Source organism: Phodopus roborovskii, unplaced genomic scaffold (assembly GCF_943737965.1).
Source record: "Phodopus roborovskii unplaced genomic scaffold, PHOROB, whole genome shotgun sequence".
In the NCBI taxonomy this organism is placed as follows: domain Eukaryota; kingdom Metazoa; phylum Chordata; class Mammalia; order Rodentia; family Cricetidae; genus Phodopus; species Phodopus roborovskii.
This window is the reverse complement of record NW_026126511.1, coordinates 36,547,570-36,619,658: the sequence shown is the minus strand read 5'-3', so window position 1 is coordinate 36,619,658 and position 72,089 is coordinate 36,547,570. Positions and strand designations below refer to the sequence as shown.

Sequence of the window (72,089 nt, the reverse complement as noted above, 5' to 3'; positions counted from 1 at the left end):
CAAAGCCAGCTGACAGAATTGCCACCGGGTCACTGGCAGCAGAGAGTGGCCAGGGATTTACGTAGCTCCAGTGACTCGGGTGGAGAGTGCTCCCCAGGACTGTCCATATGAGAGCATCTAATTCAAAGGGCTCAGGCCTTGCCTTGACAAGCTAGTAGCCTATTGTCTCCAGAGGACTAGGACCCAAGCTCTTTAAGTCTTTAAGGTTATTAGCAAGCAGTCAGGCATGTTCTCTGAGAAAAGTTGCCATCTTTTTCATTCTTTATAAAACAAACCACAACATGCTCAGATAAATCTTTATTGGGCCACAGGGCCTGCATTGATTCAAGTCAGACAGGGTCCCAGAACTGAGTGAATATGATCTCTCATCTCTAAGAAGCTATCTTCAATTGAAGAGCTCTTGAAAAGGGAAAAGTTAGTTTTATCCTATGAAGTCTTACTGGGTGTATAAACCACATTCAAGGATAGGCCCGATGCCCAATACAGGTGGCCAACACAAACTTCATTGTGTTTTGCAGATTTAAAAAACAATATGACTGGTCTTTTGCTTGTACATTATGGTTTCTGATTTGTTTCTGGGTGGGGAGGTTATGTGTAGGGGGTGGAGGATCCTTGTGCTTTTTGGCCGTTTTATTCCGGTTTGTTTGAGGTTTTTTAAAATTTGTTTTATAAAGAAAGAAAATGAAGGTGTGAAATTGGATGGGTGGGGAGGTTGGGAGGCTCTGGGAGAGGTGGGGGAGACCATGATCCAAATATATTGTACAAAATCTCAATGAAAAATAACCTTTGTTGAGCAATTAAAGTTAGGCCTACAGTATTTTCAGAAAGTGCCTGCTCAGGAACATAAGGCTGGAGGGGAGTTTCCCAAGGGGCATTACCATAAACGTTAGCAATATGGAGAAAGAACTAGATACCACCACCCCTCCCAAAAGGCAGTAATACATGTGTGCACAATGGAATGTGGGGTAAGCAAGACCGAAGAGGATTGTGTCACTCAAAAGACATCTTCATAGAGAGCTGAATTTGAGCCGATGCCACCACAGTGACCCAAGGTATCTGCAGAGGTCACCTGGTAGCTCCCCCTGGCTCTGCAGAACTTGCCATTTGGTTTCAGGGCACAGACAGACATTTGTCTGGCTGGGCTGCAAAAGCAGCTTTCATTCCCTCGGTGTAGCAGGACTGCGTCCTGGGTGCCTATACAGTTCTCTACATAGCGCTCTACAATGTGTGCTCGGCATTGGCAAATTCATCTAAGAAGCTTCAAATAGAAAATGTTTCTGTAGTGCCCATGATAGATTTAAATGGGCTTCTCAGCCACCTGCAAAATGGACAAAGACTGGCTAGAAATACAAAATCCAAACTCAAAAATTAAAAAGCCCCAACCTAGAGTTCTGTAGTAGTCTCTGCGTGAGGTGCTAACCCATGGACAGGAGACCGGGTCAGGTGCCTGTAACCCCAGCACTCTAAAAGCTTTGGCAGAAATCCCAAACGCTCAAAGGCAGTTTGGACTATACAGCCCGACAGAGCCAGAGAACAGGCATGCGGAGACAATGCTATACACCAGCAACACTACAGCTACAGAAGCAATATTGCTGTGATTCCCAAAGACGCACATCGTTCCTTGAACTAACACCTCTGTGCTGGCTAGCTTTGTGTCAACCTGACACAAGCCAGAGTCATTTGGGAATAGGAAACTTCAATGGAGAGAATGCCCGAGCCAGACTGGCCTGTGGGCAGGTCTGTGGTACATTCTCTTGGTTGATGATTGATGGAGAAGGATCCGCCTCACTGTGGACTGTACCACTCTGGGCTGGGGGTCCTGGGTGCTATGAGAAAGCGGGCTGAGTAAACTATGAGGAGCAAGCCAGTGAGCAGCACTCCTCCATGGTATTTGCCTTAGTTCCTGCCTTGAGCTCCTGGCCTGACTTTCCTCAACAATGGAGTGTGACTTGAGAGTTGTAAGCTGAAACAAACCCTTTCCTCCCCACATTATTTATGGTTTCCACGTTTCCATCACATCAATAGAAACCCTGACCTCTTCCAGAAAATGCCATGTGTCTTCCTTACACCATTCTCATCAGTTTGTGGTTCAGTCTCCTTGGGGCAGATGAATGGTGTTACAGACAGTGAAATACCAGGCATTTGAGCTGGGTGGAGAGTGCAAAGCAACATGAGAGTCAGCGGGAGCCATCACCCACTGTGCCTCTGTGTGTGTGTGTATGTACGCGTGCGTGTGTGTGCATACGTGTGTGCATGCACGCGAGTGTGCGTGCGCGTGCGTGCGTGTGTGCATACGTGTGTGCATGCACGCGAGTGTGTGTGCGTGTGCGTGTGTGCATACGTGTGTGCATGCACGCGAGTGTGTGTACGCGTGCGTGTGTGTGCACGCGTGCGTGTGTGTGCATACGTGTGTGCATGCACGCGAGTGTGTGTGTGCGTGTGCGTGTATGTGTACGCGTGCGTGTGTGTGCATACGTGTGTGCATACGTGTGTGCATGCACGCGAGTGCGTGTGTGTGTGTGTGTGTGCGTGTGTGTGCCTACCCACGCATGCAGGGACAACTGAACAAAACAATAAAGAAGGCCAATGATAGTCAAGGAGAAAACAGAGACTTCTTAGGAGAAAAGATTTTCCTGCCATTATGGATCCTGCCATGATATCCCAAAGGACAAGGGTACAAGCATTCCCTTAGGCTGGACCGTCTCCGGAGGACTGCAGGGACGGGGAGACACTAATGCCTTGCATCATCCATTCCAGAAAGTCAGCGCCCTCATCGGTTACTGGAACACTGAAAATCTGCAAAGCCTCTGGTTGATCATTTGTCCCCTAGGCCAGTTTGTACCACAGCAATTCCGATCGCCACTGGCGAGCAAGGCATGGAACAATCACCAGCTGACCTCCACTAACTAGGTGCTCAGAGCCAGGTATTTCTGGTCAGGTAGGGCAAGGAACAAATTTACCAGCAGACTGTATTTTCCCTAGGAGTATCTGTCCAGCAGGCTGTGAAGGAAAACCCCTGCTCCTATGACCCTGGTAAATCCCCGAAGGCCTTCAGACCTGCCAAGATAACTCACTCAGGGAGAGGCCTTGAGGTGAAGCTGGAACAGCCTGAGGACATTTCTGAGCCACACAGCAGAGCAGAGAATCTGCCCCTTAGTTATCTCTGCCCTGTCAGTCCAAAAAGGAGCAGGGCTATATATTCAAAGTCTAGGGATCTTTACAGTACACGAAAGGAATAGTTGCTTCCCATGTATTTTAACCAAAACTTTCAAATGAACAATTACTTCACTTTTATCTGCTTTCGAGTCTTCTGATTTCCCACTTCATTAAAAATTAACACCCCTCCATGCCAGATTGCCACATGGTTTCATATCATGGTGATGTGTTATGTCTGCACAGAAAATTGATGTTCCTTACACAAATCCCATGTACAGTTAGATAAAATATGTTCACTGTGTTTTGCTTTTAATTCATCAGACTGCCATGAATTACTTAATTCTCCTCTGTCAAAACAAATTCAAGCTCCTACTTTATCCCTTCATGTCATGTTAGCTCCTGACAACGTCAGTCTCCCTTCCTTAGTGGATGTGAATACCAAAATGCATGATGCCATGAAGAACTCCCCAGGCTATGTAAAAGATAACAACACATACAGTGTCCACCGAGTGTCTAATTGGCCAAAGTGAATATGACTGTAGGGGTGTGTGCGTTGAGAGGCAAAGTATATATACATGCAAGTACATGTTTCCACATACACATACACAGGACATGAGATGAAGGAAAGCCCAAAAAGGAGGACGGGGCTGGAGAGAAGGCTCAGCAAGTAAGGGCACTCGTTACTCTTGCAAAGGATCTGGGTTCGACTGCTAGCACTACACAACAGCTCAACCATCTGTAACTCCAATTCCATGGGACCCAAGGCTGTCTTCTGGCTGGGAGATGGTGGTGCACACCTTCAATCTCAGCACTTTGGAGGCAGAGACAGGTGGATCTCTGTGAGCTCCAGGCCAGTCTGGTCTACAAAGTGAGTTCCAGGACAGGCTCTAAAGCTATACAGAGAAACTCTGTCTCAAAAAAACCACACACACACACACACACACACACACACACACACACACATACAGAGAGAGAGAGAGAGAGACAGAGAGAGAGAGAGAGAGAGAGAGAGAGAGAGAGAGAGAGGAGAAACAGCTCTCGTGACCTTGGGTACTTGCCTTTTAGCTGAGAGCTGAGCAGTTGGCCTATTCTTCTCTGTCTGGGATCTAAGTGTGCAGACATATTTATTAATATATTCTGGGGGTGACAGCTCAGTTGTGTCAGCATTTGGGTTACCATAGTGCCTGTGTGTGAAATTCTGTATGTAGTCAAAACTGCTGAGGGCTAACAAATGGTAAAAATACCCGAGACAAGAAGCAAGGAAACAGATTAAGGAATCAGGCACTTTACTTTGGTTGCATTACCTTGTACAGTAGTTAAGAGGCTAAATTTTACAGTATTCTTGAGCTGATTTCTATCCCCCCAGCTGTGATGATTTTGATATGAAAAGTAAAAACCCAATTTTAACAATAACGTCTAAGAAAACACACGTGTTTCGGGTATATTTCCCCTTGAGGCAGGGTCTTGATATGGAGCCCAGGCTGGTTGAGAAGTTCCCATCTCCACCAGCATCCCTATTCCTGGAATTACAGGAGTGCAACCATGCCTGCCTTTCACAGCTGCCTTTAGAAGGGACCAGTCAATAACGTGTCTGCAGGCACGCCTGGCCTGAATGTTGCATCGAGTACAGGGAAGTTAAAATAGATAAAAGACTCATACTGTCTTTTAATAAAGAGCTCACAATGTAGATGGGATTATATAATACACAAGGTAATTCTCCAAGAGGTCTACAACTGAAAAATTGAGTGTAGATTCAATTTTGGCAAGTAAGATTTTATTTTAACTGTATTTGGGATTACTATATCGATAGATGCATCATACGCTGTATCCTTTAGGATGTTTAAAGGAAAGCAAATGGAAGATTACTCCATTTAATTTCTTTAAAGTTTATTATAAAAAATTAAGTTTTGATATCCAGAAAAAAATAGTATGTATTATCACAGTTTTCTTAATCCCTGTCTTTTAGGGGTGTGTTGGGGGGGTACATGAATATAGTCTGTAAGCGAGTCTAAAGTGTAATAGAAAAGGCAAACTGAATAGCTAAGTGCCAGGAAGCCAATGAACAAAGTGTAATTCAGATCCATGTGGGGTTAATTAGGGAAGGCTGTGCCTATGTGTACATACCGCTCTCCTGCAACACTACCCTGTACAGCATCCATCTCAGAACAGCCTAAGAGAGGCAGACATGGAAAACACAATCTCCTATCTCAGCACCAAGAATAGACATCATGAGGTCATCCCATCCTGCCCCAGAGGCATGGAAACAAAAACTATAAAAATGTATACAGTCATCTCTGGAACATCCATATTCACAGGACTAAAGAGCAAAGTACCGATAACAGGATGGCATGACTAAGTCAGTGAGGTAGCTGTGACATGAACTTCTTTTTGAGCCCAGGTTGGTGGTTTGAGTAAGAATGGCTTCCACAGGCTCATGGATTTGAATGCTTGGTCACCAGGGATTAGGAGGCGTGGCCTTGTTGGGGGAAGTGTGTCACTAATACTAAGGGTGGGCTTTGAGGTTGTAAAAGCCCAGGCCAAGCCCAGTGTCTCTCTCTTATCTTTCTGCCTGTGGTTCTGGTTGTATAACTCTCAGCTACTTCTCCAGCACCATGTCTGCCTTCCTGTCTGCCACCATGCTTGTCACATGGGGATAATGAACTAAACCTCTCAAACTGTAAGCAAACCCTGATTAAGTATTTTTTGTAAGAGTTGTCTTGGTCGTGGTGTTTCTTCACAGCAACAGAACATTGACTAAGATGTTAGATGCACCTAATACTCAAGGAGGTCACATGTCTGCCACAAATACTGGTCATCTGAGTTAGAAACCATTTCACCATTTGGTTACAGCTGCTGCAAATATTTAAAGATTTACTTTCAAGAAAGTCTCAGACTGGTGGCTAATGCTCTGTAGATTCTACTAGAAAACCCTTTCGGGGTACAATATACAATTTTGGGTTTAGAATAAAAGCATGTCATGGGCATATAACCCAGTTATAAAAACACAATTTAACCATCTTTGTGTTTGTAGTGTTGATTAGACCCAGAACCTTCCACATGGCTAGGAGGGGCTCTAGCAAGAAGTTACATTCACACCCAGGTACCACTTTTAAAACTTAAGCAAAAGCATCTAGCTGCCCCAAGTTCTCTTCTTGGTCCAGGTCTCTCACCCACCAGCCACTTTGCTCATGGCCTCTGGGCTCCTCTCAATACATTCAGTCTTGTTTTGTTCATTTCCTAAACTATCTCTTTTCCACCCAAAGCCAGAGGCTTTCCTTCTGAGGTGTGACCCCTACAACCTAATTCTGGATGTTCTCTCCATGTGCTCTCACCAGAATGCTTCAAATAAAATCTCACCAGGGAACCCTCCAGCCCCGCTCGAGCCGCACTGCTCAGCCCACCCTTTGCAGCTGAGACTGTGCTATGAGCAGTGAGAACATCACAAGCCTTTGGGCAGGTACTCACCGCTTCTGATGCGTGACACTGGATTCTTCCACACATAAGCCTATTTCACACCTATAATCCAGGTCACAAGGATGAGCCAGATGTCATGCAAACCCCATCAATTTCACTGTTTCTCACATACCTGTGGGCATTGCTTCCGCATGGTTGACACAAACTGGATTGAGATCCTACTCCCACCTTAAAAAAAAAAAAAAAGAATTGCAATCTTGAAAGAGATTCTAAACTCCGGTCAAGCCTTTGTTTCTTTGCCTGTAATATGAGGACATTAGTCAGGCCCGTCTCTTAGGTTAGCTCTGACAAATGAAAAGATAATGTGGGTAGAATGTTTACAAAGGTGTTCAACAAATATTAGGTGTAACTAAAATACTTCGTGGGGCTGGAGAGCTCAGAGGAACAGTACTTATTGCTCTAATAGAGGGCCTGGGTTCGATTCCCATCACCTATTTGGTGGCCCATAACCATCCATAACTTCAGTTCCAGATCTTTTTATCTCCTTGGGCATGAGGTACATATACATTCATGCAAACAAAATATTCACACACATAAAAGTATCTAAAAAGTAAATAAGTAGATCAATAAAAAGCTTGTGAAAATTAAATGATTTCTTGGCTTTCACAACACTATAGCTTAGAAGATTCAGCTCAGATTTCAATGTCGATGGTACTGCTAGGCACTGCTGAACAGGCCACAGCGGGAAGGGTTAGCATGGTAGGAAGTCAACCAAACATGACTTAATGAACTTGCATTCCAATTGAGCAGAATTTTTATTTTTTTTTAAAAAAAGCTTTTTATAATTTTTTCTCAGCAATGATAAAAGAAACAAAACAAAACAAAACAAAACAAAACAAAACAAAAAACCACTCAACTGGGAACAATAGCTACTCAGTTCATACAAAAATCATTAGAAGGAACATTTTCCTTGTCTACCATGCCTAGCAATTTTGCTTGTAGGCAACAATCCAGATTCTACCTATGAAAATGAGGTCAATGAACCTTCTCAAATATTCCAGCTAATAAATTATACTGGTAGAAATTCTAATTTCCTAATGTATGAAATTACACATAAATAAAATTTCGGCTCATAATTCACAAAATGTTTTTGACAACTAGATGATCATGCCCTGGCGCTAACAGAATCTGCTCCTTGGGTTGCCTTTTCATTAGAAGCACAGTGGGGGGTGGGGCACACCAACCCTGTGCACACCCTCTCCATCAAATCCTCCTGCAGTCAGAGGCCTGTGTTGGGGAAGAGTGGGAGGAAGTGATTGAAGATGGCGTGGTTCCCACTCTGTGGAACGAAGCAGACACCCTGGTCTCAGCAGCTCGCCCTATGTTGACTGAGTCACAGAAACCTCTTATTTTTGACATTAAGGATCTGGCTGATTCATTTGTTCCCACAAATGTCATTGAACTATTTTAAGCTAATTTATGAAATGTGTTGAAGATAATTCGCAGAGAGCTATTTTTCTGTCTTCAAGGTTTCCCATGACAACCAGAAAATTTCCCCCACACAGACATGTAATCTTTAATGGCCTTGCTAGGTAATCATAAGTAACAGAACTCTTGAATTTTGTTGTTAATAACAATAATAACAGAAAAAGTATGAGGCCAAAGTCATCCATGTTTAAAAGTGCTTCTTCTATTTGGCGTGAACATTTGCATTTTAAGAATGAGTGAGTATATTTGTGCCGGTGGGCCTCGTCAGAGGAGCAGAAGGAGGCAGTTGACGTCACAGGATCAGCCCAGGGGAATTCAAGGCACTGATGCCCCAGGAGCTTCAGCCCCAGAACGTCTCTCGCTACTGCTGTGTCCTTTACATGTTTGCTGCTGCCATTCTTCTCTGGTATCTGGCATGGTGTGAATGGGTGTGGGGAGATCCCCACTGCCTTTAATGTTGCGTGATTATCTCATGGAAACACCCCGTTCGAGTGGGCATTTTATCTGGTGTGGATTTTTATGAAGATGGTTTCCTCCTAAGCTGTACAGGTTAACTGAAGTAATGATTTTATACAATAAAATTTTATTGTATTAATAAATATAGTGATGGATTGTGATAGAGGTTAGCTTAGTGGAAAAACCAATATAGGTAAAAGCAAGATACGGTGCTGCCCCACCCCTGATAAAACAGGGGCTGCAGAGGATAGAAACTAGAACAAGGACATTGTCACACAGATAGTTTCTCTCGAGGAGCTGTATAGACTGTGGTTTAGGTTAATGATTAAGAAAAATAATTGAGTCCCAGAAGCTAAGTTATCTCAAACTCTTTTCATCTTAATGCTGAGAGATGTGTTCACAGGTTTTAGTGTGCATTGTAGCTAAATCAAAGCTTTAAAATATGACTTAAGGTTAGATTAAGATATTTTTGTTAGCTGGGCAGTGGTGGCACATGCCTTTAATCCCAGCACTCGGGAGTTGAGTCTGAGACCAACCTGGTCTACAAGACCTAGTTCCAGGACAGGCTCCAAAGCCACAGAGAGACCCTGTCTCAAAAAACAAAACAAAAGCAAGCAAACAAACATATTTTTGTTAATAGCCCTTGGCTGAAAACCCTTGGGAAACAGTCTGAAGTTTAGAAAGGCTCTTAGTTGAGGGACTCCTTAAGGTCAGGGAATAAGAACAAAGACAGCCCAATAAAGGCTGAGGTGCCTTTCTTGCTATGATTGGTTGGTGATCAAAGAAGATGACTAATCCCTTGTACCCATTTCTTCTGTCAGCTTCCTGATATAAAAAAAACTGTTGATGAGCGGGAATGCACCCTGAGGATTTAAAGTAGAGACAACTGGTGGTTCTTCATATATAAAAGTTTAGGTTTGTGATTCTTTTACAATTGTTTATTAGTTACCCTTTGAGATAAATAATGAAGTGAATCATACTTTCTTTGTAACTGCAAAATGCAGCCTGCCAGTAATAGAACTGGCTGAGAAAAAAATATTTAGCTTGCTTGTTAATTTATAACAAGTTGTTTGAATATGAATGTATATGGGTTCTTTGGGTAATTTATTTTTCACCTATAATATGTAGGATGTTTAATCATGGAAATGGGAAACATGTTTTTTTTAACCTATATTCATTATAAAAATTCATTTGAAAAATAGAAAACTACATTGTAATATTTGTATTGCCTGAAAGATTTTGTTGGGACATATAAGGTGTAAAGAAAAAAATACAGAGAGAAATGGAAGAGAACAGAGAAAGACCTTAAGAGTGTATGTGTGTTTTTCCTTTTTTTTCACCAGCCCCAGAGGGTCAAATTTAATGCCGCTTACCAGCCCCAGAGAATTAAGTTCTACTCCCTCAGAGAGAAAAGTCTAGTTGAGTGATAGTCCACTGACTCCTTTGGCATCCCTCAAACTGAACTGGTCCTCAAGGTGTTGATAGATATGCACATTGCCAAGTAAAATTTGGCTGTTAAATGTTCTTCAAACAAAATGCAGGATATTCTATGAGGGCTAAACAAAACAATGCCTGCTACATTCAACACTCTTTTTCCTTAACTCAATGGCCAACCTCCTGCATTACATTGCAGATTGGTACCACTAAGTATAATCTAATTGGCTCTTCCCACTCCCTTTAGCTATTCATCAGCAGTGTACTTTCTCTGTGAAGGTCTTTCTTATTTTCAGACTTTTCTTTGTGTAAACAGAATGTAGCTTAAATTAGCAGAATATGCAATGACAGCAAATATATGAAAGCAATCTTTACTGAAGATAGGTAACCATTTAGATAAGCTTTTTACAGATGAGGAATTGGGGGTAAATTGTTGGTCAAAACCCAATTTTCAAACTACACCACCATTTACAGGATTACTATTGAATTACTTTCTACTCCCAACGGCAGCTGCCCCATTGTAGGATCTCATATTTGTTACACAAGTGCTCTGTATGAGTTCCAGCTCCAGCTCTTCCTGTTTTGTGTTGTTTGTAAGCTTTGTTTCGTTTCCTCATTTTGGAATATGCACTTGCTAAGTTTCCCAGGCTGGCTTGGAACTTGTGCTCCTCTTGTCTAACCCACCCAGGAAAGGTGTGTTCCACCACATCGGCCCCCTCTCCATGACTGATATTTTTCTTTTAAAAATAAATGTCTAAAGCTGGTGTGATACAGGGGTTAAAGTCCCCAAATGCTAACAAAGACTACTGACTCACAGATCTCTGGCAGACACAAACAGCTCCTCTGAGAATCTGGCAGGCTCTGTGACTCTTAGATCACTGAGTATGCAGAAATGATGGCCCAACAGATTCCAGACCCAAGATGGAGACCAGTTTCCACTTCTTGTTGCCAGACAATTGCCTCCTGCAGCACTGCTGCCCTTGCGGCCCTATGGAAAAGCCCAGAGAAAGAGGACTAAGGGCCCAGCCAACAACCAGTTCCAATTTGGAGCCCCATGCAGTGGTTCCTTTAGCCACAGTTGATTTGCATGGAATAGTCATAAGCAGGAAATAAAGAACTGGTAGAAAGTATAGTGAACCTTAATCCAAGGTTTCCTAGAAGATGAAATCAATGAAAAGGAACAGTTGTTGAGGAATAGTACTTTTAACCATGTAAAGGTGTGTTACATTTGTGAAATATTACACCAACTATGTGTTTGTTTATGCTACATTGTTTAACTATGTAAACAATGTAAGGCACCTGATTGGTCTAATAAAAAGCTGAATGGTCAATAGCTGGGGGGGGGAGGGTAGGCAGGGCTGGTTGGCAGAGAGAATAAGTAGGAGAAAGGTTCTAGGCTCCAGAGAGAAGAGAAAGAGGGAGAAAGAAAGGGAGACACCCAGAGCCAGCTGGCCAGGCAGCAGCCGTCCAGGAAGACAGAGGAAGCAGGGAAGTAGGACATATGCAAAGGTAAAAGCCCATGGAAAAATGTAGACGCAGAGAAACAGGTTAAATTAAGTTATAGGAGCTAGTGGGACAAGCATAAGACCAAACATTCCTAACTAATAGTGTCTGTCATGACTCGGGAGCTGGTGGTTCTAGAAAGCCTACTTACAGTGAAAGAAAACTTTATATTTTAAACATTTACTATGTGACTAAATTACTTAGATACCTTTATTCTCTACAACCATCTTCCTAGATATGATTGTTTTCTAATTTACAGATGAGGTTTCACTGCGGTGGTTTGAATAGGAATGGCACCCACATAGACTTGTTTGAGCACTCGGGCCATAGAAAGTGCACTATTAGGTGGGTGTGCCTTTGTGGAGGAAGTGTGTCACTGTGGGGGTGGGCTTTGAGGTCTTATATGCTCAAGCTGCGCCCAATATGGTGCAATGTCCTTCTGCTACCTACGGATCAAGGTGTAGAACTCTCAGGTCCTTCTCCAGCACCATGTGTCTGCCCACTGCCATGCTTCTCGCCATGATAAAGGACTAAACTTCTAAAACTATAAGCTAGCCCCAATGAAACGCTTTCCTTTATAAGAGCTACTATGGTCATGGTGTCTCTTCACAGCAATAGAAACCCTATAGCAGTTATAGACCCATAAGCTAAGTAACTTCTCAAGGTTAGGGACATGTTTGGTAGGAAAGTGAAATGGAGGCTCTGAGCTACTTCTGGGGTGACCCGTACACACTAAGGTATAGGGCTTGCCCTTCATACTGCTGTCCATCATGTACTACTTTTAAGAAACCCTTCACTCTAGTCACAATAATGGATATAATGGATGCTTATTTCTGTTAATTCTGATTTCAGAAAAAAAAAAAAAAAAAAAAGAGCCGCCAATTACATGGTATTTTGTGCTTTCTTTTTTGCTTTTTTTTTTTTTTTTTTTTAAATCAAAGTCCAGGGTCTATCATTTGCTCCAGGAAGACCCTCTCAAGTACTGACTGAGATTTAAAGTACATTTTCTGTAAGCCAGTGGGAGTGCCCAGTTTCAGCACTAAAGTGTGAGGAGTGTGAGTGTTACAGCTCTGGAGCTTTCAAAGCAGCCCTTCCTGACTTACCCGGAAGCCAGGCTGTTGCTCTTTGCTGCAGCTTCGGGTGATGAAACAGGAACCACCAAACTCAACCAACCCACATGGAGTTTATTGGGAAAGGGAGAGAAGGGGAGCAGAAATGGGAAGAGAAAGGACAAGAGTGAGGTGCTTGTTTAAAAAGGGGAAGGGAACGGTTTAGAATGAGGCACAGCAGTTGGGGCCCTTGAACCTGGAGTCATGGAGCTGCCCTTGGCCCAGCTCCACGTGGCCCCGGTTCCTCATAGTTTCTGCCTGCAGAGTCCGTATGCAGCCACTCAACACATGCAACCTTTGACAGCCTTTGAGCTGTCATCATAGTGCCAGGATATCAACAAGGAGCATGGCGAGGAGCGATCACCTGTGATCGCCCATGAAGAAGAGTGGTCCCAGGGCAGGGAGAAAACCCGAGGGTTAGAGAGCCACTGTAGCCAGGAAATGTTCCCCAAAGACAAGAAGGCACAGACAGGAGAGAGCTGGCACGGAGTGACAGGCAGATGCTGAGGAGAAACCACAGGGCAGGAGGAGTCGGGAGCAGGAACAGGGCCGGGTTGCCCAGGACCTAGGGAAAGGGAGAAGCCAGGGTAGCAACACAGGCTAAGTAGCACAGCTCTGGAGGCTATAGCTGCAAGAGGGCAGCTCAGCCCCGAAGAGAAAGGTGTCCTGACTTTCTGGAAGTCAGGCTACCTGAGGCTGGGGTGCGGTGGGGATGGCCTCCCTTGGGATATAGCCCTCTCCTAGAGAGATCTGTTATAGCCGAGCTCTGCTCTGTTACCCTGAGAATGTCCTAGCAGAGCTAACTCCTGCTCCTTCACCCAGTCTGCTAAAGGGGAAGCCCCTGCAGAAATGTAGTATCTCCTCTGACTCTGACTCCAAACTTGCTCAGACCCCTACAAGTTTCTTCTGTTCTTCTGAGCCTTGCTCAGTCACCCTAAGGGAAAGTCTCAGTAAGTTCTTTTATTCTACCCCAGCAAATGAAGATCTTCACCCAAGACTCTTTGAGAAAGAGATTTATTTGGGAAGGAGGAGTCCAGGGTCTATAGAGGGCTTCTTGGGGGTGGAGTTTTCCCAGGAAGGGATTTTTCTGCCTAGGGATTGGTTATTTTTCCTGCTCAGGGATTGGTTGGTTTTGTGTTTCAGTTGGTCAGGGGCAGAGTCGGTTCTGGTGTCAGTAGGTCAAAGTGGGTTTCTTTGGCTGGCCCTTTTACCCTCCGTAAGCTTTCTTCTTTGAACTACATTAGCATATGTTCTGTACCTGTCTAATAATATTCATTACTTATATGATTTATCTTTTTTCCTATACAAATCTTCTTCTGGGTCAGGATCCATGACTGGTTCATACATGTGGCTCTCAGAGGACCCACTACTGTAACTTACACATCATAGCTGGGTCAATAATATTCATAAAATGAATTATTGAATAAATATACAGTATAGGAAGACTATAATTAAATGCAAACTCCTTAGATCTATCTCTCCCAGCTCTTTACAGCCTTTCTTCATAGGGCTAGTTTTGTTAATTCTTAATCACGTTAGTGGCTCTCCGAGTAAAAATGAATTATTGAATAAATATACAGTATAGGAAGACTATAATTAAATGCAAACTCCTTAGATCTATCTCTCCCAGCTCTTTACAGCCTTTCTTCATAGGGCTAGTTTTGTTAATTCTTAATCACGTTAGTGGCTCTCCGAGTCCTCATGCTTGAGCTACAGCTTTAGGGTCTCAGAGAGCAGAGGTCCCTTTAGCATTCCAGCTACTGCCCAACAAATCACTATTTAGTAAATTACAGACATTTTGGATCTTCTCCCCATGAAGACCAAGACTGCTTGGTCTCAAAACATTTAAAGAGTTCCAGATTTTTCTCAAGCAAGGGACAATGAGGGCATAAGCACTAAGAAGAAAACGTCAACTCTGCTCACAAATCCCAATGCCATCATGATGGTCACACCTTCATGTGTGTGTCGGGGGGGCAGAGAGGAGTTAGACTAACATGACCAATGTCTTTAAAGTATAATGTTTCATATGAGACAATGTGGGAAGGCCCAGCTACAGAATGTATGAGTCCCCTTCAAAGAGAATGAAGAGCAAGGTGCATGTCTTTTATTGCTGCAAACTTAATGACAGAACAGAGTTGGTCAATATGAAGCAAGACCACGTTCCACATTCTTCTGTAGGACTTTTAGAACCTTGCATTTCCTTTCCTTGTGGTAGGTAGGATCTTTCGGCATCAGTTAAGTTTGGTGGATGATTCTAGTAAGTCCTTTGCTTCATTTATTTTGGATGCTAAGTAAGGAGATCCACCTGGGAAGACAAAGAGAAATGAATGTTAAAGTTTATGTCATTACTGACTTCTTAAAAATTCAATACAGGAAAAACAACAACAACTATAATTCAGGTATTTTCCCACACATTTGTCTTCTAACAAACTATTTTATATGCTTGCCAGAAATTGAAATAGCACAAATTAAATTCATTTAGTGAAGCATTATAGGTACCTATCAGTCAAAATATAATTTCTGAGAAAAATATGAGTTATATATTTTGGAGCTCAGCCTTTTATCAGATGTGGGGTTGGTGAAGATCTTTTCCCATTTTGTAAGCTGACATTTTATCTTATTGATGGTGTCATTTGCCTTTTCAGTTTCTGAGGTTCCATTTATTAATTGTTGATTTTAGTGTCTGTGCTACTGGTGTCCTATTTAGAAAGTTGTCTCCTGTGCCAATGAGTTCAAGACACTTCCCCCTTTCAGTGTAACTGGATTAATGTTGAGATCTTTGATCCATTGGACTTGAGTTTTTTGTAGGGCGATGGATATGAATCTATTTGCATTCTTCTACATGAGTCATGGTCAGCTGGAAAACACTGCTCATATAGTTACCACATAGACATTTGGCAGGAATATCTTCTAAACTTAAGTATAGGATTAAGTAAACAAAGTAACAGTGTTTGTTCATAGTTACATCTGAAAAGTAATAAGTATGACCTTTAAGAAGGAGATAAATCCATTTAAGAGGTTTTTTTCGTATCTTATAATTTGACAAAATAAACACTTGTTTATAAGGCAAATATACAATACATAGTGCTAAGAATTATCTTGCTAAGATCAATGAACTGACACTAATAACTGAGTGATAATAAAAATAATGCTAGGAGAAATCCTCCCTGTCCTCTGAAATGATTCTATTTCAACATTTACAGTGTAGTCTTGGATTTACAATACTCTCAAATAAAATTAAGTCAGTTCTTTTTTAGAGTTTTTTTTGCGATATATTATTTCTAATGCAAACAGCAAACTGAGGTGAATTTCAAATACAGAATCATTATAATCATAAGCAATGCTTATTTGACATAGAAAAATATCCCCAAATTGTCATATTAAGGTTACACATCATAATCCTAATTTCTATTTTAGAATACTGCCATTGCTTAATGCTTGAGCTAACAATTACAGTTTCCAGTCTCTGTTTATTATTATTATTTTTTTTAATTTTACTTTTAAGTACAAACTATCTACGGCTGCTGAAAACATCTTAGTGCCTCACAACTTTTAAGAAACCAAAAGTATTTAGACAGTCTCGATAAAAACTGTCCTGGCTTTACTCAGGTTGTCTCTTGCTACCACCCCACCACTTTATGAAGGAAAAAACAAGAGGAAATACATCAGCAAACATGGGGCTGCAGTAGAGACAGAGGAAGATATATTTAGTTTTTGCCTTAGAGGATACTGTTGACATTTTCATATCAAGATAAGAAGCATGGTAAACATTTAAGGAATTTATCACATAGTGACCTTGAATACACAATGAGAATTACAAAGAAAGTTCATAACCCCATAAGTAGATTTCATGATTATCTCTAAAAATGACCTTGGAGCATGCAAGGCTCATCTCTGTCACTGATCAAATGCTGGAGTTAGCAAGGATTTGCCAGGTACTTTGTGTGCTCTAAAAAATATTAAAATATTAACTAATTTTAGCTATAACCTTTAATTGATCAATATACAGTCTAAATATTTAAATTATAAGTCACCATAGGCTCATAACATGAAATAAATGAAAAAAAAAAGAGCACATAGGAGTACAAATCTTATTAAAAAATTTTACTCGTATTAAATAATAATAAAAATCTTATATTTATTTATTTGGTTTATTTATTTAAAAGCATCAGTCTAGTAGATATTGGTTAAAGAAGACTTTGTTTTCAAATAATATAAAGATTCACATCAATAAAAATAAAGTGAGTATTGCTATGCTAATTATCACAGGAAAACTGCTTTCAGGTACAATGCAGTAAGAGATTTCATGGCGTTTTAAGTTAGCCTATGGTATAAAACAATGAGATTAACATTTTGTACAGACCTAATATCTTAAGATCATAACATATAAAACACTGTCATAATCAAAAGAAAAAACACACACTGCATAATCATTGGAAGGTTTAGCACACGTCTCAATAATTCATTGAACAACTAGAGAAGGTGCAAGAACATCAAAACAACATGATGAGCAAGTGTGATTGAACTGGTGTTCATAAAACAAATATTCCATCCTACAAAAGCAGACTATAACCTTAAAGCTGCAAACTTAACAATATTAAAATCAGCAAGCGTGTTCTACTGGCAGTCACCAGCCAAGCTTAGAAACGGAGTGTTCTGAAAAATCATTTTCTAGTAAGTTCATTAGTTGTATTTTCCAGCAGTCTCCAGGGCTAGAGACACAGCTCAGAGGTGAAGAGCACTTGCTGCTCTGGAGCCTCCACCAACCTGTTAGCTCCAGGCCACTCTGTAGGCTGCTGCACTCACATGAACACACCACATGCAGACTCAAACACCTATACATAATTAAAAAGCTAAAACACTTTCTAAAAGTCACCATGGATTGAGGGAAAAATGCAAGTCATATACAAGATAGTGCTTGAGCATTCTACAATTGTAGAATTATGATAGAAACCCACAACATATCTTTGTTCAGAAATAATTCACATGTAAGATTTCACAAAATAAATTAGCATTCAAGAGAAAGATTCAACCAATTCAAAGGTTAGTTTCTTTTATTGTTTTGGTTTTTCAAGACAGGGTTTTTCTGAATAATAGCCCTAGATGTCCTGAAATTTGCTTTGCTGACCAGGCTGGACCCACCTGCCTCTGGCTCCCAAGTGCTGGGATTAAAGGCAAGTGCCACCATGGTTAGTGGTCAGTTTCTTTTAAAACAAAAGGGAGAAAAAAGAAAAAAACTAAGGACCCTACGACAGCTCAACAGGCAAAGGCCCGTGCTGAGCTCTACCCTCAGGACCCAGATGCTACAAAGAGGGAACTCAGATCATTCCAGTCAGAACTGACTCCCACAAGCTGTCCTCGGTCCTCCACACATGTGCCATGCATGTCACACACGGGCACACACTCCTCTCTCTTTCTCTCACACACACCACACATGGAACAATACTTTAAAAAAAAAATCCAAAACAACTAATCATCTTCATGCTAACGTGAAAATTTTAAATAAAAGATAAATTCCAGGAAAAACATGGTCTATTATAACCAATAGAAGAAAATCTGAAAAATCAAAAGTGTCCAATGTATTTAAAGAACTGAATCAGTAATTAAATGCCTAGTAAAAATCTTTTCAACAAATCCTAACCCTGCCCCCCCACAAAAAAAAGTATCAAACAATCAACCCACCAACCTACCAATAAACCATCCAAGAAATAGGAGAGCATATTCATCTTTTTATCTGCTCAGGATTGCCTCTGATAACAAACTCTGACGGAGTATCACAAGAAAGGAAACCGTAAACCAGCACCTCTCACTAGCGTAGATTCAGAAACACTATGCCCACTTATCCAGTCAGAGCAAATATCATGACCAAGTTAGGCTTACATCAGAAGAGCATGAATGGCTTTAACGAACATTCAAAGGTTAAGCAATGCAACTCAATATATTAACAGATGAAGAAAATCATGAGTTTTGTGTGCTAAAGTCATCAGAAATGCAACCAATGTCATTATTAGTGATAGTGGTAGGCTGGAAATTCTGGGTATGAAGTGAGGTCAAGAAAAAAGACAGTAGCCATCACTGCTGTTGTATAACACCATATGGGAGAGTCTTGCCATTAGAGCACTTCCTTCTCCCATCTCCCTAACACAAAAGGAATAAAGACCAGAAACAAATGGTCACTGTTTATAAATGATACCAACTATTCCACAGAAAATAAAAAATGATCTAAAGACAAATCACTGAGTTTCATAAATAAATCTGTAAGCTGATGGCTAGAACAACATAAAAATATTTCAAAGTCAACATTTGTATATTCTAATAATAAATAACTACATAGTAATTTCAGAAACATGACAATTTATAGCAGAAAAACTGTAATACCAGGATGGAGAGATGACTCATCAGTTATGAGCACTTGTTGCTTTTCCAGAGGACACAAATTCAGTTCCCAGCATCTACATCAGACAGTTCATAGCCCTCTGTCACTACAGCTCCAGGGATCTGATGCCCCAGGCCTCTTTGGACACCTGCACTCATGTGTGCATACCCACATGCAGCCGCAAACACCTACACATAATTAAAAAAATAAAAATCAATCTCTGCCTAAGGGTTGGGGCTACAGCTCAGTGGGAAAGGAACAGGTTAGCATGTGTAAAGTCCTGGGCTCAATCCCAACACCTGTAAAATGAACAAACAAAGCAGAACCAATACCTGGCAATAAACATGATATATCACAGACAGGACAAACACAAACTGAAAAATGGAAACAAAGATGATCTAAACAAACTAAGCTATAATCCACTGGTCCCCAGGAAGTAGGCATAGAGTAAGGGTCTGAAGCAGTGGTTCCTAACCTGTGGGTCAGGACCACTTTGTGGAGGTGGGGGTTGAATGACCCTTTCATCAGGGTCACCTAAGGCCATTGGGAAACACATATTTACATTGTGATTGGTAACAGTAGCAATGAAAGTAATTTTATAATTGGTGGGTCACCACAACAACAGGAACTGTAAAAAGGGTTGCAGTATTAGGAAGCACTGAGAACCACTGGCCTAGAGGGAACACACAGATCTCTCTAGGAAAGGAAAAGAGAATAGATAGATACGGGTGGGGGATGGAATGGGAGAATCAAATGGGGAGGGGAGGTGGGTAGTGGGAGAGAATACAAGAGACAGCCAAAATTAAGTTAAGGCGAATTTGTGAAGTAATATGGGAACCTAATATAGTAGACTTCCTAAAATATACACATATAGGAAGGTGATCTAAATGAAATTGCCAATCATTAATGGGGGAGACAGAGTCCTAATGAAGCTTCCAGGATTAGGACTAGGTTGCATTTAATTGAATTGTTGGAGAATCCTCAAACAATCCAGGTTGTTGCCAAGATTATAGGTTGTTCTCCACAAACTGACAGCAAGGTGCCATTACTGAAGACCACACTTATACAACTCATTGAACATGGAGATGTTGAGTTGGTACCTACATAGAGCCTTTACCACTATGTTCCAGCATCTTTGGAACAGGAAGTTATTCTAGATCAGGAACAGGAAGGTATCAAAAGAGAATCATAAACACCAGACCAACAACAAATCCTTTATCTACGATAATGTACTACCTGCATGATATGCTTGGGCAATGGTGGCACAAAGCTTGCAGGAGTAATCAACCAATAAACTTATCTGAACTAAGGTATACTCCACAATATGAAGGCCATATCCAACATCACTTGGGCGATCAAGAATGTGAAACTAGATAGCCCAGGGACCTAGGGGAAAACCAACTAATACTGGTCTTAAAAACAGGGGACAATTAGTGATACAATGATCCCTAATGATAATTTGCTGTATTTATAGATCATCTGAGAAGCTTCCTCTTGCAGCAGATGGGGACAAATAGAGACCCACAATCAGACATTACACAGAAAGTGAGAGAACTTGGAATGCTCAGCCTTAAATGAATGTCTATCAAATCCCTCTCCTCAGAGCTTAGAGAACCCCATGGAAGAGAAGGCAGAGAGAGAGAATGAAAAGAGCCAGAGGGGATGGAGGGTACCAAGAACACAAGATCCTCACACCAGCATTAGCAAAGCTTCCGAACTCAGAGACCGAAGCAACAAGCACAGGTCTGCCCCAGGCGTTATAATATGGCATTCAGTTTATGGGAGTTTTGAGTGTGTGAATGAGTGTGCTGGACTTTTGTGCCTTCCTCTGTGTCCCTTTTTCTCCTGTTTGTATGTACTGTCCTTCTTCAATATGATAGTTTTTGTTTGATCTTACATTTTATTTTGTTGTATTTTAAAACAATGAATGAATGAATAAAAACCTAGAAACTAGGGAAAAGGTTAACAACTGAGTTGTCACTTGTACCTGCTGAAAGAGGGAAAATCAGCTTTCTCAAATGAAGTGGCATTGGGTATGTCAGCCATTCCAGGATAGGCCTCATGTTCAGGAGTAGCTAGCTCACCAACATATAATGCATTCCACAGGTTTTGGTTTTGGTTTGTTTTTTGGTGTGTGTGTGTGTGTGTGTGTGTGTGTGTGTATGCTTTTCTTTGGTTATAGCTTAATGTTTTATTTATTTTGTTTTCTTGGTTTTGGGTATTTTGTTGTTGTATCGGGTTTTTGAGAAAGAGTTTAAAAGTTGGGTGGGTACAGAGATGGAGGGGAAGAATACAATCAAAACATTTAAATTTAAAAATTATTTTAAGTAATAAAACTAATAAAATATTCTGCCTTGTTTATGAACAGGCAAATTCAATTGTAAAGAAGCCAATTCTCCCCAAACAGAATGTGCATTTGCAGAACTTCAACCATGCTGCTAGGAGATTTGTGTTTGAATGAACACAAATGCAAACTGATAAGTAAACTTTGTTTGTTTGTTTTTCTATTCTTGAGTTGGCATTAAACTGTCAGTGACTCATGACAAGCATTGCATCACCTTGTCTCAATTTTATAATCCTTAATTTATGTTAAAATGAAAACAGCCAAATAGCCAAAAAATAAAAAAATAAAAAAACCAGACATCAAATAAGAAAAAAGTATGAAATACTTTCACTATTAAATATCTGATTATTTGACTTATCACAAAATTAACATTACAGGTCACTGGAGAAATAATGTCTTCTTCAATAAGTAGTACTATGGTACTTGGACCCAAAAATAATCAAAACTTTACCATTGCCTCAGAGCACACATAGAAGCAGTTTCTAAAGTATAATGTTTAAACATATTGTCAAAGCCTTGAGATTTTCATTACCTTGAGAAAGAAAAAAATTTCTTAAAACAAAAAGTAACCCCTTGAAAATGAACATGTTAGCTTGGGCTACTTTAAAACTAAATAAAGATTTCTGCTCGTTAATGAACACTAGTAAGAGGATAGAAAAAACAAGCCTTCTCAGAGCAGATACTTGCATATCTCTTGCCTAGAACATTCATATATGTTGTTCACAAGTCAATAAAAAAGACAGACAAGCTGAGTGTGCATAGTGGTGCATACCTATGATCCCTGTCCTGGGAGGTTGAGGCAGGAGGATTAAGAGGTCACCCTTGGATTCATGAGGAATTTGAGCCATTTCTTAATTCAGGGGTTAACTGTATTGGTGGGTCTACTCTGTAATACTTTATCGATTTGTATCCTTTTATGGATGCGTACCTCAAGTTTTAAAGTGTGTGTCGTCACTGTCATTGTGTAGTGTGATGTCACTTCAAATGATCACTGTTGAGCAAGCATTGACTGACTCCAAGGGCTGGAGAGACCCACTACAACACAGTGTCTCCTGAGCTCTCAAACTACATCTGTATTGATCTGCTTCTTTAGGTAAAGAGACCAAACTCATGAAAATCTACCCAGTAACAGACGCCACAGAGATAATATAATCTGTGCTGCCTGAGCAAGCCTGCACTCCTTAGTCACCATCTCACACCATGTCTGACCTTATCTATAGGACTTCCTGTTTACTAGTTTCTGCCCACAACAACACTTGTTGCTTCTTTATTACTTTAGTCAAACCCTTAAATTGATCCCAGGTCTTTTTTTTAATTGAAACCACTGAAATCATTTCCTTGTGATTAATCTTGTAAAACTTGAGCCTGACTACCATTCAATAATGGATTCCTTGGAAAGTAACCATGTTAGAGCTGAATCTACACCCCATGGTAGAAGACTAGAATTTTCTCCTAAGAGCAGATGTATCTATATCTATATCTATATCTATCTAGATGACCATTTTTACCACTTGCATTTAATATTTTACTGGGGTTTTAAACTAAGGCATTTGGTAAGAAAAAAAATCATCCACATAAGAAAGCAAAGTATCTCTATTAATGGATGACATCACCTTATATACAAACAACAAAGCAACATAGTATTAAAACTAATGATTTCACCAAGGTTGCAGAATATAAGACCAACACACAATAATTGCTGCTTTCCTATACATTTACACTAAATAACCCCAAAACTGAAACCAAGACAATAATTTTCATTCACAACAGCATCAACAAGAATAGGAAATTAGAAGTACAAAACTTTCACTCTGAAAAGCACAAAACATGGATGCAATTACAGAAGATTTAAATACATAAGAAAACATCCCACACCCACGCTCAGACCATTTACCACTGTTATAACAGCAAAACCCCACAAATTACAGATTCAGACAATTCCTATCAAACCTCCTTTGTAGAAGCAGAAAAGCTGATAGTAAAACTTACACAGAATTGAAAGGTACCCAGAATAGCCCAAACAATGCTGCAATAGAAGAATAAGTAGGGCTAACATTGCACAACGTACAAACTTCTCTCAAAGCAATTATAATCAAGGCAGTGTTGTACTGGCACACGGACATGATCAATGGGACAAACTGCCATGGGTGAGGGTGAGTTTAGTCTGCTTTCTATTGCTGGCACAAAACACCATAGAAAAGCAATGTGGACAAGAGAGGGTTGATTTAGTTCACATGTCACACACACAGTCCAAGACAGGATCTCAAAGCAAAGCTGGAACCTGGAGACAAGAGATGAATCAGAGACCACAGAGAATCACTGCTTAATGGCTTGCTCAGCTTGTTTTCTTGCAGCACCCAGAAACTAGTATAAAGGGTGGCAGTGATCTGGGTCCTTCCACGTCACTCATTAAAAAAAAAAGAAAAGCCCTGCAGATACAGGCAATATGGTGGAGGTATTATCTCAACTGAAACGCCTCTTCTCTCATGACTTTAGCTTGCAACAAGGTGACAAAAAACCAAAAACCAAACCAAAACAAAAAAACACACAAAAAACAAACAAAAAGCCCAAAACCCTAAGCAGGAAAAGGCTTCTTTTCTTCTCCACAGTGGTCTAAGTTTACTGTGATGCTGGCGGCAAGTATCTGCTGCTCTGTCATGCAGCACTGAACTCACACTGTAACTCATTAAATATGAACACCTTATCTCAACAAGGCCTGTTTAAAGAAACCCTGCAGATTCAGTGGTGCTGGGTGGACAGATGTTAGCTGAATGAAGATCAGAGCAGAAGACCTCGGCAGCACCTGGGATTTATTAAAGACACTGTACATCCTCCCTATAGACCAGGACTGCATAAACCTTTTCTGTAGTTTTTATACTAAGGAGCCTTGCAGGCTTTGAGAACAACTATATACCCATGGCTCTTTTTAACATCAAACACCGCCAAATTTCTGTCCTGAATTTATACAATTGATTCTGGAACCTAAAAGAACATTTTCGCTGATTTAGGTGTAATCTCTTCTAATTCATCAATCTCTCTAGTTGGTCATTTTCACTGATACAAAAGCTTGCTCAAGCTTCCAAGTGTCTCCCTACATTCTTTCCTAAAGCACCGCAAGTATTCCACTTCATCCTTTCCCCACAAGTCTCAAAACAAGCTGCCTCAAGTGTTTTCACTTGCCAACTGAAACCGTCTTTAAGGTCACAAATCCATCCTTCCTTCCTTCCTTCCTTCCTTCCTTCCTTCCTTCCTTCCTTCCTTCCTTCCTTCCCCCTCTCTTTCATCTTTTTTATTTCTTTGAAATCTGTAGACCAGGCTGTCCTCAAACTCAGAGATCCACCTGCCTGTTTTCCAGTTGCTGGTATTAAAGGTGTGTGCCACCACGGCCTGGCACATACTCTTCTAACCTTAAAAACGAGATCCGTGTCCCACTTCCCTACCCTCAGCTTAGTGGTCCTCACCGGAGCACTCAACTCAGCTCAGTTGGTTTTCTTAAATGTATTACTGTTTCAGCTTCTATTACACTGTTTTCTCCCTCCATCTCCTTGGCTGATTTCCCCCTTTTCTAAATTTATAAATATCTGAGTTCCTTACACCTGGACACCCCGTCTCTCCCCTCACATACTTTCACTTTCCATAACTTTTTTACTTGGTACTAGTTTTGTAGTGCTGGGGACTTAATCTAGGGGTTTTGTACATGCTACAGAAGTATGCCACCACTGAGCTATATCTCAAACCCACTAAAACAAGCCAAGCCAAACAAACAAACCCAAGACATCAGCCTTCTTTGACAGTCAGCCTGGCCGACTCCTCTTCTGGACTCTTGATTTACCCATGTTTCTCCTCGCCAATTCCAGCCTGATTACCTCCTGACTACTTCACCCAACACTAAGACAGAATCTTTTTTCTCCAATCCTGTCTAAATCTACCTGCTCTAAGTCATCTTTCTTTCAACAAACTGCTTGAATTCAGAGCTCAGTCAGAAGTGGTTTATTTCCAGCATCAACTAAGAGTAACTACTGACTACCTCAGATTAATTTGCGTTCTCCATCCTAAAGTAGGTCTGGCTGCGAAACATCTACCAGCTGATTCATCTGCCTGTCAGAAGGAAACTTCATCTTCTGCTTTTGGAAATGATGGAACAGCTTGTTTCACACTGAAAATAACCAAATTAAAGGCAAAAATGGTTCCCCCCAATAAACTCAAAACAGCAAACTCCTTCCTGTTTCTTAGGATTATAAGGAAAAAGACTATAAGTGTCCAAAGATTCTGGAGTGACACAAGGAAGCTGAAGATACTCTGATGGTATTTTGACATTTATTGCTCCCACTCCCACAGTATTTGCTTGTTTTTGGTGTGGAAAAGAAGCTAAAACACAGGCAAATGGCTAAGGAAGGATGCTCAAGGGCAGGGCTGCTCGCTATCCATGAGCTACAAAACCAACTGCCGTATTAAGAAAGGTTTAGCATCCCATGTGGTGGTAGGGTTGAGACAGAAATCTCATGATAAATTTTCTCTCCACGTATGATCACTTTTCAGACTTGAACAAGGCAGAAGAGAAAGGTTTGGACAGAAACAGGGAACTTTAGTTCCTAAACTTCTCAGATGACTAGGGGAACAACCATGATACAGGTCAGATCTAGTTCTAGTAAACACTCTTGGACATGGGTTGGGGACTTTAGAGGGTCTCAGACATCAGTTGGCACCAGACTTTCTTGAGGGCTTAATAAAACACAGCTTGCTGGCCCTGCCAAGTTTCTTATTCAGTAGGTCTAAGGTGAGCCCAAAAGTTTGCGGCTAGTGTCCAGACAACATCTTGAGAAATACCCCACAATGAAATACATTGACACTTGGCCCACCTGGAGCTCTTGGTGAAGCACACATTCCAAATGACCAGTTAATAATGTTACAAAAGCATACTTGGGTATAAAACTCAATTCAAAGTTCATGATAGACCTGCACATTTTATGTAATGAACTATTGAAATTCATTAGTGTGGTTGTAGATTCCAAATTCAACTAATCTTAGGAAACCACCTCTGCTGAATTCTGGTTCATCAGTAACAAAGAGTCCCCTCAGGCATCTTGAAAACAACCCATCTTTTCTTTCCCAACTACCTAGGTGTGTATTTTTTTTTTTAATCTACTTAAACAAAACTCCATATCATAAAAGAAAGAATGCAGAGGCTGACATGAGAATATACTTTTTACTAAGCCAGAGTAGAGATAAAAATGTAAAACAATTACATTTTGATTGTGAAAAAAATTATGAGAACACAAATATTGTAAGGATTATAGTACTTCTAGTAACACACATTTAAAAACGATTAAGTACATAAATTTAGACTGAAGAGAAAAGAAAACTGATTTCAGGAGGTGAGTTCCATAAAGTTCCTGGTTTGATCCAGGGTCTCTCTGTGTAACCCTGGCTGTGCTGGAACTCACTCTTAGATCAGGCTGGCCTCAAACACAGAGACCCACCGGCCTCTGCCTCCAGAGGGCACAGGGTGCAGTGCCTATTTAGAGGTTCCTAATATCGGTACCTATTTAACATATCTAAGTGGACTCTGGCTGCCAGCTCTCTCACCATGGCCAGTACCTGTCACAGACTATTGGCTTCTGTCAGCACTTCTCACCCCGACCTCTACCCTGACCTTGAGAATTTATGGCATAGAAGAACAGAGGTAAAATCAAATGGAACAGACAGACTACTTAGTGAACTTACAGCACAAAACAACTCTCCAAACTTCAAGGGGAAAAACAGACATCCAAACACCTACAGAGTTCCCACCAGACATGAGAAAGGAAACTCTCCAGGACACATCATAGTCAGTATGTCAAAAATACAATGTAAAGAAAAAAAAAAAAAAATCCCAAAAGCACCACGAGGAAGATATTGACTCACATGCAAAGGCAGAAATATCAGAGTCACCACAGATTTTCCGTCAACAACAAAAGCCAGATGCTTGGAATGAAATGCCAAACTTGAAGATAACAACTGGGGACCAAGAATGCTACACCCCAAAAAAGTATCTTTCAAAAACTGATGGAGCAATAAGGATCTCAGGGTCTCTCAGTTAGAAGGCCTGGGCAGTCTAAGAGACCTCTGATGGTGGAACCAGGATGTATCCCTGGTGCACAAAAGGACTTTGGGAGCACATTCCCCATGGAGCGATACTCCCTTAGCCTAGAGGCGGGGGGGAGGGCCTAGACCCTACTCCAAATGACTTGATAGACTTTGATGATTCCTCCTGGAAGGCATCACCCTCCCTGTGGAGTGTGTGCCTGTGTGTGTGTGTGGGGGGGGAATGAGGTGGGAGGGGGGTTGAGGGGCATGGGAGGGAGAGGGAACTGGGATCGATATGTAAAATAAGAAAATAAGAAAAAAAAAAAGCAAACACAAACACAAATTAAGCCAATTCATAACAACAGAACCAGCACTGAAGAAAATTCTTAATGGAGTACTTTACAGGGAGGAAGAAGAAAGAGCGCCCTCTTCAGGAAGATACAAGCTTATAGTCCATGAAAATAACTGAAGAACATAGTAGACCTGGGAAAGAAATTGCTATGTCCAACAGCAATGCAGCAAACCCAACCCTTGGAACTAATATGGGAGAGCAAACTAATACCAATAGCCTAGCAAAACAAAACATCACCAAGCAAACTGGAAAGACCAAACCCCTTCCTATAATAATCTTAAATGTGAATGGCCTCAATCACATTAAAACAACTCAGACAAATGGACCAGATTGAAAAATAAGAACCAACAATATGCTGTCTCCAAGAAACACACTTAGCCAGCAAAAGTACCCCAAAACTCAACGAGCTGGGCAGTGCAGGCACACGCCTTTAATCCCAGCACCTGGGAAGCAGAAGCAGGAGGATCTCATGAGTTCCAGGTCAGCCTGGTCTATGAAGTGAGTTCCAGGCCTGTTACACAGAGAAATCCTGTCTACAAAGTCAAAAAAACTTGTACAGACACTTTGGAAATCAGTATGGCAGCTCCTCAGGAAACTGGGAATCAGTCTACCTCAAGATCCAGAAATTCCACTCTTCGGCATATATCCAAAAGATGCACATTCATACAATAAGGACATCTGTTCAACTATGTTCATAGCAGCTTTATTTGTAATAGCTAGAACCTGGAAGCAACCTAGATGCCTCTCAACTGAAGAATGGATAAAGAAAATGTGGTACATTTACACAATCAAGTATTATTTTGTAGAAAAAAAAAATGGAATCTTGAAATTTGCAGGCAAATGGATGGAACTAGAAGAAACCATCCTAAGTGAGGTAACCCAGTCACAAAAAGACAGACATGGTATGTACTTACTCATATATATATATCAGGTATATAGAACAAAGGATCACCAGCCTATAATCCACACCTCCACAGAAGCCAGCAAACAAGGAGGACCCTAAGAGAGACATACATGGTTCTCCAGAGATGGGGAAAGGGAAAAGATCTCCTGAGCAATTTGGGAGAATTGGGGGATGGGAGAGGGAGTTGGGAGAAAGAGAAGGTGAAGAAGAGGGGGGAGGAAGACATGAAGGACCTGGAAGATTGAGTTAGAGGGAAGAATAGAGGAGAGCAAGAAAAGAGACACCTTAATAGAAGGAATAGGTTTAAAGAGAAATTTGGCATTAGGGAAATTTCCAGAGATAGACTAGGATGACCCCAACTAAGAATCTAAGCAAAAGGGGAGAGGCTATCTTACATTCCCTTCCCTTATAATTAGATTGATGGCTACCTTATAAGCCATCCTAGAGCCTTCATCCAGTAGCTGATGGAAACAGAAGCAGAGATCCAAAGCTGAACACTGAGCTGAACTCCTGGAATCCAGTTGTAGAGAGGGAGGAGTGATGAGCAAAGGAGTCAAGACCAGGCTGGAGAAACCCACAGAAACATCTGACCTGAACAAGGGGACACTCATGGACCCTAGACTGACAGCTTGGAAACCAGTATAGCACAGAACCAGGCCCCCTGCACATGGGTATCGGTTAGGAAGCCTGGGCAGTCTATGGGGCACTGGTAATGGAACAGCATTTATACCTAATGTATGAATGGACACTGGGAGCCCATTCCATATAGATGGATAATCTCTTAGCTTACACACATGGGGAAGGGCCTAAGTCCTGTTCCAAATGATGTAACAGACTTTGATGATTCCCCCATAGAAGGTCTTTCTATGGAGCAGAAGAGGGATGGGGGTTGGTGAGGGGTATGGGAGAATGGGGAAAGAAACTGGGATTGATATATAAAATAAGATTGCTTTTAATTTAAATTTAAAAAAGTAAAAAAGAAAGACAAACTATAGAAACTACAGAAGCTAAACAAAACATTTTTTTTTCTTAATAAACAGTAGGTCATTCAAGAAATCAGAGACATTAAAAAAAAAAATCCCTAAAGACAAGTAAGAACACAACCTATCAGAACCTCTACAATTCAGCTAGGGCAACTGAGGTGAGGTTAAAGCTGTAAGTGCTCACATTAGAAAATCTGAGAGATGTGAGTTCACATGTATAAGCACTCTAAAAAACAAATTTTAAAAATTCTGAGATCTCAAATAAAGAGCACAATCATGAACCTCAACAAACAGCCAACCCCAAACCCATTAGACGACAAGAAGTAACAGATTAGGGAGACGTCAATGAAACAGGCTGAAAGGACAGTGTGCTAAACCAAGCAAAGAGTTGGTTATCTGTAAAAGCTAATGCGTGACAAATCCTTAGGTAATCCAATGAAAGCGAAGATGTAAACTAACAGATGAGAGATGTGTGTGTGTGTGTGTGTGTGTGTGTATGGCATAACATATACATAAACATCACACACATATTTTTAATTTCTTATATACAGGAAAAGTATTAAGCAACACCATCTAGGAAGCCTGTAAGAAATCCCTGTAGTCAGGCTGGAGATATACCTCCACTGGTGAAGTGTTTTCTAGCATACAGAAGCCCTGGTGTGGATCCCCAGCACCTCGTAATTGGGGTGGGAGGGTTGGATCAAAGTTCAAGGCCATCCTCAGGTACATGAGTTTGCGGTCAGAGGGAGGCTGGGCTATAAGAAATCCTGTTTTTAAAAGGGAAGCGAGGAAAGAGAGTCTGTAGCCTACAGTTTTCAAATTTGCCTCAGCTGTCTGTCCTCCCTCTTGGATGCTCATCAGGCGTTCTACCAAACTACTGACTTTACAACTAATACCCCTTTCTTCAGCAGTTAAACAAGTTGACAAACTAAGACATAAGCCTTAACCCATCAGACCAAAGACCCGAGACACATTTTACTGTGTTAATAATCTTCTAGCTCACTAAATTTGCATTTTACGAAGCACATCTGAATGCTCATTTCAAACTAGTTACAAAAATATTATTTTCAGCCATTTCCCACAGTCATTTTCTTTGCACAACCTGATAAGGAAGTGTGTGAGATGTTATCACTTGCACTTCTGTTTCTTCCCAAGTATAACTGACTTTATTTTCTTATTACTGTGATAAAATACTCAGACAAAAGCAGCTCATGGGAAAAAAGGGTTAATCTCACAGTTCCAGGTCTGTCATGTCACACAGGCAAAAGGATGTGGAAGCAAATAGTCACACAGGACACAAAGCTAGAAGAAACCAATGAAGGCCTCAATAACAGCGCTCAATCATAGTTCTGGGCTTTATCTTCTACAACCCCCAATCCTTTGCTCTGGAATGGTGTTCACAGTGGGCGGGTCTTCCCACCTCAGTGAATGTCATCAAGATCACCCCCACATGGCTATAGGTCTGTTCCCCTTCGGCAATTATCACCAACCATAAGAGCTGGTGCATGGACAGGATTTAGGAAGTCCATGAGTTTAGGAAACACTAGATGTTTTAAACTGAACAAATAAGTAATTCTATGGGCGGGGAGGGGAAATAACCCACAATGCCAATACAACCTTAAAGGGTACAAATCTGACAAGACTGAGAGATCTTTCTTTTTTATTTTATTATTATTTTTTTATTTTACATGTCGATCCCAGTTCCCCCTCCCTCCCTCCCTTCCTCTCTCTTAACCTCTCTACCCCCTCATATGCACCCTGACCACCCTCCCCTCCCATCCCCCCACCCCTATCCCACATGTAGGGCTATGCCATCCAGGTGGGGTCATGTAAGTCTGTCAAGTCATTTGAAGCAGGGACTAGGACCTCTTTCCCGTCTCTAGGTTAAGGCAGTTATCCCTCCATGGGGGATGTGTCTCTAAGGTCCTTTTGTGCACTAGGAATACATCCTGTTTCCACTGTCTGAGTTCCCTTAGACTGCTCAGTCCTTCTGGCTGAGACCCATATTCAGGGGGCCCGAGTCAATTCCATGCTGGATTCCTAGCTATCAGTCTGGGGGCCCATTAGATCCTCCTTGTTCAGGTCAGCTGTCTCTATGTGTTTCTGCAACCTGGTCTTGTCCTTTCTCTCTGCATCTGGATTATAGTTCGACTCAGTGTTTAGGTATGGGTGTTTGCTTCTGTTTCCAACAGGTACTAGATGAGGGCTCCATGATGGTGGATAAGTTAGTTGTTGATCTTACTATCAGGGAAGGGCATTTATGATAGCCTTTCCACGGTTGCTCAAATTGTTAGTTGGAGTCAGTCTTGTAGGTCTCTAGACCTTTCTTTAGGTTCAGTTTTCTCTTCAAACCAATAATCCCTCTTTTATGTTCTCTCTCTCTCTCTGAGAGATCTTTCTTAAACATGTGATCAGAAGGGAAATACAGAGTATAGTTCCTTTCTTTATAGGTATAAGATGTTACATAAACAAAAAGGACTGTAGAATATATCCCTTTGTTTTTATACATTTAGTTTACAAACTAACATATGTAGAGATGAAGGAAATATTAAGGCTACAATGCTAGAAGACAATACTAGCTAACTGCCTGCATGGCTCATCCTTTCTCACTAAGCTGCTCACACAAAACCAGATGGAAGGTATTGATAAGCATACTGCCATCAAAGGTCTGATTGAAATCAAGTCATTATTTTGGGTACTACTAAGTCCTAACATATACAAACATTTCAATTGTTATGTAAAGCAACACACTCTCTTGGATGCATTATTTAGAACTTGCTTCCCTCATGGTAGAAATGACCAACAACTTGTCAATCATCTGACAGACAGGAACACTTAATGCTATTGCAATCAATCAGAGCCAAGAGCATACACTTGACACAGAGGGGGCAGAGGACATTTAGGAGAAAAAGGACTTCAAGGAGGCACTTAAACACCCTTCCTGCTCAGTCAATTGCTCTGAAAGCACACAATAAAGAGCAAATTAGTTGAGTGGATCTTCCAGTAACTGTTGAAGCTCTTTAAAATTTTTAAGCAAAACCTCTTTTCAAAGTTTATTCTCTTGTTTATTCACATTAAAGAACACCAAGTACAAAACCAATGATGATAATGTTTGGTGAAAAGAACTTTTATAGTAAGTAATTAAGTTGAGAAAGCTGAAAAAGAATGCTTTGTTTTGGTGTCAAAATGAATAGGAATCCAAAATTTGTTTTTAATTTTTCCCAAATAATTACAAAACTGAAAAGTCTATAAATAAGAATCTAAGAAAGCCTTCACTTTCCTGCCCCCCTCTGACTTCTGAAATACAGTGTAACTTTATACCATCTGTTATTTTAAAGCAGAAACAGTAATGAACATATGGGGCTTTCTCTATCAGGCAGCTGTAGTGTAGTTAAAGTTATAATAATTGTCTTTCTGTAAGATATATTTACATTAAAAAAAACTGGCCAGTGAGAAATAAATAGCTTAGCCACAGAGCCTTCTTATACAAAAATTTAAAATTCATAACCATCTATGACAAATTATAGAGATGTAGAGGAAATCCCTAAATCTTACACTTTTATCTGTAAGATTTAGTAGATATAACAGATGATGCGCAAATCAATTTATTCCACCCCACAGCCCCATAGCTCAGGTTTTCTTTCTTGATTAAAATGTGAGAGCATTGGTGAGTTCAGACACTCATCCCTAAAGCCAGCAACGGAGCTCTGCAAAGTTCTCAGTTCAAATCCACTATTCACATCGACCTACTCAACTCTGAACCACAAGCCCACTTGTTTGTGAGGACAATCTCAACACACGTGGCACATAACTCCCTACCAGCTATGCATTACTTATGTGAGTTTGAGTGAACTGAAAGAAAGGAACCCACTGCACATCTGACCATGGAAAATGGGGTCTCCACCTACCTTTGTCTGGATGGTTCAAAATCATAATTCTCTTGTGTGCTGTTTTAATCTTGGCCTTGCCAGCAGATGGGCTGTAAAAAATTAACAAACAGTGCAAAATGCAGATTATAAATTAATGATTTATTTGTGTTTCAAGAAATTAAAAACTAATGAGAATTTCACCATCTTGTGGACAAGTACAAAATTACAAGCTTTACACTTAATTCTACTAACCATTAAAATAAATCATGGTGACTCAATATTGTACTGTATTTTCCTTCAGCATTTCGCAATATTTATCCTCATTCTTAGTTTTTAAAAGTAAATAAATAGAAGAAGATGGGTTGGAGATTTAGCTCCATCATAGAATCCTTACCTAGCAACCATGAGACCCCAGATTTAGTGCCCAGAACCAAAAATAACATACCACCACCACAACCAAAAGCACCCCACATACACAGGCCAGGAGAGTCACAGTGTGCACATTGCAAGGATTGAAAGCTAATGCTTCTGAAGTCATTTTGAAGGAAGGTGACACATGTCGTTGAGATATTTGGATTTCAGAACTAGCCTGTTTTAGCGATCAGTCTTACTGCGGAGTACTGGGTGATGTTGGTCACGGCCTGAATCTCTGTGCTCAGATTCCCCACTGCAGTGTGACCACATCCCCACAGAGCAAGGATGCTGCCAAGTGCTAGCCTGGCATGACATGTGTGTTCCCCCATAGCTGCCTTCTTTTAGTTCCTCAACAAGCAATCTCAAAACTCCATATAGTTCATAGTGTGTCTAGCTTTGTAAGAAATCTGTGGGAAAGTTTGGCAGTAGAGCCTACATTGTGAGTGAAGAATTAAAGAAGATAGTTAAACATAAAATGATTATGACAAGGGAAGGAGGGAGGAAGGGAGGGAGGGAGGGAGGGAGGGAGAGGGAACTGGGATCGACATGTAAAATAATAAATTAAATTTTAAAAAAATGCTTTGACTCCAAAATTTAAGTTCAAGGACAAGTTACTGGGGAAAAGGATTTCTATTTTTGTTTCCACAGAAAATGAAAAGATGTGGATTCCTTCCAGACTAATGTGGTTTGATCACGCCAGACTGCCTGAAACAGAGTACAAGGTGATCCTACATTCAAAACAGCTGGACAAAGCAGCCTTACAGACTACAGCCAGGATTTCTGCATCTTCTTCGAATCTCCCATGACAGCGCCCCTTACCAGCAGGAAGTAGTTTGGAAAGAACGACGCCCAAATTCCCAAATATTGTGTATAAATGTTTGTTTTCATTTAATTGGACTTTGTTATATAAAATAAAATAAATTAATAAAAAATGATTATGACATACTGACTTATTCAGAATTGTAAGTGTTTAGTACATTGTCTGAGCAGCAACATTAGAAGCTCCTGTACCTAACAGCTATTGTATTCAGTGACTTATTTTTACCAGGTTTCAAATGGGTAAATTCACAGCCAGCTCAAAGTACGAGGGTAGCTGTGAAGCTCAAAGGAATCAAAATTGACTAAACACATGTTAGTAGGAAGCATGTAACTTTAGTCACTCAGGTCTAAGTTCAAAAACCTGAATTATACTACTCTTCAGCTAGGAATGTGTCTTGCTCATTTCAACTCTCTAAGTTATCATGTTCTCCTATGTAAAATACATACAGTAAAGCCTATCTCTAAGGATTACTTTAAAGAATACAGGAAGGATGCTTATGAAATATATTGCATAGACTTGTACTTTTAAGGAACTGAATGTAAACAATCTAACATTTCTTGAACAACTCAGAAGCATTATCCTGAGAATGAACCAAATGCAACTCTGAGAGTCCACAAAGGTTGGCTGACCCTCAGAAGGGCCCAGAATGCTGCTTAAGACCCTCCTTCTCTTTGAACAACACCACCCCTTGCTACCAGGTGTTACTGTTCCAATTTCTAACAGTTTCTTGCCAATTACACACTACCTCTAACCTCTTACAGGTAAACAACATATTGCCACACATGTTAATACATCCCATTAAGGGCCTGGAATAGTGATACATGCTTATACTTCTAGCATTCAGGAAGCTGAAACAAAAGGATCTTGAACTCAAAAGGCCACGTAACAAGACTGTCTGAAAAGACAAGCTCCCCTGTGAAAAAAGAACTATTACAGGCTAAATGAACATACAAGCCATTCTTCCATAAATAAAATAAACAACTTCCTTTATGCAAGGACTCGAGAATACTTCTTTTGGTTGTTTGCAGAATTCTTATGGGGGATATTTTTAAACTTAACTTTTAGGTAACTCTCAAATAGATTACTGTTTCATTTCAGACTATCGAGTTTTGAGAAAGTAAAGAAAAAAAATCAGATATTTAAGAGCTAAGAACACTATTTTACTTAACTGCTTAAGAAAGGAAAACCACGTCACTCTGAAAAGCAGCACAATTCTACTTCCTGTGCTGACATACACTGATCCTTTCTGTTTACCTCTATCCTACTTACATAGTGTCCTTCTAAGTACATATAAATGACGTACAGGCAGTCTACAACCTGCACTTTAAGACTGAACATGCTATGGGTGCTTGATGGATTTTACAGTGCTGCCCCAGAAAACAATAACAACAGCAAAAACAAAAACAAATAAACAAAAAAAAAAAAAAAAAAACCCCAAACTCAGAACAACAATCACAAAAAGTAAACTCCTTAGAAGAAGGAAGGCTCTGGCACAGCAAACACTGGCATTATAAAAGACTACTATAAAAATTAGAAACCTATAAAAAGAGCTTCATAGAACTGTACTTCAGAAAGCTAGTCACTAAATAATAGATATCAATTTAGAAAAACACAAATTTCTGTTGTACACATTTGAAGAAACAGGGAGCGTTGGCTCTTATTTTGGATATGAAATTTTAATTGAACACATGAAACAAAGTCTGAAAGTCACTTGAGTTACAATATCCTGGAAAACCAATTACACTGCCTATTTCTTTTTAAAGTAACTTTTTTTCTACACAAAACCAGAAGTATTGTATACACTAAGGTCTGCCACCCATCAAACTCAATTAAAGTGAAACCAGATGGAAGAAAAGCTCAGGTACACAAATGTGGTAATTTAAAACCGCTGCCTGATCATCTTGGCGTGAGCTTTGGGGATGAGGGGGGATTCTCATTTACATGCAGAGTTTATTCCCTTTTTGATTGTGCTATATTAAAACTCTAAATCCTTGCTACATTTTAATGATCTGTTGTTGCCCAGACCACAAATTCTAAAGCGTTCCCTGAATTATGTTTCACTGGCAGGGGAAGGGAGGGTTGGGTGGGTGGGACAAATGAGGTGTATGGAACTGAGTGGCATTCTTGAGTCTGTAGTAAACAGAGCCAGTAAGTTTAGGTAAAATAATGCCACCTGAGTAATACTAAGCAAGGAAATAGTTACCCAGCTAACATGGTCCCTTTGCTTAATGCTATCCACTACTTTCTATGACAAGGAAAACTCCCATCTCTTAGATTTATGTAAAGCACTAAGCTAAAATAAGCTCCAATCTCAAAAAAAAAAAAAAAAAAATTACACTTATTTAATAGTATCCATGCACCCAACCCCCCCCCCGTGTGTGTGTGTGTGTGTGTGTGTGTGTGTGTGTGTGTGTGTGTGTGTGTTAGTACGCATGTAGAGGTTAGGAAACAACTTTTGGGAGTGAGTTCATGTGAGTCCAGGCCCAGTTAGACTGAACTACACTAAGGTCATTTGGCTTGGTGACAGACACCTTTACTGGTTAAACCACCTACACAACCACCTACACAGCCCAGTTTTTTTTTTTTTTTTTTTTTTATTTCTCTTTCTAAAGCAGGTCATAAAAAATGTTTGATCTTAAAGATTGTATTTATCTATAACTTTTTTCTCACTATAGCACTTTAACTCTTCTGCTTAATCACACTGATTAAGTCACCAAGAAATCTACAGTAGATAATATACTAAAACCAAGTCTGTGTTAACTAGATGATATACTGTAACTCTTTGTGTGCAGTAAATGATATACTATAACTCTCTGTGTGTAGTAGATGATGTACTATAGCCAAACACCTGTGTGCTTTGAGTGGATGATACATTGTAACCAACTCTCTGTGTGCAGAAGATAACATACTCTGTGTACAGTAGATGCTACACTATAACCAACTCTCTGTGCTTTGAGTGGTTGAAACACTGTAACCAACTCTGTGTGCAGTGGATGATGGTACGATGTAACCAATTCTGCCTATAGCTGATAACTCTAACCCTGGAAGTTGGAATGTGGAAGATCATGAGGTCAGGGCCGGCCTAGGTTACATAGTTTATAAAAAAATCTAACAGTTAGGGACATAAGTTAGTGACAGAGTGTCTACCAAGCATATTCAAGACCTTAGGTTTAATTCCTAGCACTAACCCAAACCAGCCAAACAACAACAACAACAAACCCTCAAGAATATGCTCTAAGGAACAATAAAAGAAACAAATGAATACAGATTCTAGTAAATCTAAGATTAAAAAAAAAAAATTCCTGGCATTAATGTTAATGATAACCACACAATTTCATTATCTCTTTTCCTATATATCTAATATTGAAAGTCAATGAATAGTAAAATGGAATAAGTAAAATAATATATGGTCTATATAAAACTGCAGAAGAAGAAAAGAATTATGAAATAAAATATGCATTATAATTAAAGATATCCATGAATTTTCAAAAGTGGTCCAGAGAGATATCAGTATCGCAATGCTCTTTGTGAAGAGCAGACTTGGAATCTAAGAATCCTTGTTTAAGAGCAAAGAGCATATATAAATTCAAGTAATACAGACTCAACTTTTAAAAGGTAAAAATGTGCTATGTCCTCTTCTGGATTTTATTTTTAATTTTTAAATCTAAGCACAAACTTATTGCAACCCACTCCCCAATTTTTTAAACAAAAAATACTTATGTAGCACTTACCTTACACCTAAAATAAGACTAGCTTCTCGCCTACTCATTTTTTGCTCAAATCCTCCTTTATAGTAGGAAGAAAGGCTCTGCATGGGAAAGAAAGAGCAAGAAATAATTAGTTCCATACACGAGGTAACATGACCTCAATCCCTTCACACTGCTACAGTAAAGGCAATGCATTTTATTAGAAATCAACTTGAAATTGCAGGGGAATGACTACACAATGATCCTTTCATGAAACTCTAGCCAAGATAAATGTAAAGAAACTTTAGCAATGTTTTCAACTTCACAATGCATTACTTTTTCTCTACTAAGATAGAACTGAAGGACAGAGCTCAGCAGAATGTCAGTGTTTTCCTTGAGCACCCAAGTGCTTTGCTTACTGGATAGCCTTGACCAAGAAACTTATATTGATGTGGCAGGTTATCTGTTTGCCTTCTATCCTGGCTCAGAGAGAAAGAAGAACATGCAGTTATAACAGACAGGGAAGCCAAGTGATGTAGTGGTCTTGCAGTGAACCTGTAACAGTGGCCACACCCCCAAGTGTGACCTCAGGCAGACAGAAGCAGAAAGAGGAAAGCTTGAGGAGTGGCTTTCCTTTGCTCCTCTTTCTCTTGGGTCAGCAAATCTGGTAGGAAGGGTTCTTTGTATTTTTCTGTGTAATTGTTCCCCCAATAAACACCCATTTATCCTTTATCTTGGGTCTAGTGAAATTATTACATCCTCACCTTCAAGGAGAGTTGAAATGGTCATAGCGGTTAGAGAGTGCGAACTAGGAAGCTAGGAATCTTAAAAAGCATCGGGAACCGATTGTGAAAGGCCTGGTTAGTGATGGAAATGGGTTTTTATTCTAAGTGGAATGAGAAACAAGAGTAACATCTTTGGCTTTGTTCCGGAAGGATTACTTTGCGTCTGAAGAGTAGACATGAATAAGAGTGGTTAAAGAACATGAGTGTAACCCTCCAAGGCACCAGGGCATAAGTGAAGGCAGGAGCTGAGGATGTGTGGAAATGGTCAGAGATTTTTCAGGTATTTTGAGAGCAAACGTTTCCTTGGTGGACTAATATGGGATGTGACAAAAAGGGAAATTACAAATGATGCAGAAGACAAGTTCCGCATTGTCCAGATCCTGCCTTAGGATTGAAGGACCCAGACTCAGGGCTGTGCTCACTGAGCAGCCTTAGCTCTGACCATTTAAGACCAAAGTCAAAGTCACGTCCTCTTCCTGGAGGAGCCTGTGCCTGAAATGACGGGTCGAGGTGGCATAAGCACTGAAGCTCTCCAAGGTCAGCACTTCCCAGGGCTCTCTTCTAACCACAGCGAATCATGGGAGCTGTGAGCCCGGCTTTTCTTAAGACTGCACTACACCCTAACTTGCTCCTCACCCTTGTCTTGTTTCAAAGGGTGCTGAGTCAAGGACTGTTCCCGAAACTTACAGATCTCCAATTTTTGCCTCAGTCTACTTTTCAGAGAAGCCGAACCAAACAGCTTTAAGATTTTTGGTCTAGAATTGCCAAACTGCTGTTGTCAGTTGTGGGAAATAGATAATGATGAGGATGGTTTTCACTGTACGAAACTTGAAGCTGCTATCAAATTTCTAAGTGGAAAAGTAGTTCAATCTAGAGAAAGCCCCTGACAGTCCTCAGGGGGACCGTGCTTAGCGAGAACAGACTGAGCAAGACTGCCTGAGGAGAGCAAGTACAGACTCTGAGTCTGCAGGAGGCCTGAAATTGAGGAGGGATTAGTAAGGAGCTCTAGAAGAGCACACTATTGACCCCCCCTCCTCCCCGGAAGAAAACGGGAAGTGAAAGAAAATGTGATCTGAGAACTGACCCCAGGCATTAGCAAAGAGAAAGTCAAAGGAGAGACAGGACTCAGAAATCAGTAGCAAAGGAAGTGAACTGAATCATGTGGGTATGGTGGTGTATAGCTGTGATCAAAGCACTTGGAAGGGGGAGACAGGAAAAGCACACGAATCACAGCTCCTTCGGCTACATAACAACATCCTGTCTCAAAGGGGGGAAAACAAGAAATCCAACAGGAGAAAGCAAAAAATCAGGAGACAGCAAGGAAAAGCACTTATTTTCAGGAGCTCTACAGAGGTGTATGGACTCAGCTTTTAGAGCTGAGGCATGTATGATTGAACACATACACAATTCCAGGCAGTTGCCTGCATTTTCATACTGAATAGTAAGAAACTATAGTCTCCAATTACAGTACTTATCAGGAATCACTTCCAGATCCGATTGTATTGAAATGCTTAGGTGTACACGTCTTTTATATAAAAGGGCAACATGATATTCTGCAAATAAGCTGCAGCCATTCTCCTGTATAGCCTAAGTCACCTGTAGATCACTACGACATGTAAATGCCACACAAATAAATAGTGGCTACACTGAATTTAAGGAATGATGGCAAGAGGAAAAAAGTGTATATGCTGGCGCAATTTCTCCCTCCATGTTGGCGATCTGCCGTAACTGCCATAAGTGAGACATGTTAAGGGCTGGCTTTTACCACAGACACTGACCCAGTAATCTAACAGCGCCATGAAGAGTAGCATACCCTCTGCCAAATGTCATGTCATTTCCAACCTACTACAAAAACAAAATGCACAGAATGTTACAGAAGACAGGAGTAAACCTCAAGCCAGACGTAGAGAAAAACTGGATACTTAACAGACAAAGGCCAGATGGTCTTAAAGACTCTCCCAGCAGACCAACATCTTTCCTAGATGCAAACCTTATCCCTAAATAAAAGCTGGATACTTGAGTTGATTATGACAGTCATTTCTACAGCAGTATATTTGTTCTTATTTTGGTCTTAATTCATGCTTAAGGCTTCAACTTTTTCTTTACAGAAGAAGGTATTTCTGAGTCTTCATCTACCTTAGAGAGCAAGACTTTAAGTCAGCATAAGATAAATTGATGTTCCCCAAACTGTTACCCCCTCTACAGTCACAAGTCACTAACCTTAAAAGCAAAACACTAGGGTCTGTGTTATTTTTATTTTTTTACTGTGTGGAAATGGGACTTAGAAAAGTCTCCTCAAAATCCAGCATCTGCAAGAACTTCATGTCCTGCAACAATGCTTTTATTCAAGTAAGTAAACCTTTGCATAAAAAGTCATCACACTTTCTAAAAGAACACCATTTTGCTGACAGAAACTTAATACATGGGTTAACACAAAGAAAAATAGACAAGAGAAAAAGAAGCTTGTATTACCCAATTACTAAAATGTAGGCAAATTACTTCAGAGAAAAATCCTGCCTCATAAAACCATGAAATTTGGATTTTTTACATTAGACAATTTGTATAGAAATATTTGTACAACACACTAATCTATTATCTTTAAATTACTCTCACATTATGAGCAGGCATAACATTATAACATTATAACTAGATATCTCTAATAGTAAATAATAACTGAAAGGGTATCAAAGGCTTGATAAAATATATTAACACTGAATTGCTTGGAATATAGAGAGATAAGATGCTGAAGCTCATTCTCTGAAAATGCTGGGATCCAAATATGTACAGATTCATAAATGTAATTGTAGTAGTTTGAAAGAAAATCACCCCCAAAGGGAGGTAATATTAGCCACTATTAGGAGGTGTGGTTTTCTTGGAAGTGTGTCATGGGTACAGGCCGGCTCTGAGGTCTCACATATGCTGAAGGTACATCTAGTGAGACAGACCACTGTAATATATAAGACTCTCAGCTACTTCTCCAGTACCATGTCTGCCTGTGTACTGCCCTGTCCCACCATGATGATAATGGACTGAACTTCTGAACTGTAGGCAAACCAACATAATTAAATATTTACCTTTTATAAGAGTTGCCAGGGTCCACAAAGACACACTAAAATTGAGAATTACAGACCTATCTCCTTCAAGAACAGTGATGCAAAAATACTCAAGAACACATCAGAAAAAAAAAAAAAAAAAAAAAAAAAAAAAATCAACCATGAACAAAGTAGGTTTCATCCCAGAAATGCAGGAATGGTCCAATACACAAAAATCCATCAATGTACTCCACCATTAAAAAAAAAGAAAGAAAGAAGAAAAAACCAAAACAAAAACACAATCATCTCATTAGATGCTAAAAAAGCACTTGACAAAATTCAACATCCCTTCATGATAAAGATCTTGGAGAGAGTAGGGATACAAGGAACATATCTAAACATAATAAAGGCAATATACAGCAAGCCAAGAGCCAACATAAACTAAATGGAGAGAAAGTCAAAGCAATCAGGAACAAGACAAGGCTGTCCACTCTCTCCATATTTATTCAATATAGCACAAAAGATAATCAAGAGGATACAAATTGGAAAAGAAGTCAAACTATTTGCTGATGATATGATAGTATATATAACTTACCCAAAAATTCTACCAGGGAACTCCTACAACTGATAAATATTGATAAATGTAACATGATTAACTCAAAATCAGTAGCCCTCCTATATACAAATGATAAATGGGCCAAGAAAGAAATCAGAGAAACATTATCCCCAATAGTCACAAACAACAAAATATCTTGAGGTGACACTAATCAAAGACCTATATGACAAGAACTTTAAGTCTCTGAAGAAAGAAGTTGAGGAAGACATCAGAAAATGGAAAGATTTCCCATGCTCTTGGATGGGTAGAATTAACATAGTAAAAATGGCAATCTTACCAAAAGCAATCTACAGAGTCAGTGCAATTCACAGCTAAAGTCTTCAAAGACCTCAAAAGGACAATAAATACTCAACTTCATATGGAAAAATGAAAACCCCAGAATAGTCATAACAACCCTGTACAATAAAGGACCAAGCTATACTACAGAGCAAGAGCAACAGCAATGAAAACAGCTTTGTATTGGCATAAAAACAGACAGGTGGATCAAATTATTCAAATCGCAGACCTTGATATCAATCCACACACCTATGAACACTTGATTTTTGACAATGAAGATAAAATTATAAAATGGAAAAAAAAGAAAGCATCTTCAACAAATGGTGTTGGCATAACCGGATGCTGACTTATAGAAGAATGCAAATAGATCCATATCCATTGCCATACACAAAATTAAAGTCCAAATGGATCAAAGACCTCAACATTAAACCAACCACACTGAACCTGACAGAAGAGAAAGTGGGAAGTAGCCTTGAACACACTGGCACAGGAGACGCTTCCTCAATATAACACCAGTAGCATAGGCACTGAGAGAAACAATTAATAAATGGGACCTACTGAAACCAAGAAGCTTCTGTAAAGCAAAGGAAATGGTCAAGAAGACAAAATGGCTCCCTACAGGATTGGAAAAGATCTGCACCAACCCCACATCTGACAGAAGGCTGATCTCCATACAAAGAACTCAAGACCAAATAATCAAAAAAAAAAAAAAGGGGGGGGGGTACAGATCTAAACAAAGAACTCTCAACAGAGGAATCTCAAATGGTTGAAAGACACTTAAGGAAATGCTCAACATCTTTAGTCATCAGGGAAATACAAATCAAAGCAACTCTGAGATTCCATCTCACACCTATCAGAATAGCAAAGATCAAAAACTCTGATGACAACTTATGTTGGAGAGGATGCTTTTGCATTCCTTAGGTACCTACACTCATATGTGGAAAAACCCATACGTATATACATAATTAAAAATAAAATAAATTTTAAAACATTTCTCTTGTATAAAATTCAGATGAACTGTTTTAAAGACCAGCCAGTGGTGGTGCGCACTTTTAATCCCAGAGGGAGGCAGAGGCAGGCAGATCTCTGTGAGTTCAAGGCCAGCTTGTCTACAGAGCGAGTTCTAGGACAGCCAGAACTACAAAGGGAAACCCTGTCTCGAAAAACCAAAAAGAATGGCCACCAGCTTGGTGATTCGTAAAACAAACTGAAAGAATTGCAGAATGTAGAAGAAAGTTAGGAACAAAAAAAAAAAAAAAAAATGAGACACCTCGACACTGAAGGACCGATGCAGACATCCAGCATCTTTCTAATACAAATCCTAGAAATAGAGAATCAATAGAAGAAATAATCAAAGAAAAATTAAGAAGTATGAGAGAATAAAAGAGAATCTTCAAGAAAGTTACAGTTCACGAAGAATCCTTGTGAAATAGTAAGATATCAAAAAGGAAACAAACAAATTAAGAGAAACCCCAAACTAAACAATGAAGGGAAACCACAAATCAGGTATCTCCAGGTGTAAAAATCAGGCTGCCAGTAGGAACTCTGGCTATAAACACGAAGGGACGAGGACAGGCAGTGAGGTTGAGTCCCAGCAGGGACATCTACTTCTGTTAAGCGGAGGCCACTGAATTTCAAGCAGCCAGGAGTAATAACTAGCAATTAGTAATTATGAGGGAAACACAAATCTTGTTTGCAGAAAAACACTGAAAATATTCACCATCCATGCACATGGATGAATGCTTACTCCAACCAACATTCCAACACAGTAAGTTTTAAACACATGACTAAGAGAAATGGGGTTTAAGAGCAGGACAGTGAAACCTGGGTAGGGTAAAGAACAATAAGCAGAAAGCCCACTGGGCCTGGTGGACCCTGCCCTGTGAAGGAAATAGTTAGTGGGATACAATTACACTTCCTATTCTTTTAGTAACCCAACTTGGTTCAAAAATTAATACTTATCAAATCCTGTAATGCTGCATTTATGAAGTGTGGCATCTGAGACTCATTCATGTGAAGAGCAGCTATGTACACACTTCATGTTTCAGTTTCTCTGGAGTGGTTAATATGTAAAGACTTTTTTTTCCCTACCCTTTCTCCCCTCGTCCAGTGGAACACAGGTTACCTTTCTTTTTTCTTCTTCTTTTTTTTATTTCCATTTTTTTATTTAAATTAGAAACAATCTTGTTTTACACATCAATACCAGTTCCCTCTCCTTCCCATCCTCCCATGCTCCCCATTGACACCGCCCATCCCATCCCCATGGGGTCATCAAAGTGTAAAGACTTATTCTTAAAGACGATCATGATTAAGATATTCTAAACTGTTTGTCTATAAACTATAATCACATTTTGTTTAAAAAAGAAAGAACTAGACTTATTAAATTAAAAAAAGCATCAAACTGTTTGCCTACAAACTATAATCACATTTTGTTTAAAAAAGAAAGAACTAGACTTATTAAATTAAAAAAAAAAAAAAGCATCACAACAAAATCATTCACTTTCCTCTCCTTGGGAAAAGTCTTGCAACATGCCCATTACCAGCTAGCCTGCCCTGTTGTAGGCATCTACTGAGTAGAGCAATGGTGAAAATATTCTCAATGCCTCTTTCTCTTCTTTTGCAACATTAAGTAATACTTGCTCCATAAAGCTTGAAGGTTTCCTCTTTATGGCACACATATATTTACAGATAATCACCACAAGAGATGCAAAACAATTTCTAAATTTATCCCCAGATACAAGTGACACATGGAAAGACAAAGACAACATGCATGAAATGTACCCTGTCACAATTTCCCTTTCACATCCCTATCACCTATCACCATCCCTTCTCAACTACCTTCAGAGTTTTGGCTCTGGCTCACTCTGGTCTATAAGCAGTTGGCAGGATGAATGATAACCTACAAAAATGCATGTCACATTGTCCCTGTTCAAAATCTTCTATATGCAGGAAAAAAAAAAAAAAAAAAAAAAAAAAAAAAAATGAGAGGTACTTGTCATGGTCTAAAGGCCCCAAGAGACCTGGGCCCCAGCTGGTTTCCCTTCAGACACCACTGGAATTACACATGCTGCTATGCTCATCCAAGCTTGGGACCCCAGTGCTCCTACTGCCTAGAACACTCTTCCTTCAGATGCTTACATGGTCCATATCCTCATCTCCTAAAAGGCTTCGCCTGTCCTAGATTATATAAAGGTCTTTCTCCTAGTGTTCTGTTTCTTATCCTGGTTTGCATTTCTTAATGGTACTTGGTAATTTTAGTTTAAAACCTTCATGTTTTAAATTGTATAACTGTACTAAAATGCAAAACATAAGCTTCTAGAGAGAAGTATCTTTGGTCTATGAGTATTGCCTGCCTACAATATCTGCCATGTAGCAGGCACACAGTGAATACTAACTGAACAAATGCTGAATATCTACCCATCAATATGTTTGTCAGATCAAGTATAAATGGGAAACAGAAAACAAAGTTATATTCTGTAGTCACAGACAAGCCTTCACCAATTTTAGAAAAATCTCTGGCATTCTTTTGAACATGGGCTAAATTTCTTGTCATTATGTCATCCTTTGGGAGGGCTGTCACTAACTAAGCCCCACAGGCCTGTAATGTCTTTGCTAAAACAAGTCATTCACTCTCAGATTTCTATAAACCAAGCTGATCTAGTCCAGATCTGCTTCTATTTTCCAAAAGTCAATGCTTACACTACAGTGATTTGGTGACTCTTCACTGTGTACTCTTCTATGATCACAAACTACAACTCACACTGTAGCGTTTTGAAAAATTATTTATTAATTTTTATTATTACAATGATTTTATTTATTAATTTGTCTGTGCATTGTTGTTGTGTCTGTGTGAGGGTATTGGATCCCCTAGAACTGGAGCCACAAGCAGTTGTCAGCTGACATAGGGGTCCTGGGAATTCAACCCAAGTCCTTTGGAAGAGCAGCTCAGCTACCTCTCCAGCTCTCAACACACACACACACACACACACACACACACACACACACACACACACACACACACACACACTGTAGCTTAATACCTACTTTCATTCATTCTGCATTTCTCTTAAGTTTGTAAGAATATCTAGAACTCTGCTCACTCAGCTACCAAAGAAATACATGAAGGCTTATTCTTACGAATGCCTGGCCTTAGCTTGGCTTGCTTCTGGCCAGCTTTTCTTAAATCATCCCATCTACCTTTTGCCTCCGGGCTTTCACCTTTGTCTGTTCTATACGTTTCTTCCCTTCTAACTCCATGTCTGGCTGGGTGGATGGCTGGCCCCTGGCACCCTCCTCTTCTTCTCCTCCCTTCTTCTTTTCTCATGCCTTCTCCTCATCCTTCTATTTATTCTTTCTGTCTGGCAACCCTACCTATCCCTCTTTTGCCTAGTTATTGGCCTTAAGTTCAGCTAGACCAACCAGCTGTTTTAGACAGGCAAAATAACACAGCTTTACAGAGTTAAATGCAATATAATTGAATGCAACAAATCTTTGCATCATTAAACAAATATTCCACAGCATAAATGAATATAACACATCTTATAAAAATATTTCACAGGATTTCATGGTGGAGTTTTGCAGTGTTACATTTGAGGTGGTTAGGTGCAGTGACACAGGGGACTAGTTTCAAATTTCAAGCTGAAATACACTCTTCATAAGCTCTACTAGGATGGAGATTTGATCTGTTTTACTCGGTTGCTATTCTTATCTCCTGGCACAGGGATTGGTAAATGGTGGGCACTCACTACATGTTTATTTAGTAAATAATATTAGTTAGAAAGGAAAAATAAGACAGGTGTAGTGGCATATACCTGTAATCTCAATACTTGTTGGAGGATCAAGAGCATTGAAAGTCAATATTGGCTAAATAGTGAGATGCTATCTCAAAAAATCAAAAACCCAAAGAGGCTAAGTATGGTGGCACACGTCTATAGCCAGACACTTGGGAGATAGGAGCAAGAGGAGCAAAGAGCTCATGCCAGCTCAGGATACAAGAGTCCCTCTTTCAAAACAACAGGATAGACAGTAAGTCACCCAGCAGTCAATCCAAAACTAGCTAGAGTGTAACAGTCATCAAAACCAGAAATAGAAGTCCATGCATAAAAATCATAGGACTAAGAAACTTAAACTAAATTCATAGACTAGACAGACTTATAAATGATGAGAACTGAACTTCTACTTCTTTCCAACTTCTAGGTGGTAAGCCTAGACATGCACTGAGTTGCTTTCAAGTACGACGAACAAACATCAAAAGTGCTTTCTAATTACAGCCCCATTAACTTACCGGTGATGAAATCTTCCTTGCTGTTTCCGTGATTACTTGTTCTAGAGGTTTCCAGATTTGAAATGCATAGCGACCTAAACAGTAAATGGAACAAACACTAATATATTTCTCATAATCAATACCAATCATTACTCTTAAGGTGTTTATCATACATCATTTATTGGTATAAATGCTATTTCATATTTTGTCAAAAAGACCTACTATTTTTCAAACTTCTAACTTATTAAGTAGACAGACTTTGATTTTAATATTATCACAGCCAACACATATACCAAGTTCTAGTTCATGATAATAAAATTAGAAGTTTTCAATGTTTATATGTATATTTTACACTTATACAATGTTACAGAATACAATACCACCTTAATACTCTTTCCACAATAAACTGACTAGAATAAGACACTGTTTATAATAGTCACTTATGATACTAAATGATTAATTATATTGCCATTTATGATGGTAATCAAACTGAAATACATAGAAAACAAACACTTCTTAAGACACACAATAAGGAGTGCATTTAGGAGAGTAAACTGTAGAGTAAGAAACCATATGTGACTTAACTATCTGTTTTTCCCACTTTGGGTCTTTACTTTCATTAAGATCTTACTTTTTGGTTGTTTAAAGGTTTAATCTCATTTAGAAATGGTCAGATTGTAGTGATTTCTCATCAATAAAACTTAGTATATCACTCCTGTCTCCGAGGTACCTGAAAAAAGTGTGGAAATTATCTTCAAGTTGATATTTTACAGATGATAATTACTATTGAAAGTGTTAAACTAATGATTCTGACTTACATTTCCACAATTTCAAGTATCATAATGGAGTAAATGTCTCTAACTAGAGACATTTAATGATCAAACTTTATCATTAAAAAGTAAAATTTGATTAGGAAATGTAAACCCAAATATAGAGAAATAGCAAAAACAAAACAAAACAAAACTCTGTGACAGAAAATGATAGATGTTAAATCAAAATTGGTAAACTAGACTTTGCCAGAGATTTCCTATAAATTTACTAAGGATGCATAACCTAAGAATATGAGTTACTGTTTCACAAATATATCTGAGTTTTTGGAAGAAGTATTACAATCTAGTATTCCTTTGTGGTTGCTTGAGTAAGAATCTCAAGCAAACCAGACCCTAAAGTCATTCTGTGGGCTTCATAGAAGAGTGACATCAGCCCACTTTCTGCTCATGCCCTTCTCACTAGGTTTTGCTGGAAAACTGTGTAAGATACCACAATCCTAATCCCTGTGGGGAAGCTTAACAAACTCCTAGATCTTTCAGGATGGTATACAACTTGATTCCGTACATAAAACATCACTTTCAAATCACCTTAAAATTCTTCAAAACCACAAGCAACCAAACTCCTGCCTAGGTTAAACAAAACAAACAAAAACAGATAAAGGCTTTGGGAAGTGATATCTGGGGAGTCATTTAAACATAGACTACATCTAGCTGCCATAACGGGAAGTATGGCAAGGATAGCTTCTCCTAAGTTTTTACTCGGTTTTATTTGGCTCTGGGCAAGTTCTGCTATTCTAATTTGTAACATGAATTTTTCTATATAAAATATACAAGGGTATTTTTGTCATTGAAAGAAAACCAGATAAAATACATCTTTTTCGAGATTAAAATGAAAAGCTCACAGTTGAATTTATAATTATGCCTAGCCTATAATAGTACTAAAATTGGTTTATGTTTATGGCAACTGTCAGAATTTCTTTAAAAACATTTTTTTTTTTTTCATGAAAGCTCAGATGTAGTTAACTATAGTTGTGAAATTGGTGCAAAGCCCTGCTGGCAAAAAGATCTAAGGGGCATGAGTCACAGATCTTGTTGATTTTTAATTCCTTGTTTTAAATGAGAACTGTATAAAGTTAAATACTGTATAGAACCAAATAAAGCTGTCATTTTTAGAACTTAGCTCTATGACACCACAACAAAATATAGCTTTATCAAAAGAAAAATGCAATTAATATAATCAAACACATAGAATTCAGAAACAAAAATTTAAATAACATGGTGTAATGGTTAATTTTAATTGTCAACTTGACACAGTCTAAAGTCACCTGGGAATAGAGTTTTAATAAAGGGCCATCTTAGATCAGGTGAGCCTTCGATCATGTCTATAGGAAAAATGTCTTCGTTTATGTTAACTGATGTGGGTAGACTGCTCACTATGGGAGGCACCATTCCCTAGGCAGAGAATCCTAAACTGAGTAAGTGGATAAGCATGCATGCATTAATTCTCTTTCTGTTTTGACTATGGATGCGACTACCTGATTTAAGATCCTGGCATCTTGATTTCCCTGCTATGGTAACTGTAACTGGAATTGTGAACTAAAACAAGCCCTCTCTTCCCTAAGTTGTTTAACAAAGCACAGGAAACAAACTATACAAGGAAATATTCTCAGATTAACATTTAGTTAGGGAATAGCTGTGGAATTTTAAGTTGAAAATGATCCCGACTTTATAAACACGCTATATCTGTATGTTAGAAGATAACTGAGTAGTCGAGTGCTCATCAGAAGGAAGTGATAGCTGAAATGTGTAAATCCACATGACTATGACAGCATAGGGGAACCTCCATCACTTGCATTACACTGTATTAAAGGAGAGGCAGGGCCAGAAATGGCTAGGGGGTAAAAGTACTGTTCAAGTCTGACAACCTGAGTTCCATCCTGGGAACTTTTGCGGTAGAGAACTGACTCCCCAAAGCTGTGTACACACTCCTGCCCAGACTCACACATCATACATGTACACAAACACATGGTCAGCTAATAGCAATAAATAAAACACAAGCTTGTTCTTGTCTTTTTATTAGGTGTATGCATGTGTACTTGTGGGCAGGTGTCTGCAAAGGCCAAAAGAAGGAGCTGGCCCATCTGGAGGTGGCATTAGAGGCAGCTGTGACCTGCCTGACATGGGGGCTTTCTGGAAGAACAGCAACTGCTCTAAACTGCTGAGCCATCTTTCCAGCAGGCTTTCTCTATTATTTATTGTGTATCACAGTGGGCATGACACGGTCGGAGGATAACCTAGGACGTTGGGCCTCGGTTTTGACCTAGTTTGAGACAGAGTCTTTCTGTTGTTAACCGTGGTCTATGCCAAGCTAGCTGCCCAGGAGTGTCTAGGGATCCTCTTGCCTCAGCCTTCCACTGTGCACTGGGATTACTTGGGCTACCGTGTCACACCTTTGTATGTGCTAGGGTGTCAGAATTCGGGTTTTCAGACTTGCTTATCAAGTGCTTTAGCCACTGAGCCATTACATCAGCCCATACTACAAATTTCTTATTGTTGTAAACTATAAATAAAACTGGAAAAGAACATGTCAGGAATATCAGCCATTATGCAGCTAGCTGTTTTATTTAGCTCACTGACCAATAATTTTTTTTTTATTTTACTATAATGCTTACTATATTTTGTTCGACTGATTACTGCTAAGTAACTATAATTGATGGGAATGTATTATGTCTGAAAGCCAAAGCAACGTACCTGCAAATGCAACAGCTGCAACTCCTAGTCCTACAGCTATCAGCCTTCTTCCCTGCAGAGGGAAAACACACCATTTAGAGTTGTGCACATAAGTCTATGAAAGTAAATCCTCTTAATAACAATGGCAATTACACTAAATACAGTTTCTTCAAGTACTATTAGGAAGAATACAACTTAAACATCTACACTGTCTATGGGATTATATATGCTGCTTGCTTTATTGGCTAATTTTCTTTCTTATCTTCCCCTCCCCCCCTTGGTTTTTCAAGACAGGGTTTCTCTATGTGTAGTCCTGGCTGTCCTAGAACTTGCTCTTTAGACTGGCCTCGAACTCACAGAGATCCATCTGCTGAAGTAGGCAGGGGCCGGTGTAAGATACAAACAGGCCAGCATGCAGAGAAATAGACAGTGAAAAGGAATAAAGAATTAAGTTAGAGAGGTCAAGTGTCATGCACATGTTCCAACTTTTTTACATTGTGACCTGATAGTGTTAACAAAGTTCACATTCAAGTGAACCATGCAACAAAAACTCTCAAAACCTTACAATTTAAGCAAGTTTATAAGTTTTTGCTGGGCCAACCAGCATGTACCCTACAGATTGGGCACCCCATAGAGGACCTTATAGGGAACATCAGGTCTTCAGCTTTCTTATGAATGATACAGACACCACTGTTTTGCATCATGGAATTCTAAGGCCCTCTAGTTGTCATTTTGAAGAAAGAAACACACACACACCACACACAGACACAAAGACACACACACACACACACACACACACACACACACAGGCACACACACCTCGAAAACTATACAGGGTCAAAAGCAGAGGCATACAAATGAATTAGAAGCATATTAAAATAATCCAAGAAAAATAATGGATGAAAATGGTAAGCTTCTAGATTTCTGTATTTTGAAGATTAAAACATTTTCCGGCATTATATGTGGTCTATGAGAGAAAACTCTAGAATGTCAAAGCTGCTATCTTGAACAACTACAAAAATGAAATTGCCTTTGGCTGAGGGGCAGACTAAAAGCTTTCCAGTGGGAAATCTGATGAGCATCTTTGAGCTTCCTTTAAAAAAACACATGAATAAGATAAATTGTATAGGAATTCATTAACACTTGGTTGAAGGGAGGGAAAAGAAGATTGAACAGGATCAAGTACAAACATTCTTTGTTATCTGGCAGGGAGTCAATTCTCAAGGGTTAATCCCAAGCAAATCACTTTTGCTGAACTCAGTGTTTTACACTGGCTTATTATTTGGTTCAATTTTCACAAAGAAAGCTTTGTGAATTTAAACAATATCAAGTAAAAGGGAAACTAAGGAGAGGGAATAACAAAGGCTACTGGCACATCAACAGGATTTGGAGGAGAGGCATATAGGAGTGCTCCCAAGGATGGAAGGGAAGAGGGTCCTGTGCTGAGAGTAGCTAGAGATAAGAAGCATGGTAAGCAGTGTGAGGCCCTGGGTTCCACTACTACCATCAAAAATAAAAAGGAGGGCATAGTGTTTATAGGCATAGAAAATGTCAGGCCTTAAAACGACATTTGGGAGACAACTTTTACAATGACCTTACCTGAAATTTTCAAGCTCCATGAGTTTCAAATCTAAACTGGCCAACCATTAACATAATTCAGCCCTCAAGCAATGCTGTTTCATGGCCATGGTACATGTACACACACACACACACACACACACACACACCACACAGACACACACATTCTCTCTCTCTCACACACACCACACACACATATATTCTCTCTCGCAAACACACACATTCTCTCTCTCTCTCACACACACACACATTCTATCACACACACACATTCTCTCTCTCTCTCTTTCACACACACACACACAAATATTCATGCATGTGCTCGCACGAATATTTTGAGGAGAGGCAAAGCTAGGGCATACTTCTATTTGCTCTGCTTTTAAATCACTTAATTTCTCTTAAATCAAAGGCAAGCATTACATTCTACATTATCTTTAATGAATAAATGAGGGAGGGGAAAAACAATGTGACAAAATCAAAAGCCAAAACAGGAAACAACTCTTAGGCTCATGCCAAGTGAGCTGTATTCCACTCCTCAGTATAATAATGAAATTTGCCCAAACTCAAAGCTCCTCTACATAGCGATTTCTTGGGAATAATTTTTTAAATACTACTTTGGCTTTATTTGAAATAATGTTGTGAGTCTTGTCTACACTTTCTCCTAGTAACATAAAAAGCTCTTTGCTCACATTAAACTATAATGTGAATAAATGTATGTAATGGAAAATCTTGTTCTAGTAACAAACCTGTCCTGGAAGCCTGGGAGACAGGAGCTGAGTCTGCCAACCAAGATGCCAATCAGGTCCTTTCTTATTCCAAACATACAGTGACGGCGCAGTTCGTGTGTTGACTTGGCTAGACTATGCTAGTGGGTTAGCCTTGGAGCTGTTGTGGAAGTATTTTGTAGATCTGGTAAACACTTACTGTCAGTTAAAGACTATCTGATAATCAATGAAGGCCCCAACCAATCAACTTAAACACAGTTTAAGGTTTCTCTGAGGAAGAATCAGGTCTGAGGTGGTGAGCAGCTCCTGGCTGTAGGTACAGATAAGCAGTAAGGAGGTTGCCTACTACTGAGTTTTCATCAAGATCTTAGGTTCAACCCCTGGCAGAACATAAAAACAAAGAACAAATATAAATTGAATTCCTGTCTTACAGTTTCCTGCCTGGGTCCTGGCCTATAAATTTTAGACCTCCTAGCCATAAAACACATACCAATTCCTTAAAATAAATACATAAATGCACATATTACTTTGTTCTGTTTCTCCAAAGAGCCTAATTAGTACAGACTTCTGGTGTTTAAGCCCTGAGTCTCACACGTGCTAGGTAGTATTCTACACCAAGCTTGGTCCTCTTTTAGGCTTACTCTTGATTTATTTACAGGGCACAAATTAATATTTAAACATTTAATCTTGTTATGAACTACATACCAGGTACACAGCTAGGCCTGGAGATCCAGATGAAGAAAATGATCTCTTAAATGTTATAAATTTCCCCCCAAAATATGTCTTCCAAAACACACTAGTTTTCTTTTACTCTTATACCCTATAAATGTGTCCAAGTCCCTGTAGAGCTTCCTAGATCTTTGAGCCAGGAATGTTTCTTAGGAGAACAAAGGAAGGGTACTACTAATTGCTAACAGATCTCATAAGTGTATGTATCTGACATTTTCAATTCTTAGATTATGACACAGAGTAGATAACAACTATTCTAGGTCATTTCCAAGAGCACAAGGTTGTATTCCATCCTCTTTTGTTATCTTTTGTTATGACATCATTGTGTCACTGTATATAGTGCAAGCTCAATCATTAAGTATAGAAACTAATATTTTTCTAATAATTTTTAAAACTTTCACTTTCTTTAACTTGTTAGGAGGAAGTAGTAAAACTGAGGAGCTTTAAAAAAGATTTTGTAACAAGAATAATAAAAACCCACAGACAGATACTGTGGTTCAAGCTGAAGATGAGAAAAGCAAAGGGGCCAAGCTACTTGAGAGCTCACACCTCTACCAATGCTCAGACAGAAGGGGAGATCCGCCGAACCTCAGATTGCATCTCCAGACTGCACTGCTCCTGACCAAATCTCAGACTGCTCCCGAGACTGCACTGAGCTCCTTATTCTTTCTAGTGCTGGGATTAAACGTGTGAGCTGTTTCTCTTTTAGACTGATTCACTCTCTTATAGCCCCGGCCGGACTTGAACTCAGAGATCCATCTGCCTCTGTCTCCTGAGTCCTGGGATTAAAGGTGTGTGCCACCATTGCCATGCTTCTATCTATCGCTGTAGCTAGCTTTTCATTCTGATCTCTGGGCAAGCTTTATTAGATCATAAATAATCTACCACCACAGGATTTCTTATCTCCCTTTCGCTGTGTACATAAGGTCACAACACTGTCTGGTGGGGGGGGAGGAATCTTCCTTCCTTTCCTCTAAATCTGCAGGTTTTTAGTAAGAGAGCTGAGAGCCTCCATCACACTGAGAAGAATAAATTGATAAGAAAAACAAAGGGACATGGAAGAAAGAAAAGACCCCTAGGTCCCTCTTCCATGCTGGAACTGGTTTATGTCTCTCTCTGACGTAAACCTAAAGAATTGTGACCCACTGACCAAACTGCCCAAAGAACTGCGCCCAGAGCCCATGAAGCCCCCTGGAAATGTACTCCTTTTTCTGAGAGACCTTTGGGCAAGCTTACTCAGAATGATAAGAAGCCATTCTTTGACTCAAATCATATGTCTTGTCCTCCTTGTATGACAGAAGTATAATAACTATTCCTCAGATTTTTTTAATTCATGTTCTTTTTAAATTTTGATAGCACATGCATCCATCTACAAGCCTAGAAATGTCCCTCATCAATGATCTTATGTCATTAATGAGGAATTTCCTATTGTATTGGCGTGTTACTATTTAGTCTTTAACTGTGGATTATCTTTTGAACAGATATAACTTCAAACCTCCAAAATTACACACAAAAGCGCTCCTAAGGTACCTAAGTGTCCTCTTCTCTTGATGCCTATGCTGTGTACCCCAACTTTGCTTCCTACTGACTTCTTCTCAAATCTTCCTGGCAGCACAAGATGAGATCCCAGCTGCATCTGAAGGAATGGAGGCCTCCTCTGGCCACACTGCCAGGAACATTGAGCCCACTTCTCTGTTAAATAAGAAGAAACAAACTATCACGTAGTAAGGGAGGATCCAGAACTGTCATATCAGTGTTGCTTCTTTTCCTTTTCCCTGAGCTCTTGAGATCCTAGGAACAGCAGGCCTGATTAACACTGAAGGCAAAGGACTGAAGTACACATAAATAGGAGACTTCGGTTGGAAATGAGCTTTCCATGGCCCATCCTGGAGTAACAGCCTAAGATAACGATCACATAGACCACAACCAAACAGTGACAGCCTGGGAGACCCCAACCCTTGCCGTTCTCTTACTACATAACCCTGAGACTGCTGTACATATTCTGAAGACAAAATAAAGACCTGTGGCCCTGAACATGACTACTGGTCTGTCTGAGTACCTTTACAGGGTGAGTGACTGAGCCTGGGCACTTTGTCTACCTCTGCTACCAGTAGCAGGACAAATAAGCATCTAAGCATTAAAAAAAGTCAATGCCATCCTGAAATTCTCCCATTCACGGAGCTCCAGCTTTGTAATTCCTCTTCTGTGAATTCTCCATTATGATCACAGACCACATTGCAACATCTATCTTTGTCTGGAGAGTGAGAAGTAGGCTTTGATCACTTTTTTATTCTCAGTATACAGTATGAGCTAAGTAAGAGTAATCACCTAAATGGATACTCAGATGAAGCATAGGTGGTTAGGCATCCGAGTGTTTTTGCTTCTGAGATAGAACCCCTCTCAGAAAAGTAGAAACAAAACTGAAGGATAATGGGGTCAAGGTTGGGATTTGGGTTTTATTCTCACCTTGCTATCAACTGACATCATTATAAGTTGAAGAAAGGGGCCTTTTTCACCCAACCAATTTCTTTTGTCACTTTATTATTGCATTGACTTTTTGTTTTGTTTTAGTTTTTCATTGACTTTTATTAATAGTTTCCTTTTTGTCTAGTGACTTCCTGAACTAACAGATCTCAACTATTTATGATCCAAGTTCCAATATCTTTTGGTACTGCTGTGTTTTGAATCTGAAATGTTCCTGACAGGCTTGTGACCTGCACATCGGTCCCTCAGCTTGTGGCACTAATTTGGGAGATTTGGGGGAACTTTGGAGGTGAGGCCTAGCTGAAGGAAAAGGTCACTGGGAGAGTGTCCATGGAAGAATAGCATCCAGGTCTACATCCTGCTTCATCGTTGCTTCTCTGTTGGCCAACAAATGAACATCTCTCCACCCACCACATGTTCCTGCCTCCAACATGCTCTGTCTAAGCACACAGGACCAAATGACCAGGGCTGAACCCTGAGAAATCAACCAACAAGAACTCTCCCACCACTTGTGTTGTTTCTGTCATGATTCTACCACAGCAACACAAAAGCTACTAACACAGGCACAGTGACCCACAACCTTTCAACCAATCACTCTCAAGGAAGAGGTGGCCAGATCTCTGAGGTTGACCAGCCTGTCTACATAATGAGTCCCAGGCCAGCCAAGAACTACACAGTGAGATCAACAAAAAACAGAAACAGAAACAAACAAAAGGTTACTAATACACCTACCTTCAAATCAGCCTTCTCTTTGCCACCTCCTCCTCTATAATATCCCATCTCCGTAACAATCATAAACTTCTCACAACGATAAGTCTATTTGTTGTCTTTTGGAGGAAGTTTTTCATTTCTACTTACTTTGAAAGGTATAAAAAGTACATGCAGAAATTTTGGTATAAAAGGTCACATTATGAAAAATTTTCTGTTTCATTTACAATGACCTTCATAGGCTGTGTCACAGAAATCTACAGCTATTAAAAAAAAAAAAAAAAAAAAAAAAAAAAAAAAAAAAAAAGGCAGCTAAAGCCAAATTCCATAGAAAGACACTGAAGACTACAAAAGTCACATAAAAGTCACATGTCTTGCAAAATGCAGCTGTGTCTGCACTAGAATTGGAGCTCAGATAGCATAATTGCAGATCTGCATCCATACACCAATGTTCCTTAAAATGAAAGCATACTCAATGGGTTATTATCACTATTTTCCAAGGTGAACTCACAACCAAACACCCCCATCTGACTCAAATGTCCATTCACAAAACCCTTATAAAATGTCTTAGACAACTCATCACTGGGTCATTTTCAAAACAACCAAGAGTATAGTATCTTCTATTTAACTAAACTAAAATCAGAGACTAGCACTGGTCTTTGATATCCCTAACACTTTGCAATTCTCTTTGATGTTATCTTCCTTCTCTTTCACCCAATAGTTACAACAGAATCAAGTTTGATATACTTAGCAATAGTAGTACTTGTCCTTCCTTGAAATGTTCTTTCATCTGCCTCCATGTGGCAATGTGTCATAGTGCCACTACAGAAACACTTAGTAATGAAAGACATACATTTAATTTTTTTTCCCAAGACAGGGTTCCTGTGTTGCCTTGGCTGTGCTGGACTGATTGGCCTTGGACTTAGAGATTTGCCTGGCTCTGCCTCAGAGTGCTGGGATCAAAGGCACCACTTTGCCCAGCGAAAGTCTTTAACCAACAACTAAGTCTGAAAAGCCAGGGAAGCAGCCCAATGAATAGTCTCTTGATGCTGGAGAATGCAAAGTGTAACTCCATGTCTTGGGGGTAATTTCATCATAAGACTCAAACACCTTACATATCTTACCTACAAGCACCTTGTAGCTTTTCTTATTTCTTCTTACTTGGGAATCTGAATTTCTCTCCTTTGCAGAAACTACTTTATTCCCTTCCCAGTATCTACTTTACTGTAAGGAAACAATCGCTTAGAATGACTGTATTCACAGCTTCCAATTTTCCTTAGATATTATCCATCCCTTCCTCTGAGTTAAGGAGAACGCAAAGCAATCAGCTTTGAAGCTTAGGAATTTATAAACATATCTAGATTCATCTGAAGACCTTGAAAATTATCACAAAAGCCAAGGCTACAAATCTCTTCTTGGAAATAGACTTCATCTCTTTTATCTAAATGATGGAATGGTGGTTTTCTACAGCAAAAAAGAACTGATTTCCTACCACTTACTATCAGTGTAACCTTGAGAGACTTAATTAACCTCTTTAAGTCTCAACTTTCTTACGTGTAAAATAAAGGAAAATAGCATGAAACTCCAAGGAGATAGTGTTTCACGAGAAAACACTATCTCTGTGCCTGGTGCACAGCAGACATTTATTAAATGATAGTTTCCTTCCTCCTTAACTATTTAGACATAATGAATAAGAACTGGAATACCAGGGCTACAGAGACAGCTTAGTGGTTAAGAGCATTCATTGCTCTTCCAGAGTATTCTAGTTCTGTTCCCAGCACCCACGTTTGGAGGCTTGCTTGTAACTCCAGCTCCAGGGGATCTACCTCACTCTTCTTACCTCCATGGGCACTCAGACAAAGCAGAGGCACACACAGAAATACAAATGAATCATTTAGATAGATATGTATGCTCACACACGCACACATACCCGCACACATCTCACTAGTATTCTAATATTACGGGGGCAGAAGAGAGAAGCAAATTTTTTGTTATAAAGAACTTAATTGAGAAGATTGTATAAAAATGTTTTAGGGCAAACAAAAAGGGAAAAGAACATATAATAGCTAAAAGTGAACTTACACTGAAAGTACCTACAGTAACCATCTATAAAAATCTCATAGTCAAAAACACCATAGTGAGAAAATATAAATAATAACCTTACTGTTAGAAATAGTTTTTACTGAGACTTAAAAATGAGAATAATCCTAACAACCACAGAATACAAGACTGTTCCAACTGAGAAAGAAAGCCTAAATGAAGTCAGTTAACTCTTTCTCCCCCTTACTCAAAGTTTGGTTCACTCACTTTCCTATAGATTTTTGGATTTTCTAAACTAGAAACAAAGTCAAGGAAAGCCTCTCTCAAGCCACATGGCTCAGCTCCTCACTAACCTGTCCTTGAGAAAACAGACTCTACAAGTGATCTATGGTGGCTTGGCCTTAGGGGCAGGGTCAGAGGGCATCAGACAGGATTACTACTGCTGAGGATTTCCCAAGCTTGGGGACTGAGCAAGTCTCCTAAGTGCAAACTTTGTATCTGATCTGACTTTGGACTTACTATAGCATTTAGACCAGTCATCTTACACAATTAATAAAGTAAGACTCCATAAATATGCATTCAGAGAATGAAAAGAGGGCAGCATTAACACATCTATCCTTAACTGGGCAACTGAATTGGATCCAGTTTTATAAATACCCACCATAGTAACAGTAGTTATAACAAAGTTAAAGAGCCTAGAACACATAGCACCTGTTTATAAAATAGGTTTGCTCTTCTCTGACCTTGGTGGTAGTAATCCTGGCTTATGTACATTCTTCATACACAAAACCAGTTTCTATCATTTACACATCTGATGTTTCCCATATGTTAAATAAGAATAAAAAAACTTAAAATTGGGGAGGGTTCTATTTGGTGGGGGTGACGGGCTGCACACTGCACACATGTGGAAGTCAGTGGTCAACTTATGGAAGTTGATTCCCTCCTTCCATTGTGTGAGTCCTTATCATGAATTAAAAAAAAAAAAAATAGAAAACTAGGAAAACAGACCACCCCACCCCAGCTGTTGCTGATGTTTTGGTTTTTGAGGATTTTTTTTTCTTTTTTTTTAATCACATCAAAATGGTTTAAAATTTCCCTGTGGCACTTTATTCTGCCAAATAGTATAAGCAGTAAATAACTATCATCTAGAAAGTATAAATTGCTTGAAAGTGGTTTAAAATGCTAAAACATCTGTCTGGAGACTGTATCACTTCAATTCAAGATAGATAATATGTGTGCCAGAGGGAAACAAAGACAGGAAAAAAAATTCTTCTCAAGGAGTGACAGTTGGGACAGAAAAAGGAAGGATGGAGCACACACTAAATAATTATTTAATTGGAATTTACCATATATATACACAAACATGCCAGGCCTTGTACTCAGCTCTGGAGAAACAGCAAGACAGATTCATACTCATGTTTCCTATCCTCCTTTACAGCCAACAGCAACAATATGAACCAATATGTACCATCTTCCAATTATAATAACCCGGAAAACATACATTTTAGGTGCTTGCATAAATATGGATATAAATAATTTTTGATAATGTATTAGTTACTTTTCTTGTTGCTAGACTAAATACCTGAGGAAAGCAACTTAAGCTTACACATGATGTGGTGGCACATGTCTGCAATCCCAGCACTCTGGAGTCAGAGGCAAGAAGTTCAGAAGTTCAAATTCACCCTCTGCTACCTAGAGAGTTCAAGGTAAGCCTGGGCTATGTGAGACTTCCCAAAAATAAGAGAGGGGGAGAAGACGGTAGAAGGGGACCAATATAAGAAATAAATTGAACCGAGGAAGGGTTCATGGCTCATGGTTTATATAGAAGCATCTCCAGTCAGGAAGTACAATGATAAAAGCTGGGGCTTGGGACACTGTCTAGTCTCCTGGGCTGAAGCTGTCCACATTCAGGGTAGGGTTTCCCTCCTCAGTTAGCACTCTGGAGAAACAACCTCACAGACAAACCCACAGATGTGTCTCCTAGAGGATGTAAACCTAGGCAAGCTGACAGTGGGGATGAACCATCAGAAACATAATAATAAAGTATAATAAAAGCTTATATAACCTTCTAAGCAAATAAATAGGAGACAATTTTCTCCTACTGCAGAAGAGGAACGGAGATCAGGGAAGGCTCTGGGCCTCTTAAGCTGGGTCTTCAGGAAGGAAGGAGGAGTTTATTCAGCAAAGAATGTTAATCAGAAGAGAAAGCTTTAAAAAATGTCACAGAAGTGACATTTTATATGGAAAATGGAAACCTAATTTAACTACAGCATGTAGAGAAGCATAATCCAAAGGGTGGACAATGTGATTGGCAAAGCCACCAAGGCCACTCCTGTATTCCACCCTGACGAAAGTTTACACCTGGATAGCTTCATGGTTTGGTACCAGGAGTGGCCTCATTACTGATCTGTGCCATACTAAATAAATGGTGGCAATGTGATGGCTAGAAAAGTGTGAGAGACATCAAGGCAAAGAGACCAGCGGTTAAAGTGTACTACAACAGGTAATCCTCTGCTACAGAGGAGAAATGGTAAAGACTAACAGAATAATAACGAAAGAGTCAGAAACAGACCAGAGGCCAACATAAGTGATTCAAGGTCAGAATTAAAGGAGAAAGTAGACATGATGGCATTATGCAAGACATGGGAAATAAAAGGAGAATCAGCATGCTTGGGGACAGATCACATAACAAGCACATTTCAGATAAGCTAAATTTGTGTTTTTATTTGCAGGATTCATTGATAAGCAACTGGAAATTTTTACTCTCCTTTGAGAAAACCATCCTTACTCTTTCTTTTTCCAAAGCAACATTTACGATCCTAATACTTACTACATATCAAGTGCTAACACAGATGCTGGATAGTCATACCAAACTGTACACACAACGTGCATCATGGTAACACAAGGATCAAGATTAAAATATGGATGCAAAAATACAATCCATGTGATTGCTAAGAGAAGTGTTCAAGTATGGTAAAATGTGATTTATGAGATGTTAGTGGGAAGATAAAAATGTTCCACTATTTGGGAGCAACAAATGCTTACAAATATATAATAAGGTTTTAGCTAATACATCGATAGGTAAGTAGTGGTTATAATTAAATGCAGATGGGTAATTGTCTTATATGTTTTACTATCCCAATAATATATTATGCTTTCTGGAAAAGTAATAGAACACAAAGGCTACCACTTCAAACTGAGTTCTATCTAAACTCTTTCAAATATTGGTAATATTCTATTCCCAACTTAAGTTTCTTCTCTCCTTTTCCATAAGAAGTAATTTTGCTAGAGCCATGTTTGACAATAACTTCTATCAAACAATTGTAGAATATTATTTTATGGAAGATAACTAATAAGTATTTTATCTGCTCTAGCCTTTCATACAGATTAACGAACATTATTTCTTAGTCCATTAATAAGCTTCATTAAGAAAAAGAGAATTATTTGATAAGTACAGTCACGGAGATATAGTCTATAAATATCAAAATAAATCTCAGTAAATGAAAAGGTTTTCCTTAACTGCTAATAAACATCAGTGTCTACTATTTATTTATTTGCTTTGTTTTTTCAAAACAGGGTTTCTCTGTGTAGCTGTGGCTGTCCTGGAACTCCCCTCTGTAGACCAACCTGTCCTGGTACTCACAGAGATCTGCCAGCATGTATCTTCCAGTGCCACCACTGCCCAGCTCAGTGTCTACAATTTTCAAGGCCATTTTTTCCTTTCCTAACACCTCACCCCTTGTCAGCTTCCCAATAATTTCAGTTACCTACAGTTATTATCATCAACTTGTCTTGGCCATTGGTTTGATAGGGATCAAGTACTCTCAACAAAAATCAAGAATGGTCATCAGGGACATTCTGAAAGTTTTGTGAGACCCTTGGAGGTTCCACAATAATCTGCATAAGAGGAAGGATACTTTGTGGATAGTGAATTACTGATTTTGTGTAAGACCAGTCAACACAGCAATAAAGAACCGACTCTGGCCCTTAAGATTTTTATAAGATACTAGTGACACAAAGTAGGGGAATAGCCAGGTTATGGTCATCTTTGTTAAGAACTTTCACTCTGTTTTAGTACAGGCTGAATTTTCCATAAATGAAGTCACCCTACAAACTGAGGAGATACTTACAACAATTTACCTCAAAATGTTCACCTTTTGTGGAAAACAAATTAAAAATAAAATTAAATTTCAAAAAGTTAAAAGTAAATCACAATAAATTAAATTAAAAATAAAATTGGAATGCCAATATTTGATAAGTCAGGGTCATGAACTCGAGGCCAGCCTGGGATACACAGTGAGTCCCTGTTTAAAAAATAAGATCCTGATGGCTTGCATTTGTAGCTATCACACATACAATTGCTTTGGACCGCTGCAATAGGGGAGCAATATGCTCACCTCATGCAGCCTGTAATGTATTCATGTGAAAGCATTTACAAATTCAAACAGCGACGTGTTACTAAGAAAATATTTACTTCACTTTTATGTTTCAATTAGACTACTATACTAACTTAAAAAAAAAAAAAAACTTTACTGAATCTTATATCAGGATATCACAGCAAACTTTTAAGAAGTCCTTTGGGGTGGCCAGTCACACACAGTTGAGCATTCCAGCCTGAGGCTGGCTACTGCAGAGGCCTCCGCACTTATATATTCCTACTATTCCTACAGATGGAACCGGCGGGGTGACGCAGCCGGTAGAAGTGCTGCTGGCCCGTCAAGAGTTCGATTCCCCGGGAAGGAAAGACCCCACTCCCCCCCCCCCGCCCCCCGCTTTCCTCCTGAATAACCTGTGTGCCCTTTGAGATCCAGATCTGGGAGGACGCTAGAGAAGCGCCTCTCCCTCCTCCCTCCGCTGGGTACTAACTGCCCCCGGGGTAGACTGCTTTCCCCTTAGAGGTCCCCACGGGTCGCCTCCAGGCTGCCCAGGGTCCGGGGGGCTTCAGTGGATGTGCAGGGCCCGCACACTCACCGCGGCGTGGTCGATGTCGGCGTCACGCCTTTGCGTGGACGGGGGCAAGTATTCGGCGTAGCGCAGCCCCTCTTTGGAGGCCACGCCGCCACCGGTAGCCATAGCAGTGCACAGGGACCCAAAGGACGCGCAGCGTTGCTACGAGTCTACGAGGTGACCTTAGGGACAAACTAGTGCGTGCGGGCTAACTTCGCGTTCTGAGCAAATGTTGAGTAGCATTGGAGGAGATATGACAGCAGAGAACCTGGTTCTCGTTTTATCTCCGAGCAGCTTGTCCCACCAAAGCTGAACTTGCTTACTTTTATTTGCTTGTTTATTTTGAAGGATCTCCTGGGGCTAGACTTGTTGAGTCATCTCCCACCACACCCACCAAGTCTGGGATTGGGAACTTATTTAGAAACTTGAGTTTCTCTAACACCTGCCTGGGAGAGACTCCTGGGTCCTGGGAGTAGAGACAAGCCTGTGGCTTCCTAACTTGACCTTCCCAGACAGAAAAGAGTGATTTTACATGTAAGTGAAATTACTGGGAAGAAACTGGAATCAAGTAGCTTGCAATCATTGAGGGTGATTTGGAGTTAATTTGAACATATAAAGACTTCCTTTATTATTAATTTTTAGGTCAAGCTCTTTGGAACGAATATTAGACAATAACTTAAGCTAATACGTTTTCTAACCCCTGTGCCAACTTGGCTGCTGTTTTGCCCTTTATATACTTGGCAAACCAGCTAAAAAGGTTTTTTCTATTCTTGAATTAAAAACTTTAAGAACCTATTAATTTATCCATGTAGCTAATATTATGTCTATGCTCAGGGCCTGGAGGAATTTACAATCCAGAAGGAAAGATTACACCAACACTGTGCTAGTAATATTTCCCAGAGCACAGGCAAGCTGAATTGACTGCAAAAAGAGGAAGAAAAACAAACAAACAAACAAACAAAACAGCATTAGTGTTTACAAAAGGAACAGCAGCAATCATGAATGTTTCTGCCTTTGAGACGACCCAGTAAAGAATATGTTTGTTTTCTTTTGTTTTAGTTTGAAGAAGAAAAGGAGCCAGAGATTCCACATGGAGATAAACACAAAGAATTGCAAAGGGTGTGGTTAATATTGGGTTAAAAGTACTTCATGACTCTTTAGAAACATGGCTTTATCCAAATTATTTTTTATTAAGATAATGCACAATGACTTGTGAGCAAAACAAATGAGTAGGACTGGAGCCTACATATCATTCATTCATCATCCATTTGTTCAATTTATTCAATAAATACTTATTGAGCATATGTCAAGTTTTAGACACGGTACTAGAGCATTGTGCCTTTAGCCATGAAACAAATAAAGTCTCCAAGTCTTTGGAGTTTATCGTCTAAGGGAGGCTAATGGTATATCCTAGCAGCTGGACCCTTGCAGTCATAGGCTGCTAGCCTGGAGCAAACAAGCAATTAGAGCAAAGACCCATGTGAGCCAGCTCTTTTTAGAACAGTGCACCTGCTCAAGAGTGGGAGCTTCCAAAGCAGAAGCCAGGAAAACAGGGGGCTGGGTGGAGAATAAGGCAGAGGAGAGGGCCATAGGAAGGACGGTGGGAGCAGTTGCATATCACGTCAGACTTTTGAGAGTAGATTACTGACTGCTTACAGACATTACTGTACTCCCTGCCAGTGTTGCCTTGCTTGTCTGCTTCTACACAAGTGGCCAGCATTCCAGAGAAATCTCATCCCCAGTGACTGTTAGCCCTCTGCCTTTGGTTCGTCAGCAGGTTCAGCCTTACCTGCAAATAAAGATAAAAACAAAGGCAATGAAATCCTTTTCTCACCCCCCCCCCACCAAGGATCTCTTCTTGGTTTAGATAGACTCACTTTTCTGGCTTCCTTGAGAATGAAGATAAATGTTGTTTTGTGAAATAAAAAGAGAGGATTAAAGAAGTCCACGAACGCCCAAATACAGGAATAACGGATATTTATTTCTTTGGGGAGCACTCACATGATGAAGGCAAATAGCTGCTGTGGTCTTCTGCCCCTGGAGGCTCAGGATCTGTGATGCAGGTTGCTCAAACCACAACCCTAGAAAGAGGCCAAGTGAGGCCCCTCCTCTTCCTTATGAGGGATCACGGCCACACACTGAAGCCACCCCTAAGGCTGTTACTTTAGTTCTATTGGCAGAAAAAGATGCCACCACAAAGAGGTGTGTTAAATTTCTATTGGTTTTCTTTTAATTACTTAATAGCATCTCAAAGACATATTATGTTCAATGGACCTTATAAAACAAAGGCAGAGATTGGTATATATTTTCAGTAAAAAGGGGTTTAAAATTTTATTGGAACTTTCAGTAAAAGAACACAAATTTTAACCTCACTGTGCTCATTTCCTTATCAGTACATTGATAAGCAGTATCACCTCCCCTGTATGCAGTAAATGGGCTTAGCTTTGTGAATATCTTAGTATGATGACTGTATGGGTTGGGTAGTAAGTGCTCTTCCAAAAGGCTTATAAACGGAAGGCTTGGTTTCTATTGGCCAGTGGATCAGGAGGACACTGAACTAATCAATGGATTAACCCACTGATGGTTTTACAATTTGATTGTATTATTGGGAGATTCTCGGAGGTAGGTCCCAGTTGGTGGAAGTAGGCTATGGGATTGAATCCTCGGGGCTTATAGCTTATGCGGGCCTGTATGGCTCTCTCTGCCTCTTGGCTACTGGGAGATGAACAGTCTCTTCCGACATAAACTCGTACTTGTTCTTCATCACTACAGGCCTAAAGCATTGGGTCCAGCCAACAAAGAAGAAGCTACTGAAACCATGCACTAAGTCAAATCCTTCTTCCATTTAAAATGTTTCTCTTTGGTATTTGTCACAACAACAAAAAGAACTTAATTAAGTAATTGCCTACAATCTAGTAAATTCTTCAAAAGTGTTACTATTTCTTTTTCTTAATTTTTAAAAATTCTTTTAAATTTTCATATGTGACTATACTGTATTTACTCCAACTATTCCAAGTCCCCAACTCTCTCAAATCTATAATCTCTTCATCAGCAATAAGTCCTTTCAGGTAACCAAGGGGGATGGCACCAACCTGTATTGCTTTAGGAGGATGTCCCTTGGATATCCCCCCAAAAAATTATTTGAAGATAAAATGGCCCTGTGTCCTATGTGTCATAGTTTCTCTATTGCTGTGGAAAAATATCTTGATAAAGACAATTGTATTAGTCAGAGTTTTCTAGAGTCACAGGACTTATGGAAGGAATCAATTTCTCTCTCTCCTATATATTGGGATGACTTACAGGCTGCAGCCCAACTAATCCAACAGTGGTTATCTTTGAATGGAAAGTCCAAGAATCTAGTAGTTACTGAGTCCCACAAGGCTGGATGTCTCAGATGGTCTTTAGTATATGCTGGAACCATGAAGAAGTAGGCTCTGAAGCCGATGAAGGAATGGGTGTGCTAACAAGGTGAGAGCAAGCAGGCAAAGACAAAATCTTCCTTATATAGGCTTCCAGGAAGAGGTGCAGCTCAGATTAAAGGTGTGTCTTCCCACCTCAAGATCTGGATCAAAACCTGCCTCTTCCTGCCCCAAGATCTGAATCAGACATGTGCCTGCCTACCTCCAAAGATGCAGTGGATTCACCTACTTCAAACCAAGCAGAATATCTCTCACAGGTGCGCCCTCCATGAAATGATTGTAGATCATTCCAAATGCAGTCAAGTTGAAGACCAAGAATGTCCATCACAACAATTTATAAAAACAAAGCATTTAATTGGCTTTACAGTTTCAGAGGGTTAGCCACGCAAAGGAATATTTTGAATTGCATGTAGTAGGCAGAGGGTCACACTGGGAATGGTGAGAATCTTTGGAGATCTCAAAGTCCACCCCCGTGGCACGCCTGTTCTAACAAAGCCACACCTCTTAATCCTTCCCTCGCATTTCCACCAACTGGGCACCAGGTACTCAAACACTTGGGTCAATGGGAACCACTCTCATTCATGCTACCACACCATCTTTGCAAAGAAAGAAACAACATTGAAAGCAATACAGAAAAACGCTCCACATGCAACACTAACCTCTAGCCTCCAGATGTGAATGAATACTCCCTCTACACTCTCTCTCTCTCTCTCTCTCTCTCTCTCTCTCTCTCTCTCTCTCTCTCTCTCTCTCTCTCTCTCTGTCTCCTCAAAAGCTACCGAACAGTATGGATGCAAAGGAAAAAATGAAAAGTTTTCAACTTGAAAATTAGATGGGATTCCATACTCAGTTTTGCATTAAGATCTTGCTGCTTCTTCATTTTAAAGAAAACCAAATTAGAAGCCCTAAAGGGCATTATCGTCATTGTGAGTGAACCTGAGGCAGAACTGAATCTGGGGGCCACATCCATGTCAACGGCTTTCATTTCACTCTCCAGACAAAGAGAAAGCATGGGGGCGGGGCCGGGGGTGGCCCGCAGGGGAGGAGACCAAGGTGTATGTCACGGCTTTAGACCTTCACAGCATTGGTGGGAGTTTTAAGAAAAAAGAAACCCATCTTGGAGCTGGGTTTGCAGCTCAGTTGGTAGAGAGCTTTCCCAGCACGCATGGAGCCCTGGGCTTGATCCCCAGCACCACATAAACTGGGCACTGTGGTGCATACCTGTGCTTCGAGCACAAAAGAGGTGCTGACAGGAGGACTAGGAGTTCAAGGCCATCTTCAGCTACGTAGCCAGTTTGAGGCCACCCCTGGGTTACAAGAGACTCTGGTCAAGAAGAAAAAGAACTGTGTAAGAGCATCCCCTGATGGTGATGAAGGTTCCCAATTTCCAAGGTTTCAGTCCTTGGTCTCTTAGCTCTGTTGTTCTTGGACTGTGATGAGATAGAGCAACAAGGCAGGAAGCATGTGGGAGATCAGAGCTGCTCACCTCACAGGGACCAGAAAGGAGAGGGAGGGAGGGAGGGAGGGAGGGAGGGAGGGAGGGAGGGAGGGAGGGAGGGAGGGAGGGGAGCAGATCCAGAGATAAGATCTATCCTTCAGTGGCTCACCCTCAGTGGCATTTTCCTCCAAATAGGACCCCCCTTCTAACACGAAGTCACCACTGAATTAACCCATCAATGAACTAAGAGCTTTCATGATCCAAACAACTGGTAAAGTTCTGTCAGCTGGCAACCAGCCCCTCAACACATAAGGCTGACAGGGTGTGTCATAGCCAAACAACACACGATGATGCGCAGTCAAACTCCTTTGTGTATTGAACCCACACCACTGACATAGAAAAATGTATAACGATAAATGAAAGAAGTTAGCTAGCTGGACTGGATTTAATTTAAACAATACTACTCCTCATTTTGCTTGGACACTTGCTAAAATCTTTATCTTCTGGAATACTGTTGATTCCACATTGATGGAGGAAGACGGTGAAAGTCCTTGCTGTTTGGGGGAAGTGGCTATAACAAGGATATATAGCTGTGGGATGGTTTCAGAGTGAACCTTACATGGAATTAAATACACACACACACACACACACACACACACACACACACACACACACACAAGAAATGAATGCAAAGGAAGTCAGTGGGGGATAAACCAAGCCAAAGCATGAGCAAATGTCCTCCGTGGAGATGGCCACTCTCTAATGGGAGAAAATGGGTATCTGCACCTCCTGGGTTTGTCTAATGGTCACCTGGAGCAGCATCAGCTGCTTGGGTACCAGCTACAGATAATCCCTTGGAAGGAGAGCTGGCAGCAGTACACATGAGTTGTTTTCTGGAGCCAATTTGCATTTTGTGCTTTGTTTGTCTGAGCCAAAACAGCATAAACTATGCCAAACCTGGTTTTCTGATTATTTTCAGGCTGATTGAAACTGGCACATGACATGGTTTTATCTAATTAACCCACATGTGGTACAAAACAAAACAAATTTGAAATGGAAAGCTCTTTCTGTCTTCATTGAAAGACAGGGGTGAATATGTAATTATTTTGTCCTTGTCTCTCAGCCACATGTACAGTTGTGGGAGGAGATATTTCCCTAATAGATAGCAAAACAAGTTCTATGGATTCTGTGTCTATAATTAAAAATGATTATGTTTTACATTTTCCTAAATCGAATATTTTCCTTTACAACATCTGGCTGAAGGAGAAACATGAGGGAGATGTGTGCTTAAATAAACAGAAGGGTGGTTCTCTCTTACCCATACATACCCTTCTGATATCACGTTTGAGAGTTTGTCTCATACCAACCGATTTTCCAATTCTCTGGACATCAACTGTGTTCTACAATCCAATTCTGACACTAATTATCCTAGAATTAGCAGAATTAGTGCAGACCCACAGGTTAAGAATTTGGTCCCACAAGATTGCCCCCGCTTCAGGTGCCAATTGCAGGTTCCAGGGTACCATCTGTAATTCTGACTGGCTACAAACAGGGAGGGGGCGGGTTCTATGACCTCCCCCTCCTCCAGTCTCATAATTTGCTATAAAGACTCTCAACTCAGTGAAGCTTTTTGTTCATCGTTACTAATTTATTATAAAGAGCACAACTAAAGCACACCCATATGGGAGAGATTCAGAGGTCAAGGAGCGGGGATGTGGGATGGCAGGGTTTCCAAGCCGGTTCAGCTCTTTGAGGTATTCATGAGCCTAGAAATTCTAAACTCCATTGTTTAGGTTGCGTTATAAAGGTTGCATTACATGGGCATGGCAGAGTACATCATTAACCCTTGTGTCCCTTCATCTGGGAGAAGAGTGGGCATGGCTACATGTTCCAATTTCCAAGTCCCAATTCCCCAAATTCCAATTCCTCTGGTACCCACAACACTCATTTCTCTATCCCACCTCATCATCATAAAGTCAGATATGGTTGAAAAGGAGCTTGTGTTGATGTATTAGTTACTTATTTCTGTGATGAAACAAAACATCTAACAACTTAGAGGTTTGTTTTAGCTACAGATTCAGGGTACACAGTATCCTGGTAGAAAGGTCATGGGGGGAAAAGCCTGGGGCAGCTCAATTAAGATCTCTTACAGACTGGCCTAGGTGCAAACCTAACTAG

The 72,089-nt window shown here is 40.0% G+C and overlaps 1 protein-coding gene across 1 annotated transcript; it reads right to left on the bottom strand.

Moving 5' to 3' along the window:
- Window positions 1-14,642: 14,642 nt before the first annotated feature.
- Dnajc15 (DnaJ heat shock protein family (Hsp40) member C15) lies at window positions 14,643-65,246 on the bottom strand. The gene is made up of 6 exons (XM_051195348.1): window positions 65,079-65,246; window positions 51,868-51,919; window positions 48,368-48,441; window positions 38,420-38,496; window positions 33,494-33,564; window positions 14,643-14,865 (listed from the first exon to the last, which is right to left on the bottom strand). Exons 1-6 carry the CDS (start codon window positions 65,178-65,180, stop codon window positions 14,792-14,794), a joined length of 450 nt encoding a protein of 149 aa, XP_051051305.1. The 5' UTR covers window positions 65,181-65,246; the 3' UTR covers window positions 14,643-14,791.
- Window positions 65,247-72,089: the final 6,843 nt, after the last annotated feature.

Bases quoted from the DNA above. Each gene is read 5' to 3' on its own strand.
- Dnajc15 (XM_051195348.1), bottom strand. From the start codon at position 65,180: ATGGCTACCGGTGGCGGCGTGGCCTCCAAAGAGGGGCTGCGCTACGCC. The intron at 33,565-38,419 runs GTAAGTGCTACA...AATTTTTTACAG, and splicing joins AGTCTTATTTTAGGTGTAAG to CCCATCTGCTGGCAAGGCCA. The intron at 14,866-33,493 runs GTAGGTGGAGAC...TTGTCTTCCCAG, and splicing joins TTTGAACCATCCAGACAAAG to GTGGATCTCCTTACTTAGCA.